The sequence below is a fragment of the Xiphias gladius genome, chromosome 20 (genome assembly GCF_016859285.1).
Source record: "Xiphias gladius isolate SHS-SW01 ecotype Sanya breed wild chromosome 20, ASM1685928v1, whole genome shotgun sequence".
NCBI lineage: Eukaryota > Metazoa > Chordata > Actinopteri > Istiophoriformes > Xiphiidae > Xiphias > Xiphias gladius.
The window spans coordinates 1-57,500 of NC_053419.1; the positions used below are offsets into that span (position 1 = coordinate 1).

The window sequence follows — 57,500 nt, forward strand, 5'->3', positions numbered from 1 at the left end:
ATATATATATGTGTGTGTGTATGTATTTGTGTGTGTGTGTTTGGGTTTGTGTATATATCTATATATCTATATATGTGTTTGTATAAGTGTATATGTATGTTAGTATATATGTGTGTGTGTATATATGTATATATATATATATATATATATATATACGTGTGTGTGTGTGTTTGTGTGTGTTCTTGTTGTGTATATATGTATATATTTGTGTATGTTTGTGTGTGTGTGTGTACATGTGTATATGTATATATGTATATATGTGAATATATGTCTGTGTATATGTATATATATGTGAATATATGTTTATGTGTATATATGCGTGTATGTGTCTGTGTATATAAATATATATATATATATATATATATATATATATATATATGCATATATATATATATATGTATATATATATATATATATATGCATATATATATGTATATGCATATATATATGTTTATGCATATATATATGTTTATGCATATATGTGTATATTTGTATATGCATATATATATGTATATGCATATATATGTGTATATGCATATGAATATATATATATATATATGCGCATGTATATGCATATATATATATGCGCATGTATATGCATATATATATGCGCATGTATATGCATATATATATGCGCATGTATATGCATATATGTACATATATATGTATATGTGTATATGTATATATGCGTGTGTGTATATATACAGCTCTGGAAAAAATTAAAAGACCACTGCATAAATGATCAGTTTCTCTGAATTTACCAGTTATAGGTTTGTGTTTGAAAATGAACATTTTTGTTTTATTCTATAAACTACTGACAACATTTCTCCCTAATTCCAAATAACATATTGTCCTTTCGAGCATTTATTTGCAGAAAATGACAAATTGTCCAAATAATAAAAAAAGATGCAGTGTTTTCAGATCTCAAATAATGCAAAGAAAAGAAGTTCATATTGATTGTTAAACAACACAATACTAATGTTTTTTCTAAGGAAGAGTTCAGAAATCAATATTCTTTGGAACAACTCTGATTTTCAATCACAGCTTTCATGTGTCTTGGCATGCTCTCCACCAGTCTTTCACATTGCTGTTGGGTGACTTTATGCCAATCCTGGTGCAAAAATTCAAGCAGCTCAGCTTTGTCTGATGGCTTGTGACCATCCATCTTCCTCTTGAACACATTCCAGAGGTTTTCAATAGGGTTCAGGTCTGGAGATTGGGCTGGCCATGACAGGGTCTCGATCTGGTGGTCCTTCATCCACAACTTGATTGACCTAGCTGTGTGTCATGGAGCATTCTCCTACTTGAAAAACCAATCCTCAGAGTTAGGGAACATTGTCACAGTAGAAGGAAGCAAGTTTTCTTCCAGGGTAACCTTGTACGTGACTTGATTCATGCGTTCTTTGCAAAGACGCCTCTGCCCGGTTCCAGCCTTGCTAAAGCAGCCCCCAGATCATCACCGATCCACAGTGTCTCGCAACCTGGGTGTGACACACAGTGGATTGTAGGCCTCTCCAGGTCTCTGTCTAACCATTAGACAACCAGGTGTTGGGCAAAGCTGAAAATTGGACTCATCAGAGAAGATGACTTTACTCCAGTCCTCTATGGTCCAGCCTCACTTGGCTCTTCTAAATAGTCAATAGTCAATAGTTATTTTTTGATTCCAATTACTTTTGAGGAACTGCTAGCACTGTTTTTGCCATCCAGCTGGTCCTATTGCAAGAGCAAATAGCAGTGGTTTTTATACTTTTTCTGGTTAAATAAGATATGGTTCAGGTGCTCACCTAATCAGTACCTCATATATATATATGTGTGTATGTATGTATGTATGTATGTATGTATATATATGTATGTATATATGTATATATATGTATGTATGTATGTATGTATGTATATATATATATGTATGTGTGTATATATATATGTATATATATGTATGTGTGTATGTATGTATATATATGTATGTGTGTATGTATGTATATATATGTATGTGTGTATGTACATATATGTATGTATGTGTGTATATATATATATATATATATATATATATATATATATATATATATATATATATGTATGTGTGTATGTATGTATGTGTGTATGTATGTATGTATGTATGTGTATATATATGTGTATATATATATTTATGTATTTGTTCATATATATGTATATATGTATATGTATATATGTGTGTACATATGACTATCTATTCACACACATAAATATATCAGTCTGACCATGAGAGGATCTTCGTCTTTGATGTCACATTAAATGAAACAAAAGACCTCCTCTCAACTTTTTACAACCCAATAATAGTGTTTGTGTATCTTGTTTTCTTAATTTATGTCCTGATAGATAGATTGCCTGTCTGATAATATATTGTGTTCTCTGTAGAAACCAAATGTCACCTGTGTTTTAGTTACCAAGTCATTTGACCTCTCCTAAATATAGTTTGTTTGTTTTTTTCTTTTTTTGGTTAGGCCCCTCTTCCTTTCCAGTCCCCATCTGTCAATGTGTCGAACCATCATGACGGATAATAGTGTAAAAAAAAAAATAAACTAGTCCTAATATCTTATGGTCGTGGACATCATGTGCACACTGCAAACTTAAACTAACCTGTAAATAAACTTGGTAGTCTAATGACATAAATTAGTGGAAAACTAAAGATATTCATTTTAGTTTATACTTTTCTCCACTTTTTTTCTGTCTTTAATATTTTGGTTTTAGTTGTAAGTTAATTTGCATGTTGATTTTTTTTTATCATTATTGTTTAGTATCCTTTTGGTTTTATTAGATTGTCTTTTTTCTCTTTTTTTTGAATGTGTATTTCTATGCCTTTATAAGAAAAGATAATATGACAAAGCAGATCAGACCTGTTTTCCCCTGCTTTCACACAAATGTGGATGGAATCGACCCAGCTGGTTGAAGTAGTAATGTTTTGATATACTGTACTGTTAACAGTTACAGATATGCTTTTTCTAACATTTTAACATTCATGATTACCAATACTTTGTACATCTTTATTGCAATAAAGAAATCAATTGAAATCAGTTACATTTGAAGTCTCCTTTTGTGCTCTCTATTATTTATAATGTTACTGAATAGTCAGGAAGGACAGTATAGGGGTGGGGGAACGGAGAGTGGTTACAATACATTTAAAGCTAGGTAGCTACTTTGCTTTTTGCCAAAACAGTTCCTAAATTAAATTGTGCACAACAACAATCAGCTACAGTGAAGATCCTTTAAAGAGAATATACACTCAGCAAGCACCATACTAATACTGGGTAGGGCCTGCCTCTACTATCAAAGCAGCCTCAATTCTTTGTGGCATGGATTCCACAAGATGTTTGAAACATTTCTTCGAGATTCTGGTCCATGTTGACATGAATGCATCACATAAGATTCACCTGCTGCACATTCATGCTGCCAATTTCACATTTTACCACAGTCCAAAGGTATTGTATTGGAATCAGATCTGGTGACTGGAGAGGCCATTGAAGTACACTGAACTCATTGTCATGTTCATGAAACCACTTTGAGACAACTTCTGCTTTTTGACACGGTGCATTATCATGGTAGAACTAGCTATTATAAGATGGGTAAATTGTGGCCATAAAGGGATGCACGTGGTCAGCAACAGTAATCCTTGATTGATTGATATTAAGGTCTGCCAAGAAAACATTCCCCACAACCTGTATTGACACCACCATCAGCTTGGACTGTTGACACAAGGTATTGTGAGTTCATGGATTTCATGCTGTTGATGCCAAATTCTTAACCTACGATCTGCTGCCTCAGCAGAAATCCAGATCAATCAGACCAGGCTGCGTTTCTTTCCAGTCTTCAACTGCCATGTTTTCTTGAGCCTGTGCCAGCTGCAGCCTCAGATTTCTGTTCTTAGCTGACAGAAGTGGAACCTGACGTGGTCTTCTGCTATCGTAGCTCATCTTCCTCAAGGTCAGATGTGCTGTGCGTTCTGAGATGCTTTTCAGCTCACCACAAAACAGTCAGTTTTGGTTATCTGAGTTACTGTAGCCTTTCTGTCAGCTCCAGCCAGTCTGGCCATTCTCCTCTGACCTTTCTCATAAACAAGGGGTTTCTGTCCACAGAACTGCCGCTCACTGGATGTTTTTTGTTTTCGGCACCATTCTGACTAAACTCTAGAGACTGTGAAAATCACAGGAGATCAGAAATACTTAAACCAGCCCGTCTGGCACCAACAATCATGCTACGGTCAAAGTCACTGAGATTTCTGCCCTATTCTCATATTTGATGTGAACATTAACTGAAGCGCCTGACCTGTATCTGAATGACTTTATGCATTGCAATGCTGCCACATGATTGACTGATTTGATAATTGCATGAGTAAGCAGGTGTACAGATGTTCCTAATAAAGTTCTCAATGAGTGTATACATCTGCGGAAACTGAACATACTGTATGTTTACTACACTTTATGGAAAGCACAATCAATAATAACAGTAAAAAAAAGTATCAATTTAACAAATGATGAAAAATAAACATGAAAGGTAAATATATTTACAAATTTATTTAGCTTGTTAGGTTACCCCTTGGTGGGGCGAAGAGCAGCTGCTTTAATCAATATTTTTTCATTTAAAAAATATAAAGAATAGAACCTAGAGCTGCAACCATGGCTGCTCTTGTCTCTTGGCGAGGCTTAAAGCTAACTTAACAATTTAAAAGCAAGGTTTTCCTGCCCTCATTGGTTGAAAGTTTGAAGTCAGTAAGTCAGAAAGATGTGCTCTATTGCACCTGTAACTACACAGAAATGTGTGGTTACACGTGTCTTGGGTACTGGTCAGAAGTTAAACCACAGGAGGTCAGCAAAAACTAGATTTTAAGTTGATGTTATGTTACTGTGTAAAGCCACTGGAACTTTTGTGTGATTATACCATCATTAGAGGTCTAAATAGTCCTCAATTTTAGTCCTCAAGCTTTTTCTCCACTGGTCATTTGTCTGTGTTTCCAAGATATTGATGCAGAGCCAGACATGTCAGCAAATACAGTTTGCCAGATCTAGCAGAAGCTGTTGCCAAAACATGTCTATTATGACTCCAGCCAGAAATCTAGTTCTGTCAAAATAAGATAAAATAAGAACAGAAAAATATGACCACTGCTTACAAAGGGGTGAGTTGTACTACAAATTACAGCGTCCTCATCAATCAGTTTTTCTTTTGTAGAACCACAACTGGCACAATAATAACAATAAGTACTCCGAAAACAGACAAAATGATTGAAAAAAGAATTTTATAAAGTCTTTTTTGTTTACGTTCTGCTTCTTTCTTCTTCAGTAAAGAATCAAATCCTGGTGTGTAGAGATCCTCGAGCCAAAAGTCCATATCTTTAGGAGTCTTCCCTTCTCCCTGCAAGGAAAATGAAAATACACTTAACTATGAAACATTACCATCAATAAATAAGCTCTGTGATTCTTGTTGTCCTCTATATAGTGATATGCATTAGTTTTTAACTTGCCTGTTCCATTTATGTTTGTCATCTCATCAAATGACTTTTCCAAACCTAACTTTTGGCTAAAAGTTAGGTTTGGAAAAGTCATTTGTCAAATGAACTGTAATCTAAAAACCATGTCACCATGAATGAATTTACTAAACCCCATTAATTTCCATAGCATTGAATAAAAATAAAAATAGTTTTCTTATTTTTCCCTCGTTGTTTATATGAAAATGACATGGGTGTATCCAGAGCAATGAATGGTTTAGGTTATGTGCAGTGCCTTAAACAACTTTTCAGATCACTAGTCAGAATTACTTCTATATTTTAAAGTTAGCAGGTTCTCACAATTCCCACCCTCCAAAATAGTTTTCTTGATAATTTGATTTACCACCAACCAATCCACATTTAATTATAGCCATATTTAGCATTTGAAAGATCTTATCTCAATCAGTTAGTTTTATGTACAACATGAAGGCTAAAAGTAGTCAAATTTGATATATCAAGTCTTATCATAATTGTCTCAGCCTATAAAATACCGACAATATGTGGTTTTTATTATTGTAGGTGGTGAAAATTCCTGGGGAAAAAAAACAACATGACTGTTAGCTCCAGCCCTGTCAGTGGTGAATGGGGACTAGAGCAATGGAAAAGAGTTTGTGAATAGTAAAGGACCTTAGGTAATTAAAAATTAACAGAGGGTGGCAGTGATGCATCTCATCATGTTGGATACAAACCATTTAATCACAACAAGCAGAGAAAGAATTCATTCTGCAACTGAATAATGATTCTAGACTAAAGTAGTTGAGTGATTTGAGTGTTTTTTTGACACAATCATTTGTGGACAAGGTTGGCGAATTGTCACATAAGAAAAGGTTAAAAGGAAAATGGGAACTAGATACATGAGTTCATTTAGAAAACCGAAGGAGAGGGAGCAGGGGAAACATAAATTAGTCATGAAGATAGATCTGGACACATTGTCATGAATCATCAACTCCTCTTTTCTATTATCTTAATATTTTAACTACAGTATCTTTAGTATCAGCCAACTACTGACTTGTACATTTATTTATCAAATTTTATTTCAGCACTCACTGCTACTAAGGACTTTTCACAATGTTTTCCAAACTAATTCCAATTCAAATGTCATTCCAATTAATATCCTACTGGCAGGGTGAATATCTTCTTCCCCTTATGTTCCAGTATATGTGGTAAAATTTTCATATCATGCAGAATCTATATCATAGATATTTCAAACTTAGATATTATCTATCATTCATAGTGGCAAGACTGTGATAAAAAAATATGATCTGATCTTCATGTAAGTCACAAGTATTGACAAACAACGTGATTAAGTTAATAACTCACATACAATCATAATCTTTTCTGTCTTTATTGAACATACCCATTTAACATCCATAGTGCAGGTGGAAAAAGTAAGTAATTTATTAACTGATCAAACCTTCTTTGGCAGCAATAACCTCAAACATATATAACCTGTAGCTGCAGATAAGATCTGCACAAAAATCAGGTGGAATTTTGAGCCATTTTTCCTACAGAACTGCTTCAACTCAGCCACATTCTTAGGATATATGGAATGAATAGCTCTCTGAGGTTATTCCATGGCATCTCTATTGGGTTAAGGTCTGGGCTCTGACTGGACCACTCCAAGAGGCAGATTTTCTTAGTCTGAAGTCCTTCCGTAGTAGGTTTACTGTCCAGCTGCATCAGAGAACTTATACTGAGCTTCAGCTGGTGGAAAGCCGAGCTGAGATTATGCTGCAAGATACCTTGATAAACTTGGGAATTCATTTTCCCCCAATGATTGAGAGCTGTCCAGGCCTTGAGACAGCAAAGCAGCCCAAAATTCTGAAACTCCCTTCACCTTTGGGATTTTCCCAGTAGCATTTTGGAGTGTAAAGTTGCTCTTCAGGAAACTTAAATTGTGCATTGATGTTTTTTTGGAGAGCAGCAGCTACCTCTGTGATGTTCTGCCATGGACACCATGGCTCACAACTAACAATGTATATCAGAGCAAAAACCAAACCATGAGGTCAAAGGAACTGCCTGCAAGCTCAGAGACAGGATTGTGTCTAGTCACAGATCTTGGGAAGGCTACAAAAAAAATTCTGCTGCATTGAAGGTTCCCAACAGCCATGTCCATAATTCTTAAATTATGGACATAAAAATGGTTGTAACAACCAGGACTCTTCCTAGAGCTGATTGCCAGGCCAAACTGAGCAATCAAGAGAGAAGGGCCTTGGTAAGAAGTATCCCTTATGGGTACGGGAGAAACTTCCAGAAGGACGAGTCGTAATCCTGAGCACATGGAGATGCACTTTAGTCACACAAAGAACACTAGGAACAAGCTTAGACAGCTAAGACTATGCAGCCTGGAAAGTCAGTGTGGACTGGTCAAAACTGGATTCAGCTGGGAGACATGGAACGCTGGATGTATTCTCATAGACCTGGGAAGTTGTAGCCTCAGGGATTAATAACACTTTCCACTAGAAATGGACCAATGTAACAGGGATAACTTCTTCGAATCGGTTCTGAGAGGTATATCTTTACTGGAAACCCAGACTTTCTGACCTGGTTGGTAGTGTGGAGCCGATGACAGTCCACTATTCTTCGGTTGAGTTCAGCCGAGCATAGAAGGGTGGATCAAGCATCCCTCCAAACCTTCCAGCAGCACCGAAGGTGGGTCTGGACCAAAGGTATGACTATGTCTTCTTCCTGGAAATAGAAGAAATTGGGTTGATAACCAAGAGAACATTCAAATTGGGACATGCTGCTGGTGAAGCTGGTTAAGGAGTTGTGGGCATATTCAATCCAGGAAAGTGAAGGCTACTTCAGGTTAAGGAGTTGGTGGCAGTGACACAACGTAGAGGGGCTTCCAGATCTTGGTTGGCTTGTTGTTTTGGGGGTGGAACCTAGAGGATAGACTCAACAAGGGCCCCAGAGCTTGACAGAAGGTTTTCCATAATTGGGATATGAACTGCCCAATGTCCTTTGGGATCCCATGAAGATGAAAAATGTGCTGCACAAGGAGGTCTACTGTTTCACCTGCTGTAGGAAGCTTAGGTGGAGCCACAAAATGAACAGCCTCGGAAAACCGATCCACTATGGTCAGAATCACAGTGTTACCTTGTGAGGGAGGTACTCAAGAAACAAAGTCCAGAGCTATGTGTCCAAGAACATCCCGGAACAGACAAAGGTCGCAGGAGGCCAGCAGGTAGTTGACCTTACTCTTGACATACACAATGCAGATCACCACATAAACTTGTGTATCTACCTCCATAGATGGACACCAGAAGTTTTTCTAAGGAGGGTAAGTGTACAACCAACACCAGGATGTCAAATGAACCTGGAGGTTTGGACCCACTGGAGCACCTGGGAACCTGTCAGGATCAGAGGTGGCAAGACAAACTAATGGGATAGAGCATCAGGTTTTATAAGTTTTTAACCAGGGCAATAGGTTAGGGTTAATTTGAACTGACTGAAGAACAAAGCCCAGCAAATTTTCTGGGAGTTCAGTCTTTTAGCAGTCTGAATGTAAGCAAGGTTTTCATGGTCAGTCCAGACTAGGAAGGGATGCTCAGCCCCTTACAACCAATGCCTCCATTCTTCCAAGGCTAACTTAACTGCAAGAGGTTCACAGTTACTCACATCATAATTCTTCTCAGAAGGGCTGAGGCAATGAGAAAAGAGTTCACAGGGGTGTCATTTATGGTCAGATGCGGAGAATTGAGAGAGAACAGCTCCCACGCCAGTGTCTGAAGCATCCACCTCCACAATAAATGACAAGAGGGGTTTGGCTGAGTTAGGATTGCTGCAGATGAAGTCACCTTCCTAAGGGGAGCAGCAACACGACTAGTCCCTGATGAAATGTCGGTAAAAGTTGGCAAAACCCAGGAACCGCTGGAGCTGCTTCAGGGAGTCAGGTCGAGGCCATTCTGCCACAGCATGGATCTTGTTGGGATCTGTCTTCACATGCCGACTTTCAAATATGTAACCCGGGAAGTTCAAAGACCTGACGTGTAATTGACACTTCTCAGCCTTGACAAACAACTTGTTCTCCAATAGCCTCTGAAGAACTAAATGGACATGTGAGGTGTGTTCTTAAGGTTTCTTGGAGAATTTGAGAATGTCATCCAAATTGACAAAAAAAAAGCAACCGAGGAATAAGAACATCATTAACAACTGAAGACAGTTTTCCACTTGTCTCCGTCACAAATTCTGACCAAGTAAAAGGCATTCCGTAGGTTCATTTTAGAGAAGATGATGGCTCTATGGAGTAGCTCAAAAGTGGAGTTGATGAGGGGCAAAGGGTATTTGGTCTCAATAATTATGTTGTTCAACCCTAGGAAGTCTATACATAGACAGTCTTATCTTTTTTAGCAACAAAGAAAACCCCTGCCCCCAGAGAAAGAAGAAGAGGGGCGAATAATTGCAGTGGCAAGGGAATCGTTTATATAGTTCTCCATGGCTTCTCTTTTTGGGCGGGACAGGTTGTACAGTCCAGTGGTGGGTAAAGGGGCTCCAGAATTAGATCAATAGCACAATCATAATGCACCGTCCCTTCAAGCCTCTGTCTTTGTGTTCAGAGGAACCACTGAACACAAAGAGTCACCGCAAAAGTCAACGGAGATAATTAATTCAGATAACTGAATGTGGAGCGGGACTTGTAGACTTGAGAGGTTTTCTGTGTGTTGGTTAGTTTATGGTAATGATAATTTGATTTAAAAAAAACTTTATTTAGGAACCGTAGCATGTGGGCAGGATAAAAACTAAAATAATTAAAACAGGATCCTTCAGCAAAACAGAGTCACAAGTTTAGCCTTTGTTATGGCGTGGTACATTTGTTTGGAAATCTACAGTTACCTAAATATCAAAAACTGTATGACATGAACTTCGAGCTTTTGGGGCCCTTGGGTTGTGTTGCTAATTCAGTTTTAGAGGATAATTCCGGTTTATTTCAACTTGGTGTATTTCCAATAAATATGGCTATTGTACCTCTATGTGTTTTGCTAACTTTACACTCACCACCTCCATTGTTGAGATTTGGGGAGACAAGGAGACACGCAAAACAGTGTATATTGAGACAACCAGCACAAGCATCCTACAGCTTTCCAAAGAAACACGGTTTTTACATGAATCATTTAAAATGCTTGTGTATGAGTCTGTTGTTATACTGTCCCCTGAGGAACCCCAAAAAGCTAAATGCAATGGCGAATTATGCTGTGAGTCATTTCACTGTGGTGGTCAACTGTATTTATCCGAACCAGAGTAACGGATGAGGAGCTAAAACACAGAAAGGCAACAGGACCGTCCTGAAAGACAAAGTACCTCTGGAACCAGCTGACTGAGGAGAAAATCTTTAGCTACAGAATCCACACTTGAAAAAATAGATGTCTCCACGGATTGTAGTAATTCTAGCAGTGTAACTACAAGGAATGTTTTTGTAGCACTTAACATTGTCCTCCTAGAGACTTTTATTTCACCTTAGCAAAATTGACAGAAGACGGGGGGATACTGGACAAATGCTCCACTTGTTCTGTTGTCTGACAACAGAAACAGAAAAACATGTAAATGAGAACAGCTTTATCGGGAATTCAGCTGTATTAAAAAACTGTATATGTGAGTACAGAGAGTAGGGGAGAGGCAAACAGATAAAGGCTGAAACTGGCTGACACTAGGCAGAATGCAAATATGACATCATGAATATGCTTGATGATGTAAATTCTAAATATTACATCATCTAGCGATATTTAGCGACTTCTCCAGCAGGCTTTAGCTACTTCCCCCAAACAGCCATTCATCCTGTCAATCCTCCACAGCTTCTTCTCCTCTCCCCAAATTACCTTGAAAAAATTTGCAAAGTTGTTGTGGATTGTTTGCGTGGTGTACTCCTTGACAGTCCAGGAAGGCTTGGACTTCTCGTTGTCCACTGTGTCCATTGATCTTATGTCCGTGCACAGAGGGTTCTTTTTAATGTTGGACTTCTGAGTGACTGGCGTGATATGCTTCTCCAGGTATCTGTCCACAAACACCACAGGAGAGCCCTCTCGGGATGGAGGACACCTACCTTCAGTCTTCATCCTTCGCTCCCTCTGTGGAGACAATAAGGATTCAAATTCTCATCAATTCCAACTGTAGCCTTTCAACACTTTTTACAGACTGACAGATGATATTAGACACATACAAGGTAACCTAAATCAGAATTATTTTGCATAAAATATACGATGACGATTATAGCTTCTAAGCTTCACTAAGTTTCTTTCATTTCAACAGGATTCCTGACAGTGTTGATGCTTTTACGCTTTTATTCCATCACTGCAGCTCAAAAATAACATGAGTATGTGATATTACAGAAATATACCATTAATTAGCTCCAATTATTTTAAATGTAAGATTTTAGTAAGATAAATGTTATCAGTCTGCAATACATTCTGATTGCTGTAGGATTTTCCCATTTAGAGCAACTGGGAAACCTGCAGTTTTCTGAAAAAGGCCCTCTTTCCAGCAGTGAAGTTCTTCTTTAACATGTTTTCTCTCCTCTCCTTTCTGCTTTAGTACCAGAAACTGAATGACATTGGAATGACTTCTGAATTGGACAGTCGGACATCTCTTTTAACTGTTTAAGTGTATCACATATTCATAATAATTTGTTCATCATCAAACAAAAAATGAACAAATACTCATCTAGAACACTGAATATGCTGAAAATGCCATATGTATTTTAAAAGACACATGTTATATTATTGATTTTTGTTTCCACTTTTCAATTTTTTCGAGTTCAGAAAATGTCCGGATTCTCGATCAAATATTATATGATGACAAATAAATACTTAATACTGCACTGTCTTGTTCTCCTTTTCAAGTCACTATCTCTGCTATAAGATTATACATGCAGACTAAATGCACATCATAAACAGTGTATGTGGGTTTATCTGTCATGAGGAATAAGATTTAAGGAATTAAATACAGGGTCAAATCAACAGATTTTAGAATGGCTTGGCTGAAAAAAAACACCGTAAAGCCCCCCCCTACATATGCTATATGTAGCATATAGTTCACAAGTAATCACTTATCAAACATTGTAATTTTATAACAACACTTGTTTAGGCTACAACCCCTTTTTTTAAGGCCTACATATCTCAGAAACTAAAGAAGATACAAGCCGAAAATTTTCAAAGTAGTTGTTTGGTACAATGACATTATTTACACAAATTATGAAGCAAATCCAAGGTAGTCAATAGGGAGGCCTCTGTTGACTTGACATGGAATTACCCTACAGTTATCCATGTCATAGAGGAGAAAAGTACACAAAAGCACACACATATATATGAACATACAGTAAGAGTGGCAGTGGAATAGTTCGTGTCTATGTTTGGACATGACTGCCCTGACCTGGAACACGCCATGTGTGGCCATCAGTATCCCAACATCCAGCTGGAGGAACTTCTCTGGGTGGTTGTTGTTAGGCAGAACAGAGATATCCATCCTGGCTCTGTAGCTCCATCCACACTGACTGTTTCACCTGCCTACAGCATGGCTGGATGGACATGCTCATTACTTCTTGCAAGCTGTGTAATAATTAATGAAGTGCAAGATCGTTATGACCCTGTATCACTTGCAGGTGTGTGTAACCCGACCTGGCCAATAAGAGGCTGAAGCCGAGAACCAACAGTGTCAGTGGAGAAGAGGGAGAGGTGGAGGCCATACCAACCATCTTAGTATTGTGTTACATAAAACCTGCTGCTATCTATAGCCAATGATCCCTGATCTCCGATGTCATTTCTGCTTTGCAGCCTGAGGATGGTAATGTCAGTTTATCAGTTCTTCAATGCAGGGCAAGACACCTGGGCAGCTATTACAGATAGTTCTGACAGCTGCTAGACCTCCTGGTCACCCCCTGACCTTTCTATTAGCACTGTGATCAGGCCACTATTTACTGTTGATCAACATTTTGGCTTATAGTATATTGAATAAGCTATAAACTATTGGCCAGATTTTGATGCGGTCTGCTGTCGATCATGACCACAGATTTCTCTTTCCTCCAGTGCCATCATCAGGTCAAAATTTCCACTGATATACAAGAAAAATCTCAATTGAAACAGTAGATTAGCACAAACTTTGGAGAACACAGATATGTTACAGAGGTGATAAACCTTTTGAGTTTAATGACCCCATGTCCTTACTCATGCTTTTGTGAGGTGCAGTCCCTTTTCTCTATGTGCAATCTGTATCTGGATATCTTATAGGGAGGGGAAAAATGCTTACCGAATGCAAAGCATTTGGAACCACAATCCATGTATCAACAATTTATTAACCATCAATAAAGCCATAACTTACAACTCATAATCACACACACACACACACACACACACACACACACACACACAAACACATATATATGTTCTTGATAGGAGCATGAATGTGCGAAACAGATTTCCTTGTTGGAAATATGTTCATTACAAGCAGACAGATGGAAGACGGAGGCAATCACAGCCTCCTTGACGGACGATTAAAGCTTGCGCAATGTATGGGGGGAGGGGGGGCGGTATAGCGGCCACATAGATGTGGATGGTGCAGCGTGGTTGCGTAACTATAGGGAGGAGAACAGAAAAAATCCGTGGAGTCTGACCAATAAAGACAGATATTTTAGTTTTACCTTTTGCACATGTCCGATGTCGTGATTGAGAAACCAGTATCGTACTGCCTCGTATCGCATCCTTGACAAAAAATGGATAAGCACAGGCTTGAAGTCAGGACTGATGCGGTAAGACATGGAGCTTTTGATATGCAGTACCGCGTTATCGTGCTCTGTGCACGACTGCTATGCAGGGAGACACAGATGATGCATAACCTACAACACGTCGTATGTGTTGTCTCCCCTCTTTATTTCTGTTGATCTGACATCATTGCGACGGTAAGAGAGATTGACCTCGATATGGATTGTGCATATTTTCAGATCTGTGTACTTATCAAATTGCGTTTAGCGGTTCGGGTTCGCAAAGCTTGTCGTTCTGTTTGTGATCCTATGTTCAAGCACAGAGAGATGCAGCGAGTTATCTGTACTGTTAATTACTGTTTAGTGAAGTCGTTTCCTTGCTGGCCGATGTTGGACTAATGTGTTCCCGTCCTTGAACACTGACATCATCCTCGTCAGGATTCTGGCTCCAGGTAGCAGGTCTTCATGCAGCAGCAGTCAGAGATACTACGCAGTGCTTGCTAGCTCAGCGCGTCAATGCGACGCTTGTTCGGTCTTGATGCATGATTTGCGACCCAAGTTAATTTCGTTTCGAATAAAGCAAATCTTCAGCACTACACTGTCGCAGTGTTACAGAGTTTGCATGGGTTGTTCTGATTTTGTCATGAGAACATCGACAGAATAGCGTAGACAGATGTTGCAGAGCTGCTCAGAGGCCACAATATGTGTGCAGAGAGATAGATAGGTGTTTTATATCCAGCTACAGCACCCAGTTCTACAATTTCATTGCAATTTTCATGTCCTTGCATTAATTTCCACTTGTAGCTTAATTGTATGATTTTTTGAACAATTTTATGAATTTCTTAAATTTATTTGTCAATGGGTCTGATGATCATTACTGATGATTTATCCAGCTGTCTAATTATTTAGCTATATAGTGGCAAGAACTACTGATAATGCCCAACAGATAACAGCCCGTGTTCAATTTAATGTGACAGAAGCAGCAAACCTTTACATAGAAGCTGAACCACATTTGGTATTTTTATTACAATAGAATTTAGCTTTGTATTTTCGTATTTTGCATTTTTGTATTATTCATTTAATAAGTGATACCAGTAGAGAGGAGCTCTCTAACAGCCTGCAGTATCCAGGTGGCCTGATACAGGTTAGACTGAAGACAGCTAGTAATGGAGGAAACTGCAGCAGAGGCAAAACCCAACACAGACCTAATGCGTACAAATATGTCAGTTAGTGAGTAAGTTAGTTAAGGTGATTCTTTAACCTTTATCCCTGTCCATTTGCTTAAATTTGTATTAATAAGAATAATGATGAAGATCCAGTGAAGGTGGTACCATGCGAAGTTTGGTCCTGGTTCTTTTCTTATGAACTATGAGTGAATACACTATTAAATCATGGGATAGCAAGCACCAAAGACATGAACACCATTATTGTAGTTTATTGGATCTCTCTTTTTGTATGTCCTCCATGTCACACACATAAACAAAATGAAATGCTGTTTGGAACAACAAATGTATGAGAAAGTGGTAGGTTTCCGATTTACACATTTTTTGCTAACTAGCAAGCGCTTTGCTAGCTCGTGAGTGTTGATATTCAAGCAACAACATTTGTTCACTTCCAGTGGTTGAATGGCTTTGAGAGGCGCTGTGAGGCACTACCACCACCCCCTGCACAGGACATTGGTCAGCCAGAGAAGCACTGGTGTGGCAAGCTGCTGTCACAGAGCCAATTTTTGGACAGAGTAAGAAAATCCCTCATCCCCAGATGGGGATGAGGGATGAGGGCTCTTCAGAACTTAATACCCAGTGGGGGCAGAGGAGGATGAACTTTGGAGACCTAGCTAGACTACTGTGCTGGACTTTCTTCCGTCTTAATGTAGACTCTTTCTTTGGCACTTTATTGGCTATATTAGAGCTATTTATACAAATGCGAAGCTATCATATCTATAAGGGCACAAGAGTAGTTTGAGCTAATTTCTAATATCGACATGCTAACATGCTCACAGTATTCATATATTGTTGTGTTATATGTGATATAGTATGTAACTTTATTATTTTTCAGTTGAAATATGTTACAAAACATATCTTAATCTGGAGAGGTTCTGTCAAAGGCTCCTGTGACCCAGGAGTGCAGAGGTATTCCCTTCTGAAGTTTTTTAATGAGCCCTGCCCCTCTAACCAATCAGAGAAGGCCAAGATCAGGGGTGGGAGCTTGCGGCTGTCAATCAATACCTGCACAAATTTCTGGTCTGCTACTTCACTTGCTACGAGGCTACTAGTAGCTGCTGAAAGATGCTGCTATGTCTGACTCACAGGCTAGTAAGCTCCCAATTCCTGCATTAACTGAAATCAGTCACCACAAGGATGTAGTTTGAGTGTAACAGAGAAGGGAGAGGGAGGGGTAGGAGGGACAAATTGCAATTCTGACCTGTTGCTAGAGCAACATGAAAAGTCAGAGGATCACTGGAGTTATTACAGTTTATCCTGTTGGAAACATGAATGTTTGAACCAGATTTTACAGCAATCCCGCCAATAGTTAAGACTTGTAAATCTGGACTAATGTGGTGTTCCGACCAACCAACTAATGCCCTGTGGCTAGGTAGCAATGGTCCAAAAGTAGCAGCCACCCATAATTTATTGCTGTGCCAATAGATTAAACCAAGCTACCAGTGACTGAATTGATTAGATGAGATGTCACATTCTTTTTATTTATGACTATATTTTACAGTGGGTCCAGGAATATCACCAGATGCTAATGTTTGCTAGTGGGGACACAATCTGTAATCCCGCATACATCATTTTATGGGTTGTAATCACTCTTCCTTACCGTATGGAGAGCTGAGCATATGTCCAGTCGGCCTCTGTCAGTTTTGGGGAGGTGAAATAAAAGTCTGCAGGAAGACAATGTTGATAAAAGCACTGCGAAATCCATGTAGTTACCCTGCTGGAATTACTATAATTTTTACATCTATTATATCAACAAGCAACTGTTGCCATAGGAAAAAAGACAAAAATAGCTGTCCCTGTATTTCGTTATCAAGCTAATGTATTTTGGAATTTACATACAGATGCATGATGGGGTGACCTGATGGTCAAGTGTATTCCTATGAATTACATCCAGTGCTAATGTTCAGTGCCAATGTTAGAAATAGTGCGCCTTTTATGTAGCCTCCTTCCTGCACGCATCCACCTCTGCACAGTAAGGGTGTGGATGATGTTTGGGGTGGTAGATGAGCATGTACTCCAACTTGGCTTTCTCAGGGGAAACAGTTCATGTCCTGTTATAAGCTCACAGTTTGCCTTTGTATTGTATTAAACTGTAACAATAATCTTTCTCTTAGTCTAACCAAGTATTTTAGTTGCCTGAACTTACAGTTTATTTGCATAAATATATGACAGAACGTTATCCTATATAAATGTTCTGTCTGGCGATAAGGTTACCTTAACCGCAATAGGGCTTCCTTTGCTGAGTTCATAATTAAAAGTTGACAGTGGGGTGGTGGACAGGTGTATAATGCTTCCAACATTCATGCCCTTCATGCTGCAGGTGGGAGTTTGTGTCCTGTCTCAATCAACAAACAGTTACTTTCAATTCTTAAAATCATAGCCTCAGTCTTTCTTACCTTAACCACGTGTTTCCATTGCCTAATCTTTACCATAACTTAACCATAATTCAGTTGCTGTGCAGATATTGTAGAAAGAAATAATTTAAAAAAAACCCTGAATTACAGTATTAGGGAACACAGGCCATCCAAGAAATGCTGCTGAACCTTGAAGCGTCTTGGGGCTAGTTAACCAATGTGGCCACTAAATAAGAAGCATTGAAGAGACTCATGATACAGTCTTGGAAATGGATCACAGGAAACAGAGCAGGGAAGAGCATTCAGAGCTGGATAGTCAGCTAGCCAGCTCAAATGTAATGGCATACTTTAGTCAAGAGGCTTAGACATGTGATACTACAGGCTACTGCAGTGGAATTAGGATCAAAAGCAAAGAGATGGAGCACTGATGTACAGAACAATGTTGCTATGCCCAGAATGAATAACAAACCCTTGCCTTTGTCTGGTGATGTGAGAAATTTAATGTGTTACAGATATGATACATGTAGAGAATATGAGACAATATCCAGTATTTACCAAAGTCCAAACAACCTGTCATGAATGGCATATGAGCACTGAATTTGAATTTTATTTATTTAACTGGCTGTTTCACCCCAAATTACATTAAAATATATTCTGTCTGTTGTCTACCAAGTCTACACAAGGTGACTGTTTTGGTTTTATTTGCCCAGGTCACTGATATATTGCCCTCACCCTAATGCAAAGGAAGTGAATGGAATTTCACTTCCGCTGCTCACGGCATTGAATGATAGCTTTCATAAATTTCAGCAACGTCTTTCTAGAAACCCCAATCCTGCTCACAGATGTCACTGAGTTATTTTCACTGGAGCTACTTTGTACTGAAGAAATAGTCCCAATAAAATCAGCAGTCAGTGTGTTATGTGAATTCTTCAGAGAAACAAGTACACTGTTTCTAGGAAGAGGTGTTTCTGTTGAATTTTGTACCTGTAATTTTTAATTTGTGATGACAGTGAATATGAACAACACAAATGACTGTATTAAACCATGGTGTCTCAGACATTTCCTATGATATCTCTCACAGATTACCAAGGGGACTTTTTGCCCATGGTTGTTTTTGCCACCCATTAAATCTTATGTCTTGTCATTCGGGTAATAATATAAAGCAAGGCTGGATTACTATCTGCAAAAACTGGGCAACTGATCATCAGGGGCACAAAAGCCTCAGCTTCATGTTGTGGCAATTGTGGTAATTTGATTAATTGTAAATTTGTTTGGAAATGGGCAATCTTAAGCATGACGTCAACGGAACTGAAGGGCCCTTAGGTTTTTCCTACATTTTAGCTCATCTTGGAGGAATTTTGTGTAGTGTTGATTGATATAGTTGTCCACAGCTAATTTTTTGCCCCGGTGCCCACTAGCAGACCTGTCAACAAAGTCAATCAAAGCCATAATATCTTCTTAAGTGGAACAACTGTCAAGACAGTCACCATTAGAATTAGAAGTAACCTTGCTGCAGTGTAGTTCCAACATCTACTGGCATTTAGACAAACTGAATTATGGAGCATATCCACATTGGCTTCAGCATAGGGGATGGTGGTTGGTGCAAGGCACACATATGGTTGCAGGAGTTATTTGTTGTTTAATAGGGCCCCTTTTTGGGGTGTAATGTTATGGGGAAGCCAAAAAGAAAATGTTGAATCTGTTCCTTGGCCTGTTAAGTAACTGGAAGAAAGCAAAAGTGAAACAGTTACCAACATGTGAATGCATTAGCGGGCATTTCACTAGAGGCGATCTAGCTAGGCGAGGCTGTCCATGGCACAGCATGGACAGTTTTAGCGAGGACGTCGCAGACTACCTACTTGCATAAGGACTGAAAGATAAACCAGCAGAGGTGCAGGCTACAACTCTGAGGAGCATGCAGTGAGTATATAATGGGCAGTGAGTGCAGTTACATTTAAAAGCATGACCTGGTGCTTATACCTGCACAGCACAAAGATATTGGGGCCATTCTCAAAGGTCATACATTTTAACAGAATGGAGCCACTCCTTTGATATTGTCTCAATTAGTTTGGAGCCGACTCAGAGTACATGTAATGTAAACATTAAATAAGTTAGACCTAGCAGTCTCCGTTAGGTTGGGCAGGTTCACAGTTTTGAAAAGTGGGTGGGGGGGTTTACAACCCCCACACCCGTATACACAGGTAGTCTGTCTCTCCCACCACTGCAGTAAACAATGGAGTAATCATGGAATGGTATTGATGTAGCGCTTTTCTCCTTATAAAAGTAACACAGCCAATCATCTGACCAATGAGAATTTGTTCGTACAAGAGCATATTGACCAACCAATCAACCGAGAGACTACGGCCCTACATTTATCTTCTTAAATCATTATAAGTTGTTTCAATAATCACCTTGGTCAAGATGTGTGACCACGAGGCGTTAGGGTGTATTGTGGAGTAGCTTTTAATAAGTCCTTTTGCAAGGAAAGCTTTCACAGACATATTTATTCCATTTATATATTTACAGTTAACCATGTAACATTATACCCAAGCTTTTAAATTCTGTTCTGCTTTTTAGTTATATTAATATCTTTTCCTTTCTGTAATCAAGCTGTAGGGTTCTCTATGCAATATGGAGTTAGTTTGAAAAGTTTGAGATGGCATATTGAGGCAGGAAAATACAGGATTCTGCATTGTCACTGGAGTGTGTCATTATCAGTTAATGGTATATATTTTGGTGATTACCATAGAAGTGATTTTTTCCTCAGTACTGCACATTTGATATGTTTCCTGTCAGTTCAAAGAAATAATCCCAGTACTTCTTCAGCAAAGAACGAGTGCAGAAAGGTGAGGATGTCCAGGCAGAGTGCAGCAAGATGCAGGAGAGACTCTCAGCACAAAAAAGACAGGCAGCGCAAAATCATGAGACAGGACAAACCCTGAATTTGAGAGAGATTTGCCTCTCACGCTCTGTCCCAGGCTGAACAGAACTATGTTAAAATTGAGGAGGAATGCCTTAGCACAGTTTTTGCTTGCCAGAGGTTTTCACTATTGCCTGTATGGCAGGGGTAACGTTACAGCAGAAACAGACCTTAAGGCATTGATTGCAGTATTCTACAAGACCCTCCTCAGTGTACCCAAGGAGCTCCATAGCATGCTACTCACACTGCAGAATTACAGTCTCAAAGACGTATGCAGGCCAGGCCCAGATATGCACATAACTGACACCCTCAGCAGAGTTAACGTGCTCCAAAACCATGCAATGAGCAGTGCACATGCCACTGCAGGTACAGGATGAGCTCAAAAAAGACATCAGGTGTCTATCAAAATGTCACAAGTCAACACCTGACTCAAATCAAAAAGCAAACTGAAGGGTATTAACATCTCCAGACACTTAAGTCTGTGTGGTTAGTCTGAACATAAAGAGCAGATCCCAATAACAATACGAGAATACTTGCCTGTCAGGGATGAAATCAGTGCAATGGAGGAGTGCTGGATGGAGTGCTTTTCAAAAGTCAACGTGTCATCATATCCAAATCCCTGTGCCCAGAGATGCTAAAGAGAATACACTTGTATCATGTTGGCCTGCTATAGACAGGCTAGAAATACACTGTACTAGCCCAACATGCACGGGGATCAAGGAGCCACTGCTCAGCATGCAACAAGTAGCACATGAACAACAAAAACAATGATGTCACATACACTACCCACACAAGCATGGCAGATATTGAATATGGATGTATTCGAATATGCGTGACAGGACTTCCTGTTCATTGTGGACCACTATTCAGATTTCTCGGGAAAAGAGTGTTTCCAGATCTTTTTGCCAAAACAACAGTTCTGAGGTGTAAAGCTCAGTTTGCTGGATCTCTTTGCGTAATTTGCTTTTGAAGGCCGATTTTTTTGGTTATACTTTTATATATCTAGTATTTAATACCCTCAATAAATGTCACGGAATGATGACTTATGACAAGCAGACACTGTTAGAGATTGCTAGGCTGCAGCATCACACAATATTCACCAGTCTTATACCTCCAAGACCTGGAGTACATTATTCGCTCCACACCAAGCCACTGCCGCCGCCTCCAACAAGGCCCTCCAGCACCATGCTTGAGTGAAAAGGCAACTGGAGGAGACCCCCTGTTGAAGAGCAAGCGAGCCAAGAGAGAAGGCCTTCATGCTAGGCTAAAAGCTCATTGCTACTTGAACACCACTACCGGTCCTCCTGGTAGCTAAAATGTGCTCACTAGAACATAAGCTTGACGAGCTAAGAGCCAGAATAACAACACAACAAGAAACTAGAGACTGCTGCCCCCATAATATTCACAGACACATGGCTGTCAGCGAATGTGTGACGGACTGAGTGGTGCAGCTTCAGACTCACTCTACTGAGGAGACCACACTGTTGCCTCCAGTAAGGCTAAAGGGGGAGATTTTTGCATTTTTGTGAACAACGCGTGGTATGGAGACGTACAGACTGTACACAAGCATTGTTCGACAGATGTGAAACTGCTACTGTTGAAAAGTCAACTCTTGCTGGACCCCCTGCTGAGAAGGAGAGGTCTCTCCTTCTCAGCCAGACATGACAAAACAATGAACAGTACACAACATGCAGTGGCAAGCTGGTGAAAGCACCACACAAACTGGACATGTTTCTAAGACTAAAGGGGTTTTTATTTGCTATTTTGGAAAACTGCATTTGAAAAGATTCTCTGTCTTCTCTTGTAAGAAACTGAATTTGAGCTACTGAGGATAACTGGTACACAATATGTGTAATGGATTATTATTTTTATTCTTGTAATGTGTGTTTTTGGTTACTCGCAAAGGTTAGATTTTACAGAAGTTATTTGTTAGTTAATAGCACCTCCTTTTGGGGTTGTAACATTAAGGCAATGACTGAGAGAAAACGTTGGCCTTAATTTTGTTCCTTGGCCTGTTGCCACAATACACAGGGATTTACAACTAAAGATGCAACCTCCTTGTTGTTATTCTTAAAGTAATATTAATTGTGACATGAATTTTTGTCTAGTTGATAAATAACCCTCTGCCTTTGTGCTATATCTTTGGTTTAGTTATACACAGAATGTGTTGTGTTAATGTAAAGAAATACAGTATACCCGCCATCAGCAACTTAGACCTCTAGATTTTTTAAAATACAAGCTACTTCTGTTTATATGATGGGGAAGACGAGGAAAACAATAACAGCACAGTAATGACTTTTTGTCTAATATCAAAATGGTTAAAATTTAAAGCTGTACATTAAATCAAACTTACACTCTACTGGTCTATTGTTGAAGGGGCCTGAATAATAACACAATTACGTATCCTCCCAGACATGAAAGGCTTTATTATTTAACCCTTTAACTAACAGCTTCTTTATTTGCAGTGCTATGGGTCACAGAACACAAAAAGCTTAGTTCATTGAGTGACTTATAATGGAGATTGCTACCCATTCTTAGCATGTTGCTAGGTATCGCTGCCTTTCTTTTGGACTCAGCGTCCAAGTGTACAGTTACTTGCCAGCTCTATGAGCAGGAGAATGTGAGAATGACATGTAACCTAATTATTACTATGAGCAACATAGTGGAAGACATGGGCATCTATTTTCTTTCTCTCCTCTCTGGCCTTGCAATTTAGTGGTCTTTGGCTTAAATTATCTTACACTATACCTGAATGCTAGTGTTCCATGCCATGATACACCCTCTTGTAAGTGTTTCATGGTGCACCTCACAGCAAACATTGTGATGTTTTGGTACATCTTACTGCAAAAGTATTACATCTTAATACATCTCACTGTAAACATTTTCTTACCTAGAAAAAAAGGGAAGGATTTCATGGAATCTAAATCAAAGCAAATCTTAAAACAGAGCCTTAAACATTAAGGTTTACCATCTGGTCCATTATGTTTTATAAATAATCTTTAAGGAGTGCATCCATTCCATTTGACCACAAGCTTCTGTATGGTAAAATATGTTAGTACTATCTAAAATTCCTTGCATGGTTCCAGTGATCCAGTCACTAAGAGGGCAAACCAGATATAGAGCACTTTTGAAATCACTTTGATGTCATATGGAAGTCTCAAATCCTTTGAAATGAAAGCAGTGTACCCAATAAAAAGAATGGGATTCTTTGTGTGTTTATCAATCTATGCTGTGCTTGGTCGTGTAGATTAATGTTCTCATCTCATGTGTAACTAGACGACACAATACAGTAGATTGTGCTATTTGATTAATCTCACTAAAACACATGAATCATTCCACCTGAATGGAGCCACTGTGTCTGTGAAACCTCACTTGAACTGTATAATAGTCCTCTGGATGGTGAATCATTATTGAAGATTTAATAAAGGAAACATCTGTTTAATATTAATGAAGATAGCACTGCTTAATGATAATTGATTTCATTTGATATAATTTTCAAGGCTGGGAATTAGTCTAAATTATACACCTCAATGTACTTTGTTCAAATTCTAAATACAATCAATTCTCAATTAGTGGCCTTTATGATACCTTTATAAACATCAACTGCAGCGAGAACCTGGACTTTTATATGAAACAGGCTTATTTAGAGACAGACTTTATTTTATAATGTTTTGTACATATGTCCCATCTTATTTTAGACTTAATAATTGCTCTCTAGCACTGACTGGTATCCTGTTTGTAAGAGGAAATAGAATTGGTGTCCACAAAATGTTTTGTGTTTTTGAATATTTTTTATCAGTTATTGTTTGTTGGTTTTAGTAGTAGATCTCTCAAGCAATTGGTGTACTTTTGATACATCCATTCTTGTGATGTGTTTAAATTAAAGTTTCTTTTGCGAGTTCTGACATTCTTATCCACAACATCATCACAATGTCCTCCTGCCGTGGTAAAGGCTCTGGGAAGATTAGAAAAGATCAGATAAGAAGAGTTTTCGGAGTGAGTGACAGACAGACTTGGGAGTAGTACAGAGTCCTGGTAGTGGTTGTGATAATGGAATTAGCTAGGGAACAAAAATGGGGATTTGACGATGAGGAAGGATGTAGGAGAACTATTGATATATGGGAAAGAGAGATGGGTGCAGATTGTAGTAAACATTTTGCGAATCATGGCTGGTTTTGAATAAAGCTTTGGGAAACTCAAATTACTTTGTATTGGTATTTCATTAGGGGTCGGTGACCTGGCTATCTCCTCCATCAATCTTTATTCATTTGGCTTGAATCGTTGCCAACTGTTTTGTCAGAGACAGGGATAGTTTCTGGTTTTTGACATTTACTCCCCCTGGTCATCAACTTTGATGTGTGAGGGACATGTTTGTTAATTAGCTTGTTATACTTAAAGGATATATTCACCATTTTTCCCTGTCAGTCTTAAAACAATAGTCAGGTGCAATGGCAATTTGGCCATTGGGAGAACCAGAATTTTTCATTGTGGGCCACTAGACAAATTGGGCTGATGGCTCAATATGAAATAAATATATCATCAGAGAGAGACAGAGAAAGAGAGCGAGAGAGGAAAAAATTGAAAGTGATAGATGTGGCTGTGTGGTGTTGATCACCCCAGTCAAGAAGGCTGTGTGGCACACAGTGGTTCTGTTTGGCTGTCATATGCCTCTCGTCGGTCTCCCTCCCCACTACATTCATAAAGTACTAGTCAGTTATATGGTCGTTTTGGAGACTGTAGCCACTTTGTTGTCGTAGTTGTGGACTGTAATATGAAAAGGTGATTCCGATACACTTTCTTCTTCCATTCATCATAGACTGCAATTGAATTGTGTAAATAACAGTTGGACTACAACATATTTAAAAAATTATGTAAATATAATTCATGTGCAGGTACTTCTATTTCATGTATTGTTCTAAAAATTTAATTAAAATTAATTTAACTTCAGCTTACTGCATGATTCTGGTAAAGTGTGACATGGGCTATATGTGATGGTGTGTCTTCATTTTCATGTACCAGTCCAAGTCAAAAGTCGTGGGATGATTTTTATTCCACGCTGCCCATGGTCAGGTAACAGTGAAACACGGTTTTCTTGCTGAAATGATTCCTGTTGTTCATACTGGCCATTAAAAGACCCCTTCCAAATGAAGTTCCCATGTAAAAGAGCTTCATTCTCTGCAAAAATATATTCCAAAGTTTAACTGGAATATACAGTTTTTTATAGTTGCTAACATGCATTTCGATTTCACTTCTTCAAAAGCCTTCACACAGTCAGAACAATAGAAATCAATGTGGACTAAACTGCATTCTTCCTTTGCCTTTAAACATATTGAGTAAGGACCTTATACAAACTAGTTAGTTTGAAACATACAAACACCTTTATGGCCAACAAGCTCCTGTTTATTTATTTTTTACATTTACATATTACATTATTTTTTATTATTTACATATTTTAAATCTAAAACAACTTAAAGCATCCCATATTATGACCTCAAAACCAAGGCATATACTAAAACATGGATTTTTGCACCCCTGCACTCCTATCACTGACAGTGTTTTAAAGTTCTCTCATATTAGACTCCATTTTCACAATAAGCAGTTAGAATAAAAGCATCGTAGTAACTTTTCCCTGTCCCTACAACCACTTTAATTCCCCAAATCACTACCCCCTTAAAGTTGGCACATACAGTATACAGCTCTGGAACAGATATCCCCTCCTTAAAAATTCCAGTATACCCTGGTTACCTTCTGTTTTAGGTCAGCAAGGTTTGCAGAATGGGAGACAACACACAGATTTAAGATCCCAAATGTGACAATATAGAACAACTAAATACAAGACATGATGACAAGATGTTCAAATTTTTTTAAAAAAAAGCATAATATAGTATGTGTGAGTCTCTGTGTAGTGTTGTTGATGTAGAGGGATGGTAAGTCTAGAGAGGATGAATTACTTCTGTCTGGGGAGTCAGGCATTTTCTCTGGTGTTCAGTGCCAATGGTGCAGTGTTGCAGTGCACTGAGAGTTGAGCTCCATAGAAAATAGCTGCAACACACCATAAAAGTCAGTGCTCACTATGCTCACTGACCATACGTAACACCACTGCACTTCCGTTGGTGAAGTGACATCCAATACACAGTCATTCACTATTTCTTGAACAAGATACCAGTTTGAGGCATTAACAAACTCTTATACTCTGGTGTCTTCATGCCAAGTGTTACTGATCGAAGAAATGACCCACCTTATGTGACCTTATATGGAAACATGTATTAGTATCAGCATTAGGATTCTTACTGTCAATGATGTCCTGTGAACACCCTCTAAAGTGCTTACAGACCACTTGCAGAAGAACTGAGAAGACAGTGAGAAGGCAGACATCAACATCTCCTATCTCAGGCCATCTTTAAATAAAATGGGGTGTTATTGGTTTTCCCTCATTTAATTTTAATTTACAGGATTATGGAATTTTCGCTGCATGTCTTTTCCAAACATGTCACGTATTTGTTATTTGCAGGATAAGGATGGTACTATACCTGTTCTAGGACAGATTTTATAAAACAAGTTTGTCTGTTGCCTGTATGTCCACAAATTTTCAACAATAAATACTGTATCTGTATATGAAAGGTAGGAGCGAATATCAGTGTTCCAGGGATATAAGAACCATGTTGATGGGACATTCTGAGCCTTACTCTTGTCAAAAATATGTATTGACAGTACAAAAAAACAAAAAACAAAACAAAAAGCTATATAAAATATTCATGGATTTTTGTCGCTCTTAAGGTTTTTATCTGTGAGGGGCACTGGAGATATTATTACTGTAAAGTTTGTGTTTGATGTTTGTGTGATGATATTAATGAGTTATCATTCTTATTCATTTTGGATCTCTGGTTTTTCAGCTGACCTCAGCTAACCTCATCTTGGACCTCATCTGTGTGTGAATGAAGTAAAAATAGAGTTATGTGCAGCCATATAAGCTTTTTGTAATAAGAATCAATGTTAAGACATATGGAGGCCTTGTGCTTGCAACAAAAAAAAAATTACTACAGTGGCTGAAGGGCAGAAATCATCAAAGTTGTAAAAAGAGAAAAAAAAACAAATGTAAATGTCTTCAAAAAATGTATAGGCGTACCATATTTGTTCATTTTTGCAGTGTTATTTCAAATCAGATCATTAAGGGGTCTGAATAGTTCTAGTGTAAATATTCAACCTGCAGTCAGTAAAATTTAAGTCATCAATTTATTATTTATGTCAAGTGAGACGAGGGATTAAGAGGAACAATGAAAATTATTACTATTTATTTTTATAATGATTACTTATAGTTAGACCACAGACAGAAAGTCTAGATGGTGAGTTATTGCTAATATTAGGGTAGTTGAACTGTCCTTTTTGTCTACATCCTTATGGATCCAAAGAGAATCAAAGTAATAAAAGAATTAATTATATTTAACAGTGCAAAAGTTAAAAATATTGAGGAAAAGGATTTGTTTGGTGTTTTATTTTAATTTTTTTTATTTAATTTACTTAATTCAGATGTTAGCCATTACGTACAAATGAGAATGGTGAGACCGACTGTTCAAGGTGAATGGGAATCTAAACAGTAAGCTGACTTTACTTGATTATCATTCAACTACAGTAAAGCCAGTTATAGTATGATTAATGATGTCATGTCCACTAAGTGTTGCTAGACATCAGCCTCATGACAGTGGAACACAGACAGCAAAATTATAGTCAGCCTTTCACTGCTCATTTAAATTTTTTTGTTTTTTTACAATTGTTAACCCACATTTCTCAATACTGAGTTGTTTTTCAAAAATTATTGCATTAACCGTTAGAGCCATTTTTATAGATAGTATCTCAGATAGTATTTCAGAGGCTAAAAAGTATTTGGACAAACCAAACCAACATTATTATAAATATGAGGATTATTTTTATACTTGGAGGAAAGTCCTTTGCAGTCAATGACTGCCTGAAGTCTGGAACCTATGGACATCACCTATGTTGACTTTCCTCCCTTGAAATGTTTTGCCAGGCCTTTACTGCAGCCGCCTTCAGTGGCTGCTTGTTTGTGGGTCTTTCTGCCTCTGCCAGTTTTGTCTTCAGTAAGTGAAAAGCATGCTCAACTATGTTGAGATCACTGGCTTGGCCATTGAAGGATATTACATTTCTTTGCCTTGAGAAGCTCTTGGATTATTATCAATCTGTACTGTGAAGCACCATCCTATCAGTTTTGCAGCATTTGGCTGAATCTGAGCAGATAGTATAGCCCTATACACTTCAGAATTCATCCTGCTACTTCTATCAGCAGTCAAATCATTAATAAACACTAGTGACTAAGTGCCTTTGCCAGCCATACATGCCCATGCCATAACACTGCCTCCACCAGATGACAGATGATTTGGATCATTATTCGTTCCTTTCCTTCTCCATACTCAGCTCTTCCCATCATTCTGGTACAATTTAATCTTGGTTTCATCTGTCCAAATAATCTTGTTCCAGAGCTGGGCAGGTTTTTTTAGATGATTTCTGGCAAACTCCAATGTGGCCTTTCTGTTCTTTAGTGTTACCAGTGGTAAACCCTCTAATTACATTCATGAAGGTGTCTCTTGATTGTAGACTTTGACAATGATGCACCTACCTCCTCGAGGAATATTCTGGACCTGGCCAGATGTTGTGAAGGGGTTTCCTTCATGAATCCATCCATCCACTTTAGTTGTCTTCTGTGGTCTTCCAGGCCTTTTTGTGTTGCTGAGCTTGCCAGTTCATTCCTTCTTTTTAAAAATGTACCAAATTGTTGATTTGGCCACACCTAAAGTTTCTGCCATCTTACTGATAGGTTTCGTTTTTTTTCAGCCTAATGATGGCCTCCTTCATTTGCAAATACACAGTTTTGGTGGTGGTTCAGTTGTGAGAAAACAGTTCATGAATTTCAAAAGATGTGGTCACCGAATGCATTTTGTGTCACAGCAATGAAAAGTGATTCATAGCAATTGTGAAAAAACTGTAAAAACTAACTTGTAGGCTGAACTCCTTTTTTTGACATCACATAAGGGAATGGGTGTCCACAACCCTGCTACAGCACACTGTGCAGTTGTTCAATAAGAGGATATCAAATGGAAGTGAATAACGAAATTTTTTGAGGAAAGCAAAAGGGAGTTTTGGCGATTAGACTCCATCAATGTGAAGTGTCTTCCTTAAGCGTAGGCCCATATGAAGATAGGAGATAGGATCCCCTAAAATAAATAGAAGTATTCTTACCATGGTGAGGGCAATTCATCTCTGAGGGGAGATAGAAATAGCATACTGTGAAACATAATGCACAAGAAAATCCAACAGTGGTCATAGGCCTTGTCCACTTGTGACTGGATCACCCGAGACGCATATTAACTCCTGGTATGAACAGGGCCATAATGAGCAATTAGGAGCCATTTCACCTATTTGGGAACAACCAAGACATCATTGTTGATGACATCATCATCAACATCATTACGATGTATGAAAAGGGGTAGAGAAGGAAGCTAAAGGCTGTTGATTGCCAGCTAAAGAGATGTTGCTGTGCAATGTAGGCTAGAGGCTATAGGAGGTCAGAGAAGAGAGATAGATGTTAGCTTGCAACAAAAGCTAGAGGGCCATCTAAGGCCAGAGGAGAGGATTATATGTTAGACTGCAATGAAGATTAGAGGCCAAAGAGAGCCAGCAGAATTAGAGAGGGAATACATGGTTTAAAGACATTATGGTAATTTGAAGGGTTTGTCAATAAGTAACCACCACCAGCTATATGCATGATTTACTCCATGGGTCATGAGACCTGAGAGAAATTTGAGCAGAGAGGATTTATGTGCACCTAACCTCAAGAAGTGGACCGAGTACTACTGAGGGCTTTGACCACATTTTAAAAGCACCTGTTATGGTTAAACCAGGACTTAGACATGGGAAAACTATCAAATGTGAACAGAGAGGTGGTGGTGTGTTGCTTTATAAAATTTTAATGCCAGCAACCTAATTGCAAATGTATGGAGCTTTATATTTTATATTTCATTACAATAAGAAAAATAAAACCACAGTTAAAATGGAATGAAGTGACATTCTGACTGAGAGGCAGAATAAGGCCAATGTTTCCAACACATGACATGACAAATGCAACTGCGCTGGCAAACTGAACAGAATCAATTATATTCTGATAACCCTATTGTAAATAATAGGTTGCTGACGAATTACCTTGAGTGCTCTGCATATATGGCTACTTTTGAAAGGAACTGAACGCAACAGCTCTGACTAGCAATAAACTGAAAGAATTCAGATTCTTTTGAAAGGTGTATTTGAAAGGTGATACTTTCACTTACTGTTGTATGTACTGAAGTCTCCTAACAGTGATGAGATTCACTTAGTGTTGTAACTGCAGTGCCTTGAACATTGATAACTTCACTTACTGATGTAGGAACTGGGAGTTGAGTAGCAGTGCATGCAGATGAGTTTTTTAATGCTACAGCATGATTGCGCAACTGTAGGTCTGGAAGACAGATGAGCAGAATTGCACTGATACTTAAAGAATGGCATCCATTGATTGATTGGCTGGAGGAATGTCAGCAGAAAGATCATTGGTCATATATACTGATCTCAGGATTCTGAATGGAGGGATTTGACAGCATTGGAAAGTGGAAGTGACAGAGGGAAACAGGTCAGGAGGAGCCATTGTTAACCCACAGAGAATCAATGCACAACATTAGGGAGGAGATCTTCCTAAATGAACTTTCGCCAAAGCTTCATTAGGTGGTGCTGAGTCTGTGCAGTTGTCATATGTGTCTGTTTTCACTACTTTTAGTTTGCGTTCCTCTATTTTATCATCATGGTGATTCCAATCTTTCATATGTATGCGGGAAGTAGCACCCTCTGTCAGCCATTATTAAAATCAGCAGTTCATATTAAAGTTCATGTTAGTTCATGTTCTAACTTATATATATTGTTTGTCCCTTTTATATTTGTGTATTTATATGTATTATGTAGTCTTGTAGAAACATACATTTTTTGTTGGTTTTAGTAATCCATTTATTATGAAAAAATGTTTAGCCTTTGGTCTATATATGATGGTACAGTTGCTGCACTTGCAAAAGTTTTTCTGTCACACGTGTGACAGAAAAACTTCATACGTGTGAGGGGAGTTTTCAAGTGTCCTGAATCAAATGACCAAAGAGGATATGTATCAGTTTCTACCAGGTGTGTTTCTATCTGCCAGAGTGCTCACAGTTGAGTCTGTTGAGAGTAGAGTCTAGTCCAACCAGATACAGTGGCTCATCAGCAAGATTTAAAGGCTGCAGTCCACAAAACATCAACATCAACATCAATCACAGCAGTAATCACATTCCTTTAATTGTTTCAGTAATCTCCATTTTAACAGATCTTTCATGAATATGTGATGACATCTGGTTATGGCTTATTATAATATAGACCCCGATGTGGAACTGTAGGGGTTGCTCTAAAGTTTGAAGGTTGGGCAAAGAAAGCCAGTATTCTCTTTACACTGCACTTTCATTAACAAGTTTTATCAGATGTTTCTCTCTTACAAGCATGCTTGCTCTCACGCCACTTATCAGCCAACATATAGAGTGATACCAGTATTTCTGTAATATACCAATATTGGCCTGATTTATTGGTCAGGCTCTGTTATGACCAATAAACATTTTTCCAATTTTTCCATACTAAAATGTATGCACCATATAGTGCATAAGTTTTACGTTCAAACTTGAAGGACAATTTAGTAGCACTTATTGAAATTGCAGAATGCAAATAAAGTGCACTAGGTAGTAAATAGGAAGTGGTTTTCAAACCTGGACAAATCATCTTCAGCACTTGCGTGGAAGCAGTTTACAGTCATGTAATCAATGATGTGTGCCTCAGTACTTTATGAGACTGTCCTCCTAAGAAGAACAAGAGCATCAGTCATATCAGCAAGTGCTTTGGGGCAATTGCTGAAATGACTGATAGTGTTAATAATGTGATGCATCGCCCTTCCATCATTAGAGGGCAGAGCCTTGTAGTTTAGACCTTTGTGACTTCATAGGGTTTTCAACTGGGCACCCCCTCCCACTGGTGTTCCATCGTTTGGCCCACAACACCTCTGAGGGGCTCGAAAGTAGAACCAGTGTCCTGGAACCACCCCCTCATTCCCTCAGGTTACTTTTCAACTGCTGCCTTTTAAATCATATGCGAAATTCATGGTGATTGCCTATGCAGTCACTGTGATCAGAGGCACCACACGGCATGATTTATAATTCATCAACGATTCATGAATTATTGGCAACAAAAAGAGGTAAAGGCTTTTTATTGTCTTTTGCTAATCCTTGATTTAATAGAAGCCAATATAAAATCAGTGTATAGAAAAATTGAGAGTAAGCATAAAAGGACGTCGAAATACCTTAAACACTGATAGATCTGCCTGCTGCACCACGTTAAAAATGCACAACTTAAATAAAACAATGTTAAGGTGAGAGAGTAATCTTATAGTAAATAAAATTATTCTCTCACCTTATATTTTATGTCTATATTTATGTATATTTTCACATCACCAGCAGTTAACTCTGTCTGTAAGCCTGACATGAAGTCTGCATGAGGTACGCACATTCTCATCATACATTTTTTTTTTAATATAAAAGTTTATGTGTGGGAAGTGACCTATGGATGTTTTTGTGTGTATGCATCATTTATACATGTGGTCAATGCTTTACATTTTAGTGTGGCATCTAAAATTACATCTTTCTGTCTCCTCTAACCTTCTTGGTGATCACTCATTTGAAATGTCAATATAGCTGATAACATATTGTTGTCAGTTGTTTGTTTTATCAAATGACTGACGTGGATATAAAATAGTGATTTAATTGATATTTTGGCACACCAGTGTTGAATTTATTGTACTGCCAGACAGTGGATAGTCAATTGACTCTGGTTAACAGGTCAACAGGCTGTGTTTTCAAAAGCAGCCAGGTCAGGGTTGATGTAGTCTACAATTATTTTTGCTGTAGCAGAACTGAGCAAAATAATGACTTGGGACTTTACTCTGACTTTTCTTATGACTTATTGAGACTTCCTTAAAGCTGGACTTGATTTGAAGGACCTGAAGACGTTAAGATGAGGAGACTGGACCTCACACAATAAATATTGGAAAAATGCTGCATCATTTTTGTGCAGTGCCAAAGTGGCATGAATAACTGTAGCTTGACCTGAATGACTGACTGCTCATTTAAGGGTCTGAGCTCTTTGATTCATCTTCTGCTTATACCTCTGTATTACTCGTCTGAATTTCACTGATTCTTGAATCCCTTAACAGATACACTGAAGCTCTGCTCCAAATGATTTACATATAACTTTACCCACTAACTTGTACAAAGAGTTATATGTACCCACTGATCTGATGATTACTGAGGAGCTAAATAAAATTATAATTTATAGTGCCACAACTATTACTATTAAAATAGACTGAGAAGCACTCTGTTTATTTTACTCTCTGGCTTATTCATGCTGAGCGATTTAAATGTTAAGTGTGACACTGACAGAACAAGAACACGTTAGGTTAATTTGGGAATTCCTGAGTATGGTGTGTGTGTGTGTGCGTGTGTGTGTGTGTGTGTGTGTGTGTGTGTGTGTGTGTGTGTGTGTGTCCTAATTTAGCAAATTTGCATTGCCCTGAATGTGACAAGAGACAATTCTATGCATGCCTAGTGTTTCCATCTAATGAATATCATCATTACATAGAATGCATATTGCATTTTTGCAAGCTCATGATGCAAACAAATTGGGGCCCTACTTTCAGTAACATTGCACTAATAGTGGTCAAAAACTCCACAGGTTACATTAAAGTTTGCCCACTTGATTTTGTGTAAAGTGTAAAGTTGTGGGTCTGTAAAGCATGTTAGTACATTCACATTGGGCTACACAAGTTGATTTCATTATTGCAGTATTGAGACACACAGGCACATACAAAAACTTCAACACTTCTAAGTTTTAAACAAGATAATACAGCCACTGTATTGCTCGTTGTTAGAATAAACAGTGCTGGATGCTTTAATACAGATTTGGACTTATGTATTTATACTTGGGCATACATTTGATTCTATTGCCATCAACTGAAGACAGTATGAAAATCAAAACTTATTAAAAAGAACTTATTTTCTGCTTAGGTAAACCAATATAATGATATGTTTCCCCACATAAGTCTTATTTAGTACTTGACTGTGGCTCAGTTAAGGTGAGATACGGGGGAGGTATGGGCCTGTTGGTTTTTCACATTAAACAAATCACATCAATGTCTATGGGCTGTTCCAAAGAAAAATCATTATGTCACAGGTTTACGTGGAAATTCATTCAAGTTTCTGCATAATCCTGAATATGCAGTTAAGCACTAATTCTCATTATTAAATATTGAAATATCTCTAGATGTTTCTGAATGACACTTTAGCCCTTTGTGATTGCTACTCTGACTATAGTGTTCCCCAGAAAGCTTTCCACCACTCCTTCACCACCTGAATCACTAAAATTAGCCTCAATGCACAAACCTGTCAGTATGTTTCCACGTGAAAGATAATTGCAAGCAGAAAATCCTTGGACTAAATTTGGAATACAGCTCTTTTTGTTCCACAACTATAGTTGCATATGTTGTACATAATCTAAATATTGTTTAATATTTCTGTCAAAGATTAATCTACAGACTAACCTACAGTTACTGCTAACAAGTAATCCATACTTAATCATATTTCCTCTCCATGCATAGTTGGTGTAATACATTTTTATTGTCTGCACAAATGAGTGACTGACTGAAGTTCTTTGTTATCTGCAGGCAACATCAACATTAAAGCAACTTGATGGAGAAAACTAGAGGAGTCCCTTTAAGATGACACGCACAGACCCGCCTGACATACTGGTATCAACTGTGCATCAAGATATAAAAGTGATTCCCATTTCTTCACATTACATGTCCTTGCAACCCTCCAAACAATGTGATTCTATAAATTACAGTACACTGGAGGACAGTAAGAACAAAGTCAATAAGAGGCACTGCTGTACCTCTGACTACATGTCATTGGAGTACCCAAAATCCCACAAATACTCAATGGAGTCCCCATACAGGAAAGCTGATAGGCATCTAGTCAACCCAGATGTTGCCTGGAATGCCCTGGGCCGCCAGCAGAGATACCGCTTTTCTGCTCCAGACATTTTTAGCCATAGGTTAACTCCTCAACCAATAGCTGCTGATAAGGCCAGTGAGTTAGTTGTCCCTGAACAAAAAAGAAGGACCAGGTCAAAAAGTGCACCTCGGATCCAGACCAGTCTCACCCCTGTGTCTTTTGAAGGGTCCTCATCTTCGGGGAGGAAGGGGAGGGACTCCCAAAGGACTTTGAGAGACACTCGCTGGAGACCAGAAATATCAGCGCATAGGGAGTCATCCTATACGGCAACTAGGGCTCATATGCATGAAGTACATCCCATTAAGTTGCAGCCTCAAATGAGTGACAGCAGTAGATATTCACCTCACTTTGCTGCTGATAATTCTGAGGATGGAGCGCTAGATAAACCAGCAACAAGCCCTCATGTCCGGTGTCGGGTGGACATCAAACCTGATGACACTGCATTACATCATTCAGGACAGAAACAGGTTACACCTCAAGTGGACATACCCTGGCAGAGGCACCACAGTGGGGGGAGTAGGAGTTTGACTGTACCACGCCATTTCTCCTACTGTAGAACACCAACTCCCACTGACTCATTAGGTACAGAGAGTAGGCAAACTTACCACTATTCCCAAAGCATGCCAAATAGTTATTTACAACCCATGGAGATTCCCTTGCAAAGAATGCCCTCATCAGGTGATTACTATGGAAGGGAACGAAGAGCTCATTCCAGTCCTAATGTGCCAACCAAGTTCTTTTATGCAGATGAACCAGGGAGATATGTTACTACTGCTCCTCCTCAACCAAGTTCTTACTTTCAGGAGGAACGTTACACACCAGGACAAACATATACTCCAAAAGTGCAATATGTGCAAGATCCAAGGACTCGAATGGTGCATGCTGTAGCTACGAGACCCTATTATCCTGAAATGGAGCCCTATACATACTCTGTGCAGACACGATATCCCAAACCCTACACGGCAAATGAACCGGGGCCGTACATCATACAGACACCTCCAGCTAGAATATTTTATGGCGATGATCCAAGGTCTTATCAAATCCAGACTGCTCCCCCAAGGTTTTATTATTCCAGTGACATGTATGCAATGCCTCCTGAGCACCATATCCCAGCAAGGGCATATTACACAGAGGGCCGAAGACATGCTAGAGTTATTCAGGCACAAACAGATGACTGGTATGGCTCAGATGCATCTGGTTATTCCACCAATCCTGCCTCTTATGTTTCCCAAGTCACTCCAACCAGAGTCCAGCAAGAGCCCGTGTTAACACCCTGGTATGCCAGCCCATGTGTAGACGCTCAAAGAATTGGCACAGATTCCAAATCTTACTCAAGGTCTTGGGACAATATCCTAAACTCTCGTGTAGAGAGGGAACAACCTCTTCCTGTACAGCGGGGTCAGAGCTATGATGATCTTCTTGACTCCAGGAAGCCTGCAACAGCCACAGGTGACAAACCACAACCAGTGGTAGTCAATCTCTCCAGTTCACCAAGACGCTATGCAGCCTTATCAATGTCTGATAACTCACTAATTGACAGAAGCCCAACAGAGATGTCAAAAAGCACTACTAGTAAACTCTGGTTTGTCACTCCTGAGATAACAATCACTGATAATGACATTCGACCAGGGATCCTTAATAAGGCTCAAGGACGGTCTGCCAGTTGGGACATTCTTGACTCCAGAAGCACTGAGGATCCAGAACTGCCTCAGTGTGACTTTGAAAGCTCAACCAATGAGAAGACACATGACAACGCCTCACTACAGCAAAGCCTAGAACAACTTGATGAGCTTCTGGCAGATCTTGTGACTGACTACAAGCCCCCTAGTAGAAGGGCAAGTGAGGACATTTTGGATCAACTAAAGAAGTTAATTGATGAGGAAGAAGCAGTATCTCTGTCCAGAAAGAGCTCAAAGGCAGGTACAGAGGAACCAGCCCCTCTTGACAAGCAGCCAACCTCAATAAGAATGAATCCTGATGCTTTTCGAGATATAGATGGAGTCAGTGATGCAATGAGGACTGCAGATGAGTGCTCCCCAGATCAGAGCCCAGACGAAGATGATACAATGATGTGCTCTAACAACAAATGTCGGAGGACAGAGACACTGTTCAATGCTTGCCTATATTTTAAATCCTGCCACAGCTGCTACACCTACTACTGCTCCCGTAACTGTCGCAGGGAGGACTGGGACATTCATAAAGAAAGCTGCCTGTATGGAAGAATTGGCAGCACATGCCGTCACATCATCAAACACTGCCGGGAGACTGTTGAAGTCCACAAAGCCTTCTCCCGTATTGCCAAAGTTGGCTACCTTTCTCGAGGTAGAGGAGTTCTCTTCCTTGGTTTTCCAAACCCTGGGTCATCCAGTAATTTCCTGGAGTATGGCCTGGATAGTCTACTTATGTCTCCTACATACCTTTCCCTTCGAGAGCTTGAAAGCTTCAAGGATAACCTAGGGGAGTACTGTGAGGAGCTGCAGGAAGCTGGCAAAGAGTATGACCCAAACGAATGTTTCATCTTGAATGTATCAATTGCTGTCGGTGAGCAGTTGCCTGATGGGCCATCACCAAGGAACCAAGCTCCAACTGTCAGAAAATATGCAAAGGTTGCCCTGGCTTCCTTCAGCCCTGAGAGAAAGGTTCACAAGAAAGAAAGTGACATGGAAACGCTGATCCTCACCCCACCCCCAGGAACAGCAGATATCGACAAAAAGGGAGAGGAAGGCAGGAAGGCCAGGGAAATCTGTTTTATCAATATACAGCGAGAATTAAGGATTCGAGGGGTTTTCCTACGCCATGAATACCCACAGGTGTATCAGCAGCTCTGTGAGTTTGTGGAAAGTAACAGAAGGTTCACGCCCACAACTATTTATCCCATCGATAAGAGGACCGGTAAACAGTTTATGTGCATGATTATGGCTGCATCTGAGCCCAGGACATTGGACTGGGTAGGTACCCCGCATCTCCTGGATGACATTATTTAAGTGCACCTTTTGGTGTAAATATATATGTATAGAAATACATATATATTGTTACACATATTTATATATCAATCTAATTACAAACAGTTGTAGATATGTATTTTGTTATCAAAATGATATATATTCATGTCTGCTTGGTCAGTATTATTCTTTATCAGGATATTTCCTGTCAGGTGCAGAATGAGTACAGTACATTATTAATTTTAATCTTTTTAACAAGTACATACTTTTTATCCACCACAATTCATTTGTCTGTATCCTGGTCATGTACTTTTAACGACACATTCCCTTTGGTAGGGATTATCTAAACTGACATTCTTGTGTTTTGATTTTTTCAAATAATTAGCAGCTACTGTATGTTCTTTGTAACTCGGTTTCTTTAGATGAAAGAGTCAATTTCTGTAAGTGAGTACAACATGACTATTTTTCATATACATACGTTAATGGTATATCATTTAGAAAATATGAGCATTATTTTCTTTCTGCGTAAATACTTTCTATGCAAACTTGCTTCATCAGTTAGCCCCACATTATGGAAAAGCAGATGTTTCTGTTATATTATATTATATTATATTATATTATATATTTGTTGAAGTTTAGATAAAATGTTGAATTTTTTGGTGGCAATGTAAATTCTCATCATAAGAAAATAATGAAAACTGAAAAAGAGACAGTTGTGCTACTTGAAACATTTATAAAAACAGGCCCAAAAAACCTCTTTTTGCTTAGGTAGGAGTATTAGATTGAAAGTTAATATTTTACTCTTTACTGAGTCTAATGGCATACTTTGCAGAAAGGCTCATTTCAGTAGTTCTGTAATTCTGCTCAGCGCTGCAGATTACTGGAGCAGTTCTGGACTTGAAAGCAACCTCCACAATGGATATTGAAATGGTGGAAGTAACCATCCACACAATAGGTGTTGGCCTGTACTGTTCAGTTTTAAACACTGTGAATAGTGAGAGTTATCTACTACAAAAAGAAAACTTGGTATAATACCAAAAAATCAAGCAATTTCCTAAAACACTCAAGTGGATGACTTGTACTTTTAGACATATTCACAAATAAAAATATATGAATTAGCAGCAGGAGTTATTGTCCTTAGAACAAGGTGAGCCAGATTTGGCACAGTAGCTATATGGTACATAAACACTTGAAGACGAAATTAGTTGTGTATTTGTACTGCAATGGTTTATTACATGTGGTTTATACTGTGCTTTTGGCTTTAGCAAATCAGAACCATTACATTGCTCATTGATTGCAGAAATTTTAGAAACATTTATCAGTGCAAGTTAGCCATTTTGCCTCATTCTTTTTTAAGATACAGTACATTTCTTGATTTTGTTTTTTTGCATGCTAAATCCCAAATTTCCTGCCAGCATACTGATTTGATACTTACAGTTAAGTTTTTTAAAATCAACAGTCTAGCTGGAATATATTGTATGTTTGACCTGCTAATATCCAAAGTATTTAAAACTGATCCCATTTGAAGAATTACGTATCTGGAAGTTGTGAGAGGACCGATTTATCAATCAGACCTCATTAAAAGTTGAATAAGCTGTTTTCTCACAGTCATTAATCATTCTTCCATATTTAAACTTTTTTCCTTGTGAAATCAGCTTTCCTCAGAGTTTTCAAGACAAGTATAATGAAACTTGAAGCACATATATATTTTAAAATCTGTTGGTTGGCTGACAAGATGTGCTGTACAGATTCAGTGAAAAGTTGTGGGCTGCATGTAATTCTGTTTTCTATGCTCTGATCTCATTTAAAATGACACTGATGATAGTAACTTGCTCAATGAATGGAATTGTGAAAGTAAAAACTACTATGGTGTGTAAGAAAAAACAAATAATTTTCAGTCGTTCAAATTTAAAGCAATGAAGAAGAGACCTCACTAAAATGTCAAGAAAATCCTGTAATCTTGTATTTTTTATACTTTCATCATAATCGTCTGCGTGTGTCTATTTATAAACCATATCTAATAAATGGAATGGGAACTCTGGGTTCTGCTGTCTGCCTATTCTTTAAGTGAAGACTGTGCAAGCAGATCAGATAGCCGAGTCCTTCATATTTCTTCAAAGGAATGAGGTTAACAATAAGTGGGGTTATAAACAGGACAATGTCATAGGGGAGAGATATACTGTTTTTACATGGAGAACTTAGTTGGTTTGATGATATAAAATTTTCATATAATTTGTATGTTTAGATGAAAAATAGTGGTATTACTTTGCGATCTATCGGTTTAATTACCACAATTTAATTTTCAGAAGTAAAACTTAAACATGATATATTTTATCATATATAGGCTATACAAGAAAATAAATTCAGTTCACATAAAAAGGGAACCAGATTAAATTTAGTATACTATGACCAAAGAAGTCAATATATTCAAATAAACGTTTTTACGATTAAATGTCTAAAGTATAAATCTATAATATGAGACATTTTGGCAGGTTTTATTTTCATTGTTAGAAAGCTCCAGAAAAAGCTAGTGATTAAACTTTGAATTTAGAATGTTTTATCACAAAACGAATGGTTTGTCAGTTTAGCTACAAATGTACAGTTTGTCCTCAAGGTGTTAACGTAGAGGTCATTAAAATCAAAAGGCATCGTCTCCTTGAGACATGAAAAATTTCATGGTAATCTGCATTTTGGAATATGAAAAGTAGTTAACAATCACGATTGTCATTTTTCAAACATCTTCCGACATTATTTAAAAGGTGTATCCAAATTTTTTGCATTCAAATGTTTTACAGCTCTTGATAAGTGAAATCAATCCACAGTACCCTTTGCCTCCCAGTCTGATCATGGTGAGCATACCAAACAATGATGCAGTTGGTCAAGGCACAGGGTAAACAAACCATAAGGGTTAAAAAGGGCCATGGTGGATGGGGCAGTGTGGAGGAGGGCACAAACACCATCAACGTGCCACACATCCTTATCATCTTTGTGGCTAAACTGACATCGCTTAGGGCATTTCTTCTTTGAAGAAAAAAAAACGGATTTGAAATTTGAAAAGGGCACTTATACATCCGCAGTGACCATTAACAGTCTTTCTCTAACCTTGGTTAGTTTCCAAGTTCAAGTATGAACCTTCAAGCTCAGCTAAACCAGGTTTTTTTAGATATCTAGTTAGCCAAACCTCAATCTTAATGTGTCAGTTCAGAAAACTTCCATAAACGTAGACCTGTTTTGTTGTTAGGTATGAAGATATGTTGAAATGCAGGTTAAGACCAAGTTTTAAGTCAAGTCAAGTCCATTTTATTTATATAGCGCCAAATCTTAACAGAAGTTATCTCAAGACACTTCTCATATAGAGCAGGTCTAGACCGTACTCTTTATAGTTATATTTACAGAGACCCAACGTTCCCCCATTGCCAAGGACTTGGCTACAGCGGCAAGAAATACCCCCTTTTAACAGCTAGAAACCTTGAACAGAACCAGGCTTAGGGTGGGCAGCCATCTGCCTTGACCAGTTTAGTTAAGAGAGCGAGAGAGAGAGAGATGTAATAATAACAAGAGTATTTATAGGATAATCCTATTAATAAATGGATAAATCTCTGTCTTTCTGTCTGGCTGTCCTTTGATTTTCTCGACAACCGCTTACTCGATCGAGATCAAACTTTGCGGGTGTATTGCTGAGGACCCAGGAAGTGCAGTGGCGACTGAAGTTTTTTGGATGGGCAGCTGTCAAGATCCTAACCCTAACCCTAACCCTCACATAAAATTTGATGTCATGAGTGATATCACAGAATGTTGCTTTGAATACAGATGAATGCCCTAAATAATGATGCCACATAAACATCACAGAATGTTGCTTTGGGAGTTTGTAAATAGAACCCCTTACCCCCTTCAGGCTATTTTGTTTGTAACAATGCCAACAGGCACATTTTGAACAGGCAAAAAACATAGTTACTAGTAATAATAATTGTAGCAGTTAGTGTTGGGCAGGATCATGGGGACGGTAGGTGGTTTGTAATCACAGATCCAAACTCTACAGCTATGGAGAAAGAAATACCTGCAGAAAGCGACAGCAGGAGAGAAGAGAGAGACAACAAGGCACAAAACTACGGGAGAGAGAAGAGCATTGACCTGTTTAAAGACTGAATATTATTTCTAGGTTACATTATGACCAACCTGCAGGGCTTCAAAGAGCCATTTGAGCATCCATTTCAGCAATTTCCCAATATTCTCTATAGGTCCCTAAAACATGTTTTTTTGCATGGTGGTAACTCATTTTCCCTCCCTATTCAGTACTCATCATAGCACTGAACATGCAATGCAATTGTTGCGGGTAATCAAACATATAATTAAACAGGAGTTTGGATTTTTTTTTTCAAGTCTAATATTAGGTTAATTATAGATAGATACAGATAGGCTCTCCTAGCTATATATGTGCTTATGTCTCAATGACTCACAGGTTAGGTGCATAGGTATTTGGACAGTGAAACAATTTTTGTAATTTTGCTTCTGTACACCACCACAATGGATTTAAAACAAAGCCATCAAGATGTGATTGAAGTGTGGACTTTCAGTTTTAATTCAAGGGCTTTAACAAAAATATCACATTAACCATTTAGAATTACAGTCATTTTTATACACAGTCCATTTTCAGATTCTCAAAAGTAATTGGACAATTGACTGACAATCAGTTTCATTGCCAATTGTGGCCTGTTCACTCATTATGTCATGAAAAATTATCTAATGTCCATGGCCAAATACTTATGTATCTAACTGTGGGTTCAATTTTTAAATTTATTTTAGCATAACAGTTAGTAGTGCAAAATGCGGAGGCCCATGTAAGCAGGATACATAAAAAGTAAAAGACAATCAATCAATCATCAATAACAAACCAGCACATTTTTAATACCTAACACATTCCTAATAGATAAACAAAAATAAAGGGAGGTTAATGATCAACATATTACTTACTGGTTGGATCATCCTTGTGGACCAGTGGTCTGAGACCTACATGTAGAGAAAATCAGCTGTAATGCCCCTGGTTCAGTTCTTTCGGGGCACCTTTCCAGCTGGAACTGACTGAAGCCTTATACTAAGTTCAGCTGAACTTAATATAAAACTTCAGTCGTCACTATTCCAGTCAATTTACGTGGGGGTCTTTCAGATTTACAGTCTTTTGAGTATGAAATTCTCTCCTTTTGTTTTTACATGCAGTGTTTCTTTGCTGAGCCACTGTAGAGAGATATGTCGTGGAAGTGTCTGTAGGTTTTGGGTTTTTTTTTGTTTTGTCCCAGCAAAAACACACAACACAAAGGTCCGTAGCTGATTTATTTTAGTCAGACTGTTGAAGCCTCATTTTAGTTTCAGCTGAACTTTCAAATGTATTTTTACAAAGAATAAGGACTGTGGATATTGTCCTCCATTTCTTACTGTGGAGTTTCTCTACAAATCTATTACTTCAATGAACAGGGGGATGACAGGAACCAATAATGTAACTCTTTCAGTGTACTTAGTAGGGTACAGTATGTGAGTATTGTTTTAAGATAGATTAAAAAATCTGAACCTACCCTTTAAGGTATAAGACTTTTCCTGGCCTTTTCCACTCATGATACTAATCTTCTCTTCTCCTTGTCTGGTTTAGTTTTGCACTCCCTCCTCTTTCTTGTCCATTGACCGCTCTCTCTCTCTTTCCTCACTGACCGCAGTGGGACTGATGGAGCCTCAGACTCTGAAGATGAAATGAACTTCCCTGTCACTATTCCAGGCAATTACCTCCATCAGTCCCACATCCCTGCATGCACCACCTTCGATTTCACAATCAGTTAATAAATCTATTAAGTTCCTCAGGCATTTGTTATTGCTGTGTGTGTGTGTGTGTGTATGTACTTGTACGTTTATCTTTGTGAGGACCAGTTTGAATTATATACCTTACAGAGTGAGGACATTTGTGGAAAATTAGGACATTTTGGCCAGTCCTAACTTCCAACACACCTTTAAAGGCATATAATTGTGATGGTTAAGGTTAGGGTAAGGGGCTAGGGAATGCATTATGTCAATGAGTGTCCTCACAAAGATAGAAATAAAAGAGTGTGTGTGTGTGGGTGATCACACTGAATGTAGGCCAAGACAGTGAGAGAGAGCGTGTAAAGCAGTGAAGGTAAAAGAGAGCAGGCCTCATTCCTCTGGCTGTGTATCAAACTGCTCAGCTCAGCTTCTTTTGTGACTGCTGGCAGTGAGACAGGATCGTGGAGGCTCAGATAAGTGCAGCAAATTAGTGCACTGTAGTTCATTCAAGAGACCAGCTCAACTGTAGCCACAATCAATACAAGTGGTCTGAAAACCCAGTAGTGCGTGTGTTCACACAGAATGTAGGCCATGTGCGTGAAAGAATCTCAGGCAAAAAGGGGGAAGTAGACTGGGCCTCAGTGTTTTGGCTGAGCTACTCCTTTAGTACACTGTAGGTATGTTGACAGAGTGGACTACTTAATACTTACTTATGATTTATAAAACCTTTCACTGATTGAATAGATTTAACTACAGAATGTGACAATCAATTTTTTAAAATTAACTGACAAGCAACCCCCAGTGGTCTTGTCAAGTATGACTGTTGTCTGTCAAGAGCAACCGGGGGAAGCAGTGTGTTAGACACAAAACCTTATATGGAGGTGGTCACTTAAGTGTGGGATTTTGACTGCTGTTGTTTGTCATTTTGCTTCTATTATCCATGACCATAATCATTCCTCGAACTAAAGGAATATTAGCTCATTGATAAACATGTTGTATCTTGTTTGTTAAATCTGTACACAAAGAGAAGTGTAAATTTTACGGAGAATTACATGCTGGAATTATTTCTTAGTTCTCGTTTTGAACAACAACCATGTGCAGAGACTTCCTGGAGCCTTGTAGTTACAATGAGGTTGTATCGTCCTACCTGTACAGAGACCAAAACCTAAACTAAAGTACCAATGTCCTGGGTGGATGGATAAACTGCTGTTCATCAAGAAATAGTTCTAGCACACACTAAAACATAAGGGAAAAATAAAATAATAAAAATAGTGTTGTGGAAGATGTTCTACAAAAGACTATGAACACAATTAAACACACAAAACACTGATTATGTTAAAGTGAAATATATTGTAAGTTACAATACAGGAGACAAACAAACCTTATCAAAAGAAGTCAAAGGGGAGTCTCTCTCAATGGACAGTGTCTTACAATCATCTTTACAGTTTTTCTTGAGACAAAGAACTTAGTCCAAATTGGTTATCTTTACTTCAACCCAAATACATCATCCAATAAGATAGAAACATATATAATGTTCACACGCTGCCCATGCACTGGCCATAAATGAAAGCTCAGACAGATATAGCTTGGCTTATTTCCATTTATGATAAGGCTACAAGCTGCTACATATGTAGGCCCCCCTGGACTCATAAAACATCTGTCTAAAGCCCCTGGGAGAGACCTTGAAACTTCTATAGGAGCATCACTAAAAGTGAATAAATGATAAACCAACTTTTCCTTCACAACAGAAGAATAAAAAAGATATATTATACTAAATAAATAGAAGAGGTCTTCTACAAGTTAACCGCAACAGCAGATTTATATATATATATATATTTTTTTTTTGCAGTAAGCATAAAGAGTGGCACAAGTAAAATCTGTATTACAACCCCCTCCCCGCTTTTTCACTTTGCATTGTGTATGTCTTTTATTAGCTATACTACCTATCCTTTTGAGGGTTGCAGGGGGGCTAGAGCCAATCCCGGCCCTCTGGGTGAGAAGTGGTACATCCTGGATAGGTTGTCAGTCTATCACGGGGCTGACATATAGAGACAAGCAGCCATTCACGCTCACATTCAAACCTTCAAGGAATTAACCTAACCTGCTTGTTTTTGGACCGTGGGAGTAATATGTTTTTTTTTTTTTTTTTTTTAAATTAAGAACATGCATCATGTAAGACAAATAAAAATTGAAACATTAAAGGCCTTAAAGTAGATCTTAATCTCAGATCTTAACGGGAGGACCTGTACAGGACGGGGCCTCAACATCAGTTGATAATGCAGGGTCAATTTAAGGCCTTCGAGGCTTCAGGGTTCCCCTTGAGCCCTGGGGCAGTTGCTCACTTTGCCTGGTTGTTAATCCAGCCTGTAAAAGTCTTGATGTTTAATCAGAACAAAAAGTTAACTGTAAAAGTTCCACAAATTGTGAGGAGAGAAGCCAGTTTTTAAAGGGATACTTTTCCCCCAATTCATCAGTTCATTAAAGAAGAGGAGACAGTTCTGCATACAGATCTAATGCATACATTTAATATGCACGGGATCTAAGTGTTCTCAGTCAATAGACTTCAATCAGTGCATGTCTATACTGTTATCCAACTACACATGGGAAATGTAGTTTAACACACATGCAGTTCTAAAGACCCAGTGAGTTAGGAACTACGTAAGTAAACCTCAGTTACAAAGTGTCTCACAGTTACAAATGTACATATCAAAAAAAAGAAAAAAAAATTGAATAAAGACAAATGAAATCAATCACAAACAAGCAAGATTATTAAAAGCATTAAAACAAATCAGGGCCCAGGAGCCTTAATTTAATCCCACTCCCCTAGACACAAGGTCTTGAGATGGGATTTTAAACAGTTTGCCAGTACACAGATGGAATAATTGCAACATTTCAAGTGGGCTCACTTTCAGTTTTATCTCCAAATAAAAAATGGTTTAGATAATATAGATAAACTAAGGCCTATCAAACAGAACACTGATACCGGATGATTATGCAAATTCTTGCATGATATTCAGTGTCAATATTTTTAATTATGTATTTCCGCAATAGAATACCTGCACAGAATGTTGGTACAGGGGGTTAAATTGTGAGGTACGTAATCTCTAACAAGAAGTGAGCGCCAGGAATGCGGGATTGTCTGATTGTCTGACTGCTTGTGTTTTTTGCCCCATCAAAGTTGTTTTTATTGCATGTCCCATTCTTATGTATAATGTTATAATGACTATAAATCATGGACAAAACTACAAAAAAAAGGGCCCAAGTTGTAAAAACCTGAACTATCCATTAAAAATTATACCAAAAATCTGAATCCCTGCCTTTTCTGCCAACTCCCTCTGGAACGTCCTTGCTGCAAAGACACCCAGAGTGGTCACCACTTGTAAAGGATCCATATACTGTCTCTGGGTTGAGTCCCTTTAAGGTTGAGGCCAGTACAAAGTTCTACAGCTCTTGATAAGTGAAATCAACCAATGAGCCAAACATCAAGATGGGCCAAGAACTCCTGGCGGTCCCAGAATACTGGCTCATCATAAGACCCTCATTTGCATAATCCTTCAACTGTGCTTCATTATACAGTCTCACCACCACTCCTTTAAATAACCTTGAGATGAATAGCCTTGAGTGTGATAAATAACTGAGACCAGCTGAGGCTCTGCTAAAAGGCTGTTATATAGGAAAATGGAAAAAAAAGCAGGAAATGACTTTTGTTTTGTTTTATTCATGGTTTGTAGTGATGACTAGAAGTCAGCGCTAACTTGACCAATATACCATTATTATTGCTGCCTGTGACACATATATCAACAGATAAAAATTGCCTTAAAATAACTGAATATTTTTGCTGGAGTGTGATACTTGATAACCAAGTGTTAAAAAGGCCAAGGCTTTCAGGTCATTTTGCTCATTTTCGATCAAGAGCTGTTAAGACAGATATTCTGTGTGTTATTGAGCAGAGAATTTATACATAATATTTTTCTGTGTCATGAGATGCATTACTGTGTGACTGACAAACCCACGATGGGTGCATAATGGTATTGACCACCAGATGGCAGTGTAACTGTTCAAAACTGTCATTGTTGGAAACGACAAAAATATAACAATTTTATGCATAGAATATTATAGAAGAATATATAATACTCCTGAACAAGACAGACAGCAATGAGAGAGAGTAAATAAAACTAGGCTTAATATAAAAACACAAAATCAATATATTGCGAATTATTCCTAAAAAGCACATGAAAAGGATCTAGGTTGCAATTTCACTGACAATTTTACTTGAGTTTTATAAACCTACTGTATGTCTAAAACATAGACAATAAAATTGAAGCCAAACTTTTGTTTTAAAACCCTTCACCATGGATATCATGTACATGTCAAAAACTATTAATGAAAGAACTTGTTGGGGAGACAACTCAATGCAATATTTTAATTTTATGAACCATCTCCACACCAGTATTAAACATGTTTTCTAAGATGAAGGCATGTCTTCTTTATTTGATATTTGACAGTGGAAAGCAGGCAAAACAGCATGACATACTGTACTGGAGGTCTTACAGGCTGTATCTGAACCCGAAATGACAGTTCCCGTATATAGCATATTCCTTAAGGCCTCAGTGTGCTTCCAACAGTATGTCAAGACGACTACGACAAAAGATACACGCTAACTTCAAATGTGCAGACTTCACTGCACTCAAAGACTAAAATACTTAATGGGTTTGCACAAATCCAGATTACAATAATCCACAGCAATGTGGATGTGACGGTGTAAGTAATATTTTTTTTCATAATGTTAATAATATGTACCATATTTATTTTTTTAGATATTTGATTTTTAAATTTTTGTTGTTGGTTACAAATTTGATGTAGTGAGAGTTGATAATGTACATACAGAATATGGACAGGCTGAATAATTTGTATTTGTTTGTTATAATATTTAAAAATGAACAAAGGTTTTTTTTTTTGTCTTTCTACAGTGAGGATGTGGATATAATTTTAGCAATATGGAGCCCATGGAAAAGGAAAATTCTACTGTGTACTGGCCCTATCTGTTATGGCTATAATGTAATGTAAAAATTGACCTTATCAATACCGTTAAGAACTCGCTTGAGGTCCCAATTTGTAGCGCACTTTATCCCCTCTTGGCCCTGTACCCTCGCAGATTTAATGTGATCATGGTGAAGACCTCACGGTATATACGATAAAAGTCTGTGAGAGCTCAGTCTGCAAGCCTAGAGGGTGCATATTTGGATTCAGCTACACAGTTGTTATTGAAGGATAAGGTAAGGCAGTGGGATAGAGCCAAGAGGAGGCTACGGCCGCCAGATTTCACCTGGCCATCCAGTGGGGAAATTCAAAATAGTTAGAGACACTTTTTCCTTAGGTTGTGGTCAGACAGCATGCTGTGCAAACTACTTCGCCTGAAACATACTGAAGCCTTTAGCCCGCAGCACAGCCCAAAAACATGCTTGTCATTATAATAATTATTTAAGATGGTTCCTGGACAGAACCATGTGATTTACTACTAATTATAGGTTCAACAACTACAATGTTCTGAGACTGTTTTTAGTACTTTTTCATCTTTTACGAAATGATATAGTTGTTAAATATTGTTGATGTCTGATTTCCAGAAAAACTTCCTTGATAAAATCTGTGTTTGTAAAAACAGAATGATTCACTTTAATCTACAGAAATACTTATTAGAAATGTTATTCTCCATATTTGTTGACTTGTATGTTTGCCTGTAATTTGCAACTAAACAGAAAAACTAATGTTATATTAGGAAAAAAATTCAAATTACTTACACATGCATGTATACATATGCAACTGTCGCAACATGACCAAAACTCCACACTGGGAAAAAGCTAGTAAGTGGGCCCTGAATTGACACTTTTTTTTTAAATTTTTGTAATGAAATGATAAACTCCATGCTCAAATTTCACATTTTTTCATGTTCACCTGACCTTACCATCTAGGTTACCTAGCTATTCAGGTCCCAACCTAAGACTCTGTAGGTTACAAAAGCACATAATTGGTATTAATCCTAGTTAATATCTAATATCTAATTATCTAATATAATCTAATTAATTTGAGCAAGTGGCAATTGTAGCAATGTAAATTACTACAATGTAAAACCAAATTACATACTGTAGTCCTTAAGCAGAACCCTTCTTAACATATTACAATTAAAATTCTGTTAGCTTCCAGGACCTAGGAACTTACCGGCCCTTTCACATCACATGACAATGTTACCAAAATATGTCTCTAAGATTTCCTAAAAATTAGATACTTTTTTTCCACTGTTGTGAGATACTAAGTCATTATTATGAGATGTGAAAGGCATAACTGAAAGAAAGCATATCTGAATTTTTTGGAAGAAGGCATTACACTTCCCTGGAAATATGCCACTCTATTTGTTTGTCAAGCTAATGTGTGTACAGAAAAATGGAAATACTGTGTGAAACATCACCAAAGAGCAGTTGTTCAAGTTAAATTAATCTTTGCTCAGTCACTTCTACAGCAGATTATGTTTATGTTTTGGCCTTCACCTGCTGGCTACTATGTGTCAAGAACGTCACAGGGTATCTTTAAGACTTTAACCGACTGACAGACAGGTGTCTCTGCCTATCATACTCAGCCATGGTGCTTGCTGCTTGGTTTATCAACCTCAGTTCCACCACAATGCCCAAAGTGGAATTTCTAGCTTCAAAATGGTGGAACCCAAGTGTGAACCCAAAATCAGGGCCTCAAATCAGTGAGTGATGACACAAATGATGCAGCCATGTCTTCTACCATCACTATCAGGTTCACTATTGAATGAAAAAGAGTATGGCTATGAGCAGGGACAAAGAATAAAAGACAGCAATTATCAAGGCATTCAAACATTTTATAAGTGATCTCCGTGTGTGCTGGGTGATAATTTATTCACTAAGACATATTTACTATTTTACTTACTGTTGCTCTGTCTTTAAAGCTTTAACATAGGCATTCATTTTTTTTAAATCATAAAAATGTGTCGTGATCACACCAATCCACTCAAAATCAAAAGTCGGCAGTTTATTAGGTACCTAACTAAAACTAATGCAGTCTGATACAACAGTCATGCAATAAATATTTTTGTTGAAAATGATTTAGAGACTTCATCGATCATTTTGGAGGATGCAGTTTGGTGGTGCTGTTGAACTGTACAATATTACACCAACAAGTGTTTCTATTATAGTGACCACCACATTTTTTAATACCTCTCTGTACAATGCAACACAGTTGAACAACATCACATCCTACAGTTGAATTAACCACTCTCTAAAAATATTTCTACATGAACATTCTAACCTTCATGAAGGTATTAGGTGCTGTATTAGACTACATTAGCTTTAGCTAGGAGCACCTAATGAACTGGCAAATGACTCTGGATAATGTCAAGGATTTGCAATCTGGATTCAAGGGAGAAGGGTACTGATCTGTTTTTCAAAAATCCAGACTGGGCTATTTCATCATTATTATTTCATTTCCTGAATATAATCGCCTATGTACAGCACAATAAAAATGTGAAGATTTTCTTTTTATGTTATGTTAAATCTGTTAAAGATGGAGTACAGAAACAAAGGTGTAGCATGTGCATTAATTTGTTTGTTGGGTGTACAAAACAATGTATTGAAGCTGTACAAATCCATCCTGGAGGACGGAGCTTAAATTCAGAGGCAGTAAATAAACAAAAAACTGACGGCAATATGACAGCCAAAACTCTGTACCACAAGGCTTATTTCTTTCTTAGAAAAATAATAATGCATTTGTTTTTGCTTGTGTACTCTGCGTTCTTGGAGATTCAGAGGCTTCTAACCTGCTCAGCTGAAGCAGAGACATGTCTGCCTTTTTTTTTTTCTGCAAATCGATTTCCTGCTCTCCTCTCTTCTAACGTGACTGTCCTGTCAGTCTCCATTTCTGTTTAGCCTGATGCTGGCAATTTATGAGACTTTCAGACCATGTTTAACTCTCTGTCTGCACATATACAGACAGACAGGTAGCTTAGCAGCTTCAGTCTGCTTCAGACAGACAGGTAGCTTAGCAGCTTCAGTCTGTCTACTGGCCAGTCTTCTTCTCCTTCTGGAAACTGAAGCTTGTCCGGCGGCTCAGTTTCCGCTGCTTCTGGGCAAAATAATCAGCCCGAGAGGTGCTGGCCCGAGACTCCAGGATATAGTTCACCTGAAAAACAAAAACAGTGAGAGAAAAAACCTGTCTTACTCATGGAGTGTTTAAAATGTTACTGTGATAAATTCAGCTTTATGTCTGACATCCACAGGCCTTAATGACAGATACATTACATCATCAAAATTACCTCCATCATGGTAACACATACTAACCCACTATCATGTAGTAAGCAGATGGAAAGATATTTTAAAGTGTCTATTAATATATCAACAACTGAAACTGTACCATCTGCAATGGGTATGTAGAAAACAGATAATGACTGACAATATAACACAGTTGTAATAATATAAAGTATTTTTTCATATTTTGAAGATGAAACAAAGTATTTATTTACATATGAAAATACATAAAATGCATGTATTTATACATTTATAAATGCTTCTAAACTCTCCATGACAACTGAGCAAACTCGAGGTTTAGTAATTGGACCTTGAGTTAAGAGTTTTGTGTAAAACTACCATTTCCAATGTCAAGAATGAACCTTCAAGTCGAACATGCTTTCATGTGTTCTGAATAAATTTATAAAACAGCAGTGGAACAAGCCGTAAACAGAAGACCGACATATAATCACTGTACAGGTGATAAAGTGAATGTTACCAAACAGCTACTTATTTACAACTCATGCACACAAAGGGCAACATTAGAATTCATTCTGAGTTGTGTTTTTGTCTAACTGATAAATTTATGTCTAATATTCACTCTGGTTTGGTCTCCACCAACTCATGAGAAAATAATCTAGCTCTTTAGCTGTTAAATGCTCCACTATGTTTACCAGCTAGTCTCTCACTGCGATCTATCTGCTGTTTGATGCTGGACAGGGAGTGTACAGTAGACAAAAGTCAAAACTGTTAAAATTTTGTCCTTAGAAAGCAGAAACGGTACACAGCACAGACATCCAGCAGAACTCACCTTTAACACTATTTCATTGACTGTAGAGGCATCGGACTCAAAGTAGAGAGGCTTGTAATCATGGTTGCTGAGATAAGTGATCTTAAATATTGCATGACCTGTAAGACAGAGAGGAAGAACATGTTTAATTAAAGCTGCAAGCAGCGTTGAGCAGGCCCTTGAAATTCGAACCCCAGGGGGGAGTGGTATACACAGTTGTTAGTACAGGTTGTATGATAGGCCTCTGACTTTGCGTGATTGTCCAATACAAAACCAGTGAGTTAAACATAACCTACTGTGCCACCAGTTGCATATGTGTATCATAGATTAAGGCAAAGATAAAACCGAAAAGGGGCAAAGATAGACCCTAAAAGAAGCTTGAGCCCGTCTTTTGACCTTAGACTTGACAACCGTCACAATATAGCATAATCAAGGTCTTAAAGCTTTTCTGATCCAATGTGACATGGATCTGGTCAACCTGCTAGGAGTACATGAAAGTATAACACGTCATTTCATGTTGCCAGTAGATGGCCCTATGACTATGGCTCAATATTGGCATGTAGATGTCTTCAGGCCGAGACTCTTATCAAACGTGAAGTTTGGGGCAGATTTAACAAGTTTGAGTAACAACAACTTCCTGTTTATGGCGAAACATTGAAAATCGCTGTGCAATCATTAGAGCGCCATTTGATGAAAACTCACAATCTTCCCTTTAAGTTTCATCGAAAGTCTTAAGGCTTTTATGACCACATTTGATATGGATCTGCTCAAGCCGCTAGGAGCAGTACATCAAAGTACAGAAATTGTTATTTCCTGTTGCCAGTAGGTGGGGCTTTGTATACCTGAATATTGGCCTGTAGATTCTTTCAGGCCGGAAGATTGGACAATGTATATTTGAAATACAAAAACTTCCTGCTTTATCATGAGACATCACATGTACGCCGTTCAATAAAAACAGAAAAGCTTTACAATTTAGCATCACAAAGGTCTCTTCTCTAGGAGGAGTTTGTTTAAGCACATTGCCTGTAAGTGGCTGACTTCCTGTTGGGTTTAGGCCAAAGAGGCTCCAAGAGGTTTTTTTGTAAGTCTTGGGATGCTGATGAATTTCGTACATGTAGGTGGAAACATGCTGCAAGGACTACTTTGTTGGAATTTGGTAGGGGGCGCTATCAAGCCACAGCCAATCCTGAGACCCTTATTATTTTCCGGCAGTTCTGACACATGTATCAGGTTTCGTGAGTTTTAGAACATTTCTAACTCTTCAACAACAACTTCCTGTTTCATGGCGAAACATTCAAATTCACCACACCACCAAGGCAACGCCATTTGATGAAAAGTCACAATTTTAACAACAAAGCATCACCATGGTCTCAAGGATTTCCTGACCACTTTTGAGGTGGATGTGGTCAACCAGCTAGGAGGAGTGCATGGAAGTATAAAACCTAGCATTTCCTATTGCCAGTAGGTGGCATTATGATTATAGCTGGATATGGGATACTGACACTGTTCACCCAACGTGATTCAATTTCAGTTCACAAAGTCCAGAATCGATTCAGTTCAATTTGACTCAACTTGATCTGATTATAAAATTGGTGACCAAGAGTTAATTTTCTTTCTTCTAGCCAGTAGCTAGTAGAGCGGCAGCAGCATAATCAAAAAACTAATAGTGATATACCACAAAGAATCAAAAATTTACTAGAACAAGAGTGGCATACCATCAGCCACTTTTTGATCTTGGTGTCTCTCTGGATGTATGCAAACACATACTTAGAGAAAAAAATTATGTAGAAATGAAGAAAGCAAGCCACTACCCCTTTTAAACATAAATCTATACTGCCGTTAAGAAGACCCCTCATTGTGTCAGCTTTGCTTGTCTACACTGAACCAAACAAATATAATGCAGCCCCAGTGTGATTTTAGATAGCATTCCAGCATTCTGGAATCAGAGGCATGAGTGTAAAACAACAGAGCTGGCATCTGTTCCGCCGTGCTGGGTCTCCCTTTTTACAGACGTCGATTCGGCTCTGTGACTACCTCCGCTGCCGGCGTAAAGGTGGAACAACAACCACCCCCAAATTCCATGTTTGTACCTTTTATACAGAAAAGCAAGGCAGAATAACGGCACAACATTCCGACCTTGAAAAGGCTGTATAAAAGGAACTACTGTTTCCGTGGTACACTCACTGGGGCTTCTCTCTTCTACAAGGTCACAGGCACAGAGGTGGTCTGAGTCAATAGAGATGGGTTTCTGCCGAATCCAAAACTTAGTACTGGCCTTCTGATTGGTGACAGGATCGATCTCCACCTTCTCTCCTGAAATGCCTAAAGAAACAGTTGTATGTAAACTCATTAATGAAAAACACATTTCATGCACATGATAATAACTCATTCATGGACTACAAGTTAAAGAGCACAGTAAGTTTATGTTTTAAATCTTATCGTGAACAAACATAACTGCTGAATTTCAACATGTTAGAAGCGTTTCCTTATATTTTTATCCCACTTTGGCGGTTTGGCTCTTGGGACGGCAATGTCAGTCAGTCTGTCCACCGACAAATGGTTGTGAGTGAAATATCTCAACAACTACTGTAAATGGTAGATGGACTGCACTTATATAGCGCTATTCTAGTCTTATCGACCACTCAATGCGCTTTACACTACTGCCACTTTAATTCATTCACACATACATTCATACAGCACTCTTTTCTATACATACTGTGCTTTCTACATACACAAACACTCACACACTCCCTCACACCGATGATACATTGGGGGCAATCTGGGGTTCAGTATCTTGCCAAAGGACACTTCGACATGTGGACTGGAGGAGCCAGGGATTGAATCACCGACCTTCCACTTAGTGGAGGACCCGCTCTACCTCCTGAGCCACAACTGCCCATAAACTATTAGATGGATTTTCATGAAATTTGGTTCAAACATTCATGTCCCTCTAGGATGAATTGTAATAACTTTGGTGATCCTTTTACTTTCCTCTAACATCTTCATCATGTCAAAATTTCAATTTGTCCTAAAGTTTGGTTTTTGACCAAATACCTGCCAAACTAATGACAATCCCATCAGCCTCAGCTATACTTTGTGTTTAGTGCTAGTTAGCAAATATTAGCATGCTTACACACTAGCCTAAATTTCTGAACATGGTAATATTATACCTGCTTAACATCAGTATTTTACCAATGGCATTATATGTATGTTGGCATGCAAAGTTTAAATTTTTGCATTGTATTGTTTTACAGGAACACTTTAATGCAATTTATAGCTACTGTATGTGCACCCTGCGGATATTACATCCTTTGTGAAGCTAACATGCACTTTTAAGTCAAGATTCACTGTTTAGCTGCCTGTTTTATTGTTTTAAATGGTAATAAATAGCATGTGCAGGTACCTGTAAAAGGGGGACTCGACAGAATGGAGACACCTCAAGCTCCATCAAAGCCACCAGTGGTAACAGCTGTGTGTTTACATTATAGAATGTCTGTGTTTGAATCTGGTTATAGGTAATGTGTTTCTGTTGAGTACACTTCAATGATCTTAAATTGTGAAATTATATTCAAGTAGTATAAGTGTAGACTACAGAGCCAAACACAGAAGACACACTCTCCTCTACACACACCAACAAACACAGCTGCTGGTATATTGAAGATTTTTCAGTGTTTAAATACATCGTTGAATATGGCGGATTGCAAGTAAAGAGACGTGAGATACATCCAGGTGCCAATCAAAAGGCAGCATCTGTTTCCTACTGGGAAAGCTGTAAATGTTGGCATTCCGGGTTACCTAGCTTGCAAGCTACAA

The 57,500-nt window shown here is 38.3% G+C and overlaps 3 protein-coding genes and 1 long non-coding RNA gene across 5 annotated transcripts in view; 2 read left to right on the forward strand and 2 right to left on the reverse strand.

Annotated features, from left to right (window-relative positions):
• Positions 1 to 4,590: 4,590 nt before the first annotated feature.
• Positions 4,591 to 13,078, reverse strand: LOC120806026 (major intrinsically disordered NOTCH2-binding receptor 1-like homolog). Of its 2 annotated transcripts, XM_040156655.1 has the most exons (4): positions 12,881 to 13,077; positions 11,332 to 11,580; positions 8,060 to 8,203; positions 5,283 to 5,382 (listed from the first exon to the last, which is right to left on the reverse strand). In XM_040156655.1, the coding sequence occupies exons 1-3, from the start codon at positions 12,971 to 12,973 to the stop codon at positions 8,132 to 8,134; spliced, it is 414 nt and encodes a 137-aa protein (XP_040012589.1). In that variant the 5' UTR covers positions 12,974 to 13,077; the 3' UTR covers positions 5,283 to 5,382; positions 8,060 to 8,131. The 2 variants fall into 2 exon arrangements, with proteins under 2 accessions (XP_040012588.1, XP_040012589.1); XM_040156654.1 differs by lacking the exon at positions 8,060 to 8,203 and having other exon boundaries at positions 4,591 to 5,382; positions 12,881 to 13,078.
• LOC120806028 lies at positions 11,599 to 12,091 on the forward strand. The gene is made up of 3 exons (XR_005709624.1): positions 11,599 to 11,675; positions 11,762 to 11,825; positions 12,044 to 12,091. It is a non-coding gene; the product is annotated as an uncharacterized LOC120806028 (long non-coding RNA).
• A 22,498-nt stretch (positions 13,079 to 35,576) lies between the features above and the next one.
• Positions 35,577 to 38,855, forward strand: ajm1 (apical junction component 1 homolog). Its single transcript, XM_040158093.1, has one exon. It carries the CDS (start codon positions 35,577 to 35,579, stop codon positions 38,853 to 38,855), a length of 3,279 nt encoding a protein of 1,092 aa, XP_040014027.1.
• A 7,909-nt stretch (positions 38,856 to 46,764) lies between these two features.
• Positions 46,765 to 57,500, reverse strand: part of mapkap1 (MAPK associated protein 1) — a 36,883-nt gene continuing 26,147 nt past the window's right edge. The window contains exons 10-12 of the mRNA XM_040157522.1: positions 55,872 to 56,009; positions 53,709 to 53,806; positions 46,765 to 52,793 (exon numbers count right to left, since the gene is read on the reverse strand). Of these exons, the coding sequence (XP_040013456.1) occupies positions 52,671 to 52,793; positions 53,709 to 53,806; positions 55,872 to 56,009 (359 nt within the window). The 3' untranslated portion in view covers positions 46,765 to 52,670. The remainder of the gene's footprint in view (positions 52,794 to 53,708; positions 53,807 to 55,871; positions 56,010 to 57,500) is intronic.

Excerpts from the sequence above, each read along its gene's own strand:
- LOC120806026 (XM_040156654.1), bottom strand. The coding sequence starts at position 12,973 with ATGGATATCTCTGTTCTGCCTAACAACAACCACCCAGAGAAGTTCCTC. Across the intron at positions 11,581-12,880 it reads CCACACATGGCGTGTTCCAG|AGGGAGCGAAGGATGAAGAC; the intron begins GTCAGGGCAGTC and ends TTGTCTCCACAG. Across the intron at positions 5,383-11,331 it reads ACTTTGCAAATTTTTTCAAG|GGAGAAGGGAAGACTCCTAA; the intron begins GTAATTTGGGGA and ends TTTTCCTTGCAG.
- ajm1 (XM_040158093.1), top strand. The coding sequence starts at position 35,577 with ATGACACGCACAGACCCGCCTGACATACTGGTATCAACTGTGCATCAA.